The sequence below is a fragment of the Cornus florida genome, unplaced genomic scaffold, assembly GCF_030987335.1.
Source record: "Cornus florida cultivar Cherokee Brave unplaced genomic scaffold, ASM3098733v1 CherokeeBrave_3.0.0_Hap2_Chr11, whole genome shotgun sequence".
Lineage (NCBI taxonomy): Eukaryota > Viridiplantae > Streptophyta > Magnoliopsida > Cornales > Cornaceae > Cornus > Cornus florida.
This window is the reverse complement of record NW_026775581.1, coordinates 70,035,835-70,107,923: the sequence shown is the minus strand read 5'-3', so window position 1 is coordinate 70,107,923 and position 72,089 is coordinate 70,035,835. Positions and strand designations below refer to the sequence as shown.

The window sequence follows — 72,089 nt, the reverse complement described above, 5'->3', positions numbered from 1 at the left end:
AGGACAAGTATTGGTATTGTTTGAGTGTTAAGCAGCTAGAAAGTGAATGTGTGATTCTATTGAGGAATAATAGGAACGATTGACTTTGGTTTTGAGGTTTCAAGTATGAGACGGTCGTATTGTGTGTTTTGAAGAGGTAAGAATTGAACCGAGTGATGACATGGAGTTGTTTACCTGGTATGGGTGTTATGAGGATATTAGAGATCTTTTATACTGGTTGATGATTGTGACGTTTGGCGCCATGTTGTTTCCAACTTGTTAGGGGTTGTGTGATTAATGTATGATTGGGATTTTTAGAGCTGGTATGTGACTGTATAGTTGTTGAGGTTATGTAAAGCGACGGATTGATTAGAGAGTGGATCTCGTGGTTGTTTTGTGAACTGTATGGGGTAGTGTTTGAGGTTTAGACTTGAGGATAGGAATGACGTCTGTGCTGAGACCGGATCGATGATGAGAATGGCCTGACCAACCATTTCTCTTGAATCAGTCCCTCTCTAGCACGATATCAGGTCAAAGGTCAATGACTGTTTCGACTTGTTAGTGACAGTGAGAGCACGATTTTGCGTGTTATGTCAGTGTGGCAATGTGGACTTAGATTAATTGTCTCGGGTGACAAGGTATGTTAGGTTGGACCAAGTGTCCGATAAAGGGTTTTGGTGCAACCATTGACTATTGAAGATCTTGTTTTGAGGATTTGTGACTTGGGTACAAGATGATTTGTTTTATTGTACTGGTGACTCATGATTATGTAATCATTGGGAGATTCATTGTTTTGTCATTTTGGGGTTGTTAAGTACGATGATTGTCATATGGTAAGGTGGTGTAGCTATGTGGTGGATAGTAAGTGCTTGATCTGACAGGGACATATATTTGAGTTTGAGCTTGATTGTGAAATGGACGGGGTTCCTCGTTTGGGATCTTGTGTGTCCTTTGAAGGACGAGTTGAAATAGGTTATTGTTTTGTTCAAGGGTTTTGTGACCGTTCTTTTTTCAGCTCCGAAGCCTTGTGTAGCGGTGTAAAGGGACCAGTGTTGGTTTTAAGTGATATGTATAATCCAGCGAGTTTTGTGTATGATGTTGTGAGTGACGAGTATCCTCATAGGGTGGTGAGCATTGGGTTTTTCTGACGACAGTGTATGATTGCCTATTGACATCGGGTGTCAAAGGCAACAATGTTGTTAAGTTCTTATCTCTATGGTTTGGTGAAGTATTTCTTGGGAAAGTGTGTGGTTGTTAGTCTCTTTCTTTAAGGAGGGTAGATTTTGAGGACAAAATCTTTTAAGGAGGGTAGAATGTAATATTTCTGATTTTCGCCATTTTTCATTTTTTGTAATTTTCTAATTTTTTGAGGGTATTTTCATCTTTTCTCGTTTTACGTACCGGACACTGTGGGGTGTGTCAGAGAGTTGGCTGGAGCATTTCATTGAGTTCCGGACTCTTTGAAATGCAAGGGTTGCAATTTCAGCAATTTTTCATTTTTCGGGACGGACAATCCCGGGTGGGACCCGTTATCGGGATTCTTATGTACGGGGATTTTATTTTAGGTCCATTGCATTCCATTTATAAGTAGCCTTTATATATATATGAATTTATGGTAGAAATTAATGTTAAAAGAAAAATCTTTTTGAAGAGGGGCCCACCATCACCCATTTTAGTGGTCATAAGACCATGTTTGGTCTCATTTTCATTCTCTCTCCCGTAAGCTCTCTCTCATCCACCATCTTGGTTCTTGGAGAATTATTTTCTCTTAATTTGTAGTATAACATGTTAAATTGTGATTAATTCATGTTAAGTTGTCTTGATGTTATGTGTATGAATTATAATTCCATGTAAATTTCATGTTTACTGATGTGTATGTTGATTGTTGATGAAATATGATATAGACATGCTTAAATGATTATATTTTTAATTTAGATGTGTGATTGTTGAGATTGTGCTAAGTGTAAGCATATTAGGTTTTGTATAAAATTCCTTATTAAGCATGTAAGTTATTAAGGTTGAATTGTATAAGTTATATGAATTTCATGCTTAAATGGTATGCATAATTGATTTGTTGAAAATACATGACAAATGCATGCTTAAGTGATTATGTTCTTAATTTAAATATGTTGTTGTTGAAAATTGTACTAATTGTGAGTATGAGATGTCGTGTGTGAATTTCCTTATTAAGCATGCAAGGTTGTTGAAGTACAATTGTGTAATTTTATGACACATTTCATGCATAAGCATTGGGAAAGAAATGAGAAGTTGATTTTAAAGGAAATGAAAAAGGTTTTGGGGAAAAAGTTTTGAAAAAGGGTTTGCAAAAACCCGGCCGCTTAGGAGTTGCCTAGGGACCGCGGCCTTAGTGTGGGCTAGAGGGAACTGGGGAGATTTCCCTAGCGTGGTTGAGTTACCTAGGCCCCAAATGACGCCATGGAGTTGCCATGGGTCAGGGACAGTTAGCCAATCCTTCTCTCGTGCCGCCATGGAGTTGTCATGGGACAGGTAACATTAATGGTTTGGAAATGATAACGGAAAAGGTTTTTTTTTTTTTTTTGGAAATAGGGAGCGACATTGCATGACATTGCACAGCATGGCTCGTTATGACTTGGATTGTTTGTTATTGATATTATGGTTAAATTTTCTCCCCGGAGTTGTATAATCCTGTCCTCTATTTTTCTATTCTTTGTTTGGATTCACGGGGTCACAAGAGGTGTGTCTTAGGTACCACCTACAGAGCAATTAGCTCACCCCTTATATTTAATATTTTTCAGGACATGGAAGAGAAGCGGCGGATGATGATCCATCACATGCTTAGGTCAGATTTGAGGCCTTTGTTTACTAGACTTTTGTATGTAGAGTCATACTCTTTTGTATAGAATCGTGTCACTTTGCATAGCCTTGGTGTATTTTGGATGGTTTGCAACTAAAGAACTTATGACTATCACCATATCCATGGATTTTAACTTAATGTATCCAAAGCTTAATCTTTGTAAATGATTTTAGAATAATGTAAGGATTTATAACTCTATGCTTTGGATGTATTGTAATTCATGGGATGTTATGTAAGTTGTTTTTACATTATGTTTGGACAGGTTTGGACTTGGATTAAGGTCACCAATGGACCATAGGAGTGCCTAAGTGCACAAGTTCATGATTTTAGACTTTCAGGGCTTTTTTTTTTAGTTTCTGGGTTTGGGGAACCAGTACCTCATCCAGGAACCGATTCAAGAGTTGTCTTGGTTCATGTTTGGGCTTTCTACCCATGTGGAACCAGTACCAAGATTTGGGAACCGGTTCAGCCCTCCAGTGTATATTTTTGCCTTCATAATTTTTATCAACTTTGATCATTTAACTTCGGACGGTTATAACTTCTTCGTTCCAAACCCAAATAGGGTCATTCTTGAGTCCATTTTCAAGGATTTTGAGTTAGCTTTCCAATATAACTAACCTCATCTTCAAACTCCATTCATGTTGGGAGTTATGATTGTTTTAGTAGAACAGTATCGGAATTTCCCTTGAACCGGGTAATGGTACTTTTGGGAATTCATAACCGATGACCGTAGAACTTCACCGAGTATCATGGAATGACTAGAATGATTGTTTAAAACCTTATTTGATTAGTTTAAGGATGGATTACCCTTGCACAATGTAAAATGATCATTTTACCCCTAGTGTGTCCTCGGGTTTGGTCAAGGACCGGGTTAGCGATCCGGATCCCCGGTTTGGGTTGTTATAAGGCCGAAGTTTGATGCTCCAATGATCCAGTGAGGAAATATTTCTTTTTCAGTGTAGGGTTCTCTATACGGCTAGGAGTGGTTTTGTTTCAAATGTTTTTTTTAAAAAAATGTTTTGATTAAATGTATATTTATTTTGTTTATATACTCACATGAATATGTATATTTTCGGAAGCTGTTTTGTTAAACCACCATGAAATTCTTGTTATGGTTTTTCCTGCTAGGACTTTCTGTTTCACCACCCTCCAGTTTCAGGTATCAAAGATGAACGTGGATTGTTAGATTCAGGCTTAAGTGGAAGAGTCGGCGTTGCAGGATTTATTTATTTATTTGGAGAATTTTGTATATAAATTGACGAAATTGATTTTGTATAAAAGAGGGTATTTTTTTTTTTTAAATCCTGGGTGTATTTTAATGTATTTGAATTTGTATAAATTGAGAATTTTATTAGAATTTTCGGGTCGTGACATAAAAAATAAAAAATAAATAAAAAAATCGGTCTCACTTGGCCTTAAAACTAATCTATCATGTTCCAACGCACAATACAAATAATATTCAATATTCCCAAAATCAACACATACATATAAAAAGAATCTCGTTCCTCCATCTCATCTAAATATGGAATTACCAATCCACTACCTAGTCCCATAATCCTTTATAAGGAATGCACTTTAATTACATTAAGTTACAGTCCATGAAATATAGCTAAAATTAAAAGTTCATAACTTACAACTTTATACAAATTAAATTAAAATTTTACAAAATAGTCAAGATTATATTTACAAAATATTAAAGTTCAATTACAAAAGATAGCAAAATATAGACATCCAATCCCGTCTACACTTGTGATGGATTGTCATCCGCTACCTCTTTCCCGTATCCTGAAAATATTAAAATAATGGGGTGCGCCAACCGCTCAGTAGGAAGTATCTAAGACACACCTCTTACGATCTCATGAACCCACATAAGAAATAGAATACAAGTGAACGGGATCATACCTCAGGAAGCAAGTAAAATAGTAATAATATCAACAAATACATACACGTCATCCGACTACCAAGTGTGCAATATATATCAATGATATGCCATGCTATGAAATGTCACTCCCCATTTTCGAAACAATACCATTCACCTTTCCAAACTGTTAGTGTAGTCCGACCCAAGGCTACTCCAAGGCGTCATGAGAGGAGGATTGGCTAATTATCCACGACTATAAGGCAACTTCAAGGCGTCGTATCCAGCTTAGGTAGCTCAACCACGCTAGGGTCTCTCCCTAGTCCCCTCTAGACCACACTAACGCCGCGGACCACTAGGCGACTCCTAGGCGTCCGGGTTTTCGCAAACACTTTTCGAAACTATTTTTCCCAAAACAATTTCTTTTGCTTTTCAAAACAACTTTTCTCTTTTCCCTTTCCCAATGGAATGCATGAATGTTCCATGGTACACAATTTCAATCTTAACAATGAAATCTCATGTAAATCAATAATTCTCAACAATATACATATACCTCATGCTTACATAAACAATTTAAACATATTGAACAAATAAAGGCATAAAAAAAAAAAAAAAAAAAAAAAAAAAGGTTATCACATCAACTTAAGGAACATGTAATTGAGCCAACTATTCGCATAATTCATATTATCATATAAAACCCTAAACACCATAGGTCAAATAATCAAATTAAACATGCTTATAAGCAAATTTTAGGGGGAAAATTCACAAGGGTTAAAAAAATTGGGTTAGAACACCCTTACCTCACAATTGAAGAGCAATCCCACCAAAACCCCCAATTTTCGAAATTCAAAAGGGTGGCCAAACGACATTTTGCTTCGATCAAAATGAAAGTCTCGTTGCGCTCGTCAACTTTGCCTTTAGTGGCAATGTCAAATTCTAAGTGAAAAGCTCTAGATCTAAGTTTAAATTAATGAAAACAAGAAAAGAAAAAAAAAATGTGAGGGAGATGAAGATACTGACAAGAGAAACAGAAAGTGGGGGTATGTAATGACTCCCTTAACATCCAACAGGTTCCAGGGCAATTTCTTTTTTAAAAAGTCTTTTACCATATATATATATATATATATATATATATATATATATATATATATATTTTCATCTCCCTCACATTTCTTTTTTTTCTTAGGTCGTTGAGTACGGAGATTTTATTTTGGGTTCATTGCATATCATGCATTATTCTTTTGTGCTTATATGTTATTTGTGGTTATGAATTGGTTGATGTGTGTGTGTGTACACACACACATCAACCAATTCATAACCACAAATAACATATAAGCACAAAAGAATAATGCATGATATGCAATGAACCCAAAATAAAATCTCCGTACTCAACGACCCCGGTAGCAGATTCTACCTAGGACTTTTCGGTAAAAAAAAAAAAAAAAACAAAAAAAATATGTCGAAATGACAACCAATGCATTTCCAAGAATCCTGAACTCAAGGAAATATCCTAAACAACATTCTGACACACCCGGCACACCCCACGGTGTCCGGCACGCAAAACGAGAAAAGACTAAAATACCCTCAAAAAATAAGAAAATGAAAAATGAAAAAAAAATTGGAACATCACATATTTTTCAACCGTTTTGCCTATGAAATGTTTACTGTCATTTCAGGCATTAGAAGGGCAAAATGGTCAGACATAGGAGAATCGGTTACATAAACCAAAACCTCAAGGAAGGTAAGTTAGATTATAAAATATGAAGTGATCTATGTGAAATATTGACAAACCTCATAGTGGTAAGTGAAATAAACCCTAGATAAAATTGATTCTTGCCAGTTCTAAAACATTCTTGACAACAAAAGTGGCTAACCTGACTTATTCATCGGTGGTTGAACCATAATCATAGCGCATAAAGAGGCCAAGTGATCGAACCAGAAGTAGTTTCATACATAGACTTATCCAAAGGCCTTAGCTCTAATGCTGATATGAATGGTGTTCCAAGGCCTATGTTTACGAGACAAACGTATATATAATCCGTGGAGGGAACATGTACGATCTCCGGCTCATAGGGAGTTGATGAATCGTCTAACATCATTGTGGTCCAGTAATCAACTCCGATGTACAAATCAAATTGGGGTATTTGATTTTTTGAATCATAGTTTCCATACATGAACCTGGCCCTTATCAAGTACGTGTTACCTTTGCCTTGTGCAGGTCTCAGCGTGTAGCAGTTTTTGGTTCCTTGAGGAAAACTTCTGACTTTGTTAAACTGTGGTGGGAGAAAATTAGTCATGAATTCAGGGGATATAGTCTTCCTCACACCAGTGTCTACAAAAGCTTCATCTGAAATATAATCTATTCCAGTTGTATCATCTTTGTAGCTGGTGCCTTCAAGTGCTCCACAATCTATGCTTATGAAGCCTAATATATAATATATATATACGGAGAGAGAGATTAGTTATATGCTTAGTGTTCTGACAATGAATAGATATATATATATATATATATATTGATGTATAAAGGAAGTGTGTCTGCATACCTGGAGGGACCTGTACATAAACCACAACTATTAGGGCAAAACAAGAAAGCAATACAAAGAGTAAGCACTTTGGAATCCACATATTTCTACTCAGATTCTTCATGAGACAAGAGGAGCTATGAGAGGTTTCCTTTTATGTGCTGCTACATATGTATGTCATAGGTATACCAATAAGCTGCATGTACGTTGTTGTCAAATACAATAATTGGATAAAGATATTTGAGCTACGTACAAGGAGGATGTCAGATAATAATTTGTCAAACCATATATTTGTGCCGAGTCGCAATACCGTTTGAAACCGGACTCTTCGACAGGGACTGCCCAAAGAATTATGGGGGTTAGGAGTTGCGAAAGGGAGGGGTAACAATAGTAGGGTTTTTCAAGAGTAATATTAAAATATCATGGGTATATAATAAAAATAAAGTGAGTAGGAATATATAATAGTTTTTTCGGCCCAAAGTTTTTGTCCATTTTCTTATTTTGAGATATCCTAATAAGTGTCTCACTTAAAAAATCGATGCACTATTTTTTATAATATTTTTTATAATATTTTTAAACTATTGTTTTGACATCGACACTTTTGTCTTTTAACAAGGATAAATTTAAAAATTTAACTTTATATCAATACAATAAAAAAATATTAAAAAAAAAATCAGTAGGGCCTAACTGAGTGAACAATAGGTCCGTACCTACTCATAATTTTATTACTATATTATTTTATTTTATATCTATAATTTCGTTACACCACAAATACAAATATTATATGAGGTACTGTAGGTAACACATTTATTTATTTATATATTTATTATTATTATTTTTGTCATTGTCAAAAAATTCATATATTTATTTTACTTTTTTAGAGACTTGAACCCTTATTATTCACTTAAAGGAGTTATTACTATATCAAACTATTCTTAGTAGCACATTTATTTAAGGTTGAAATATTTGTACAATACATTTATTTTAAGATTCAATACTATTACAATTTTATTTCAAGAATAAAAAACCTTTATCTCGAACTTGCAATCCCAATGTGAATGATGTTGAACCGATGTAAAATTTTGTTATATAATCAAGATGATGGAGATCGGAGAATAGACATTGACTCTTCTTAATTTTTAAACGACAGGCCTTATGTCGCTATTGTTATCGTAATAATAAGCACACAAATGTCAAGTCCTTTGGTTGTTGATAGCATTTATAATGAGTTCAACTCTACATTGAATATATTGGGAGCCACGAAGAGATAAAAATAAAAAATAAAAAAATGAAAATGAAGAAGAAGAAGAAGAGCATGCAAGCAATGATGTGATTTGAAGGGAAAAGGAAAAGAGGATCAAAATATTTAAATTTTACAGTGTTTTGCATGCAGCATATAAGATTTAAATCCGTAGCTCTTTTTTTAGTTACTATAATAAATTAACTAATTATTTGTTAATTACTAGTTGACACGCCTTTTTTTATATATAAACTTTAAACGTCAATTTCACACTAAATCTAATAATTCATTTATGTAATGGGAATGCTTATTGTCTTTTCAAATTCTACAATTGTCAATTGAACTCTTCTGTAAATACCTTCTGAATTTTAGAATTTTATATGTGCCATTGTCTCAAAATTTTAATCTATTTAGTTTTTTTATTTCTTCTGATTACTTTATTCTCTCATTAGATTTCTAATTTTCTATGTTAGTGCGTTTTTGCAGTCCCACCAATATATATTATATATGGGGAGGGAAAAAAACAACAGAGAAATGAAAGCTTGGATAATATCATCCGGTAGAGAGTGTCTAATCTGAAGGGCTAATTCTTGTCCAACGCGCTTGGATAATATCATCCGATAGGGCATCTCTAATATGAAAGGCTAATCCTTGTCCAACGCTAATTAGAGGGGTGTTCTTAATGTTTTGACTTTTGGGTGAGACTAATTCCTCCAGACACATGGCAAACTCCAGTGTCATGAAAATCCTATTGAGGTCGCGAATTCCGCTATCTTGCTGAAGTAACTTATTCAATTTGGAGAGAGAGAGAGAGATCACAGACACACTGAAGCCCAGTGCTTGGGTTCTTTGATTTCAAACCAACCTTCTATAATAAATTAGTCCTCTGCATTGCAAGAAATATATGATGGGAAATATAACATTTTCAATAGAATTGTTTCAGAAGAATTACATGTGTCTAAACAATGCAGGCAAACAAATATTGACGCTTAGAGATAATTTGAAGAGTGAGAGTAAACAAAGACTAACAGTTGGTTTTGCAAAGGACTCAATTGAACTAAGGCTATGTTTGGAAGGCATGGAATTGGATCTTTGGAATTGGAATCGAAGAAAAGTAACTAAGAAAATTGAACCAATTTTTTTTCCAATTTCAAGCTCCAATTCCATGCCGCCAAACACAAGCTTATTGACAATGATTGAAGAAAGAAAATGTTTCGCAACAACAAAGATACTTTTTGAATAGATATCATCTGGCGGCGGGACTTAGTCCACTCTCCAAATTCATGGATATCAGTCCAATTTAATCTTTTGATTCTGTTTCATGGCAAGCCATCTCCATTGCCAAACACTCCTTCAACTCCATCACCACGTAATTCATGGTTGGCCTTCTGGTGGAAGTGCGAGACACACAGCTCATTGCTAATTCTACAGCTTTCCAAACAGAATTGACATCAAAATCTCCACGCAGCCTCGGATCAGCTAACATCTTAACATCCCCATTTGCAAGCTTGGAACTAACCCATTGAATTATGTAAATACTATCATTGCCTTTTGGTATTGCTGCCCTGCCCGTGATCATCTCCAAGAGAACAATTCCAAAGTTATAGACATCACTTTTGTGTGTCAGCCTATTTGATGTGTAATACCTGCAATCCAAAATATATAACATTTATCCCAATCATGAAAAGTTCATATTAATGGTATTTTAAAGATAAATTCGTTTGTCTAATCCTTGTGTTTCTTAACATTTTAAGTAATTTGTGGAAGGAAATAAAATGATTTACACATGATTTTCATAGATGAAGACAATGTAACATATGGGCATTTTGGACGAAGAAAAAGTCTGAATAGTGATTTTTGTTGGTTTTGTAATTGGTTTAGAAATTTGTTGGTCAACCAAAATAGTTTTAAAATGTTGGTAGATTGACAAATACCAATAATTGACTAATAACATTTTAAACTTTAATAAACAAGATCATAGTTTGACTTGGTCATTTAATGAATGAACACGAGTCGAGCCTATTTTAACCATTTGACCTCAAGTTGCTTATTTCATTTGCAGCCCGGACTAATGTTATATAGGAGAAGGGAAATGCTTACTCAGGGTCAAGGTATCCAGGAGTGCCGGCAACAATTGTTAATACATGAGTGCAACCTTCAGTTGGAACAACTCTAGACAGCCCAAAGTCAGCAAGTTTGGCATGGAATTTTTCATTTAATAAGATATTGGTAGTCTTCACATCTCTGTGGATTATTGGAGGCTTACAACCATGGTGCAGATACTCCAACCCTTCAATTCAAGTCCACTTCTTATTAATTAGCTACACTTGCATCAAAAATGTAAAATGATATCATAAAAGGAAAAGAAATGGAATTCATCTGCTTACTAACCTAATGCTGCATCTACTGCTATCCGAAGCCTTTCTTCCCAACTCAAAAAATTTGAATTTCTACCTGCATCCATGAATTAGTAATTTAAATTGTCGCTAGAGTAGCATTGGTTGCTATTATTATCGGTTGACTTCTTGTATTCACAAATCCAAAGTATGCATACCTAATAGATGCTTTTCTAAGTCTCCATTAACCATAAATTCATAGATAATTCCCATGTTGGTGCCTTCATTGCAGTATCCAACTAGAGAAGTAAAGTTTTTACGATGAACGCTCATAAGAAGGTTGGCCTGCAACATAAAGCCACATTTAGTTCAAAATATATTGATACAAGAAGGTTCTTCTGCAATATATGAAGCCACATTTAGTTCAACATAAACTACTACCATACATTGATGAGCTCAACATAAACTACTTCATAAAAATGTCAGTTTAATTTGCAGGTTACCTCAGTTTGGAATTCCTTGTACCCTTGAATTGATGATTTGGAGAGCATCTTTACAGCAACTTGAGAGTCACCTACATAGCCATGGTAAACTGTTCCAAATCCTCCTTCCCCAATAACCATCTTGAAATTGTTTGTAATACTCACGACCTCAGAGTATGTAAATTTTTTATTCTTTACCACCAAGGATGATCCTTCTCTTTGGTTTGTTTCAGCATCAACCTTTCTGACTACTGAGATCACATCAAATTCAATAAAAATATTTCAATTGAGAAAAACTTTTACTATAGAAAATTAATTGTGATTTAGAATTTTCTGTGTTCAATTATGGGGATCATGGTTCTCATACCTTGTTTTCTCCTTCTTATGATCCATAAAGCAGCCATAATTGCGATTAATAGCACGGAAATGGCAACAACGGATGCTACTATTGGAACAACTTTGTTCTCTTTCTTCTGTTTGCATGGAACAGATTGACAAGAATTTGTGTTTTCGCCTTCACTTCCATTGAAGCTGTTTTTAACATCAATGTTAACATTATTTTTATCATTATTCATAAATGTTAATCGCATCATATACTATATTGGCTATAGCTATTTATAACTTAAGGATCTAACAACAATGAATTGTGGAGATATTTCATGATTAACTAATTCAAAGATAAATAAAACAAACAAATTTTTTTTTTTCCAGTTAATTCCACCTACACCCCATAACCTTTGACCATATCCCACTGACACCCCCTCTAGATTTCAATATTCCACCTACCTCCCCTCTATGTGAGGGTCGTTTATTTTACTAACAGAACTGTGTGATTTTACAATTTTACCCACCAATTATATATTAATATTTAGGGCAAATTTCTTGAAACCCCCACTACTATCATTTTTTGATTATACACACCCAACCTACTTTAGAAAACCCCTAACATTATGAATTTGATCACATTGCACCAACTCTGTGATTAAACGACGAAACTAACCTTCTGATATACCAAATCATTTAAAAAAACAAAAAATGGTATTTTGCCAATTACAAAAATAGCCTCTCCCATTGCCAGAAATTGGTAAAGTTTATTTTACCCCTTTCATAAAAGGGTGTCGAATCATAATGTGGAAAAAAATGGAGGACACGTGTCAATAGCCTATTGGCTAAATAGGCTGTTGACTTGTAGTTTTTTTTTTTTTTTTTTTTTTTTTTTTTCAACTGGGTATCTTCTAACCCTCCCCCCCTCTCTCGCTGTCCAAGCCGCCAACGATGTACAATGGTGAGATCAGACAGCGTAGGGATAACATGACGACGGTGAACTGAGACCAATAAACAAACGACAAACCCTCGACCAACAACCAAAAAATCAAACGGCGACACCCCGACCAGTCACTCGGTGACTATGGTATACCGACAAGCATAACCATCCACCAACAAAATTGAAATGGCGACGGCAAAGCTTGCACATAGCCATCGCAAATGATTTGGTGTTAGCATTTCTCTCTCTATTTTGCCAACGTGAATGTGACGTTACCGATTTTTTTTTTTTTTTTTTAATTACTGGAATTTATTTGATTTTCTAAATTATTTTAATCCTTGTCTCGTTATGCGTGCCATGCGGGGCTCGAGGGGCGTTTTGGTCAATTGTTGAGTCGAGGGTTTTAGTAGGTTTTTTTTTTTTTTTTTTTAATCATTATAAGTCAATTAAAAGCGACGGTGTCATTTTTAGAATTTTTGGAGGTTGGCACGATTTCCGGACTTGGGAACTTCTCCCGGTTTTGTCATTTTAAGAAAGGGGTATAATGGACATTTCTCATATATATGTATATATCTATATCTATATATTAGAGGTAGATATTTGTGGGGTAAGAATGGCATTTCATTAAAGGAGGAGGGACATTATAGTAACTTAGCTTGATTTAGAAATTACACAAATGGTGACACTTGGCACAATCTTGGCCATGGAAGATGCAAGACCACTTTTCTAATTTTCGGACACTATTCCTCTCTCTCTATCACTTTCTCTAACTCTCTTTATATCTATACATAAGCACACAATTATGTCTTCTAAGGAAAAACTTTGATTTGGAGAGTTTAAGGTAAGATTTTGAGGGAAAGGAAGAAGGGATGATGGAGAGCTTGGCATGAGCTTTCATTAGAGACCAAAGGTGCAAGGGCTTAGAGGATTTTGAAAATTGGGGCATTTCTTCTAATTGAGGTAGAGTTTGTCTAATTGTCAATTTCCTTGGAATTGGTAGTTAATTAAATGTCTTTCCCTCCTTTGACATGCCAATTTGATGTTAATTGAATAATGAAGATTTTAAGGTTTTGGTTGATGCATAAACTTTGTCTAATTAATGTGTTTGATGGAAATTAGTTGTTTATCTTGTGTATTAATTTCAATTAACATGCTATGAAGTTGCTATATGGTGGATTATCTCTGTTACTCTTTGTATAGTCATCTTGATGTATGTAGAAGCATGTTTAAGGGTTGGATTATCTTGTTATGGTAGTGAAATTGCTTATTGGATAATAAAAGCATGATAAGAATTTGAATGGTTGAAATCAAAATATTTCATGTGCATGTCATGAGGGTATTGATGGGTATAAGAAAGGTGAGGGTGTGAATGTGATGTGTGGATGTGTGGATGTGTGGAGGGGTGAATGAAATGTGTGGGTGTGTAGGAGTGTGGAAGTGATGCGTGGACATACGATGGTATAGACGGAATGTGTGATTATGTGAGGGTAGAGTGTGATGTGTGATTGCATTGGCATCTTGTGCATAGCATTGAATATGATGGTGTGTGAATTATTTAAAAATTGAGGTGTCGTATGTGAATCACTCACATGATCCCCGTCTCTTTTTCTTATTCATTGCTTGTAAGGCATGTAATTATTTACCATGCTTGAGGAGATGCCACTTAGGTATTCTCTACTGAGCCTTGTGCTCACTCCTCTACTTATTATCATTTTTCAGGGATTGAAGATGAGCCGGTGAATAATATACATCCATGAATATCAATGTAGATAGGACTTCACTTTTATTTATACCAAAGCTATGTAAATTTTGGCCATAGAGGCCTTACTCTTGTATTTAATTCCTTTGAATTTTGTATAAAATGAGACTTACGTAGTTCAGTCTTTAAATGATGTATTGGAATGTGTTATGTATCCTACAAAAATTTCGTTATCAATATGTATTATTCTTGCAACATGTTAAATGATTGGATTCATTTTGTATATGGTTTGTGTGTATTTTAAGTAATGTGCGGCAAATTACGTAATAACGTGGTTGTTGTACTCGAATTTATTGTTGAAATGTATTAATTTTGTACGTAAGTGTTGTGACGTGGGTGGTTGAACGATCAAAAGTTGGTGTATAGGGGTTACATAGGACAGTGGAAAGTGGGAGTGAAGATTTTCTAGAACCAGTCGACCGGTATCATGGCAGTGGGTTTTCCCACTGTTCATATCCCAAACCAGTCAACGTTTAAGGAGTATACGTCGACTGGTTCTGCCTTTTCATGTAATTACCAATTTAAGTTCTTAATATTACACTTTGGCATCATTTGAAGTTGAAATTAATTATTTTTATGACCCAATTAAATGCCATAATTATATTTTTGCCCCAAAAGGACTATTTTACCCTGAACCTCATTTTAATTATTATGTGATGCAAGTAAATGGCCATATTACCCTTTGAGTCTCAAATTATAAAATTGGGCCAAATTACCATTTTGTCCTTTTTGGAACTTGATAATTAAATTTAACGTGAAAAGACCGTTTTACCCTCGGATGATTTTGGGTCGGGTAAGGACCCGTTTAATGATCCGGATCCAGAGGAGTTGGGTCGTTACAGAATGGTATCAGAGCTTTAGGTTCGAAAACCTAAGGACGACGAGTAGGGTTGACCTAGAAGAGTTAGAATTGGGTTTGACGACATTGCATGCTTATGTGATGATTAATTTTTGGTTCAAAAACATGACTTATTGCTACGTGCTTATGTGCTTACATGTTACTATGTTTAGTGTATGTCTCCGTATTCATTGCTCATTAAGTTTATTAATTGTTGAATGGAAAAGCATGATCAACTATTAATGTTAAATGTATATGTGCAGCTACTTATATGATTAAATTTGTCTAAAGCATGCTTGATTTGCTACATGTTTAATTGTTAATTGTTATTGTTGATGAATGAATGCTTAGTTGACTACGTGCTTAATTGTTAAGTGTAATTATAATTCAAAGCATGTATATGAGTTCTTATTGTACGTAATTGAGCACGATAGATATGATCCTGTTTTGGGAAGTAGTTGTACGTCTAGATTCGTGTTGTGGTCGTTCATCCATTAGGGAGTGGATGTTCGCGTGATTAGTTTGTTTTGTTGTTGATGAGTTTAAGGTTTCGGGACAGTGTTGTATATTGAGTTGCGGAAAGTTTTGATCCACGTAAGTGAGGGGCTTGATCACTTCTATGTTTCTAAACGTTTAGTTCTTATCGAAATAATAGTGTGAGCACCGTAGCTCATGGATTGAGCTACTTCGTGTATTCTTGTTGATCGTTTGGTTGTCATTGTAGAACCGTGTTTAAAGACTACGTGAAGTGATGGACTCGAATGAAGTTGGACAGCGAACAGGTGAAGGGCCATCCCAACCAGAAAGGGTTTCGATGGGACAGGACCGAGGAAGAGAGGTGTATAATAATCCACAAGTACTAGAGGACGAAGTTCTGGTGGCAAGGGCGATAGCTTCAGCCTTTCAGAAAATTGTAAGTACCACAGTTCCTCAAGTGGTACCACAACCGGCTATTCAGCCGCAGAAGACGGAGATGGAGCGGAATCTTGAATATCTGCTTCAATTTAACAAGCTTATGAAAGTAACATTTGAAGGAGGTCCAGATCCACTGGTAGCGGACGATTGGTTGGATGAAGTTGAAAAGTATTTCAGGGCAATAACAGTGCCCGGTGATCGGTTGAAGATCACTTTAGCTACGTACAAGTTTGTTAGTAACGCGGCAGCATAGTGGAAGACCATGACTAACGTGCATGATATTGACAGTATGAGTTGGGATGCATTCAAAAGTCTTTTCTTTGAAAAGTATTTTTCGCAAACGAAGAGACGAGAATTGAGGACGCAGTTTGATAGTCTCAAGCAAGGTGACATGTCAGTAACAGAGTATGAGAATAAGTTCACTTCTCTCTCACGTTTCGCTACGGAAGTGTTAGGGAATGAGGAGGAGAAGACATGGCGTTTTGTGTACGGCCTAAACCGTTCTATTAGGCTGGGGTTGACACTTTTGGGGTTAAAGAATTATTCTGAAGCGGTTACGAGAGCATTAATGGTAGAAGCAGAAGCCAAGGATTGGCGAGAGAAGAGTGGTACCGTGGGTTCTCAGGAACGAGGTACGAGTTTGGGTACTTATTCCAGAAGTCGGGATAGGAAGAGGCACAAGGATGTTTCATTGTTTACTCAGGAGCAGCAGACGGCAAGTGCTACTCCTATTATTGGTGTTTCTTCAGAGCCTTCTAGGACAAGCTTAGTGTGTTATCACTGTAAGCAGCCAGGACACCGCAAGGCGGAGTGTCCTCTTAATAGACCTAGTTCCGGAGTTTGCTTTCGATGTGGTCAGTCGGGCCACATAAAGAGTGATTGTCCACAGAGGAGATGAGATATTATTGTGATTGATTCTTATGTAACGGGGGATACCTGTGAGATTAGGCAGTTCCCTGTGCATAGTTGTGCTAGATGTAATGGGGGTTACCTGTGAGTTTTGTAACGGGGGGTTACCTGTGACTGTGGTAACGGGGGATACCTGTGAGTCGTGTCGGTTGCAACGGGGGACACCTGTGAGCCGGCATGTATTGTAACGGGGTTTACCTGTGAGTCGTGTCGTATTGTAACGGGGGCTACCTGTGAGTCATGTTGTGTTGCATGGTTGTCTGTGAGTCGTGTCGTGTCACATGGTCACCTATGAGTTGTGATGCATTGTCGTCTATGAGTTGTGTTGCACTGTTGTCTGTGAGTCATGTCGAGTTACACAGTAGTTTGTCAGTCGTGTTGCATAGTTATTGGGTAGTCATGTCACATCATCATATGTGCATTTTGTCATGTTGTTGTCAGTGCATCGTGTCATGTTGTAACGGGGGATACCTGTGAGTCCGGTACAGTAACGGGGGTTACCTGTGACTGTGTAGCGGGGGATACCTACGAGTTCTGTAACGGGGGTTACCTGTGATTGTGTAATGGGGGATACCTGCGAGTTTGGGTGTGACAGGAGGTACCTGCACACAGTTGTTCTGGTAGCGGGGGATACCTGCGAGTTTGGGTGTGACAGGAGGTACCTGCACACAGTTGTTCTGGTAATGGGGGCTACTCGTGAGTTTGGACAGGTGCCCGTGCACTTTATGCAGTGTCGGTTCATCTGTGCCAGGATGGTGGACATATCCCGTAGTGTGGTTCCGGACCGGATGATGTTGATGATGCTTAGTGTGGGCCCTTGGGGCAGGATATAGATCAAGTAGTTTTGTATGAGTTTTAAGTTGTGATGATGTATCAGTTGTACCCGTTAGGTATTAAAGTAATGATGTATTTGTAGGACTATATAAGTATTCCAGACAGTTTTATCAGATAATGATGTGTATTTTGAGCTCTTATGTAATGGTTTCGATGATGGATTAATGACAGAAAGGTTTTAGCTACCTTAAAGGTTATTGATGTAGTGGTTAGCATTGCCTAGTTGTAACTATGAATGGAATGTTTGGAATTTCACTTGTTAAGGTTCTGTTTTGGACAGGGTGGGACGCGATGTCTTAGGAATCGTTGTTTAGCCCTAGTGTTTGGGAGAGGGCACTGCCCTCGTTTGCATATGGATGTTAAGTGTACAAGTTACAGATCGCGTTGTTTCGTCTCTGTTTAGATCCTCCTTCTTGGCATAACTTATGCAAGGTATCGATAGATATGTATTCTGCTTTGTTGCGATAGTGGAACTTAATCTTCTTTCTTCTTATGTTGGTACTGGCAAGGACTTTTTTGTTTGTGAGTTTTGTGTATCCATGTAGGGGTTGTGCGTTCTAGCGAACGGAAGGACCTTGTAGAGTTCCCTCTTTTATTAAGGATTCCGAATGAAGGTCTGATTTTAATCGTTCAACTTAGCTCCATGATAAGAGGTAAAGTCCTTAGTTTTGTGGGATTCGTTTCGAGAGGTTGTGATCGATACGGCGTGAGACGCGACTTGTTTACTGGTGTGTACGTTTTCTTAGGGTCTTAGAGTTAGTGATAGTATCTAGTAGTTGTGATGTGACTTGTGTGTTGAGGATGGTTAGACCGTGTGTCTAGAGTGGACATAGAGATTGGTGTGTGGGTGTACTTGAGGATTGGACCTGATGACAAGAACGACATTAGTGTTGAGGTCGGATGGACGATGTGAATGGCCTGGCCAACCATTTCTCTGATGTCAATCTTTCCTTAACATAATGTTGGGTCAAAGGTCAAAGATCATTGATTTTAGTATGTTTAGTGACAGTTGGAGTACGGTGTTATGCGTTGCGTACGTGTGGTAGGACGAGCTCGTTTTAGAATAAGTCTTATTTAGGGTTGATGGTATTCTTTGCACATATTCAGGTCATTTGTTATGGATGGTGGTGCACTTGGTATGGGACTACGTGTCTAAGGAGTTTCAGTTGTCAGATTCCTTGATCCTTGAGCTATGCTGATGGGTTGTTTTCCCAGGTACCTGATGGTACTTTTGACAGGTCAGATGGTTCTCAGTGGATGGGACTCGGTGGGGTCATGGAGTTGGTTGGGGGCTAGTTCCATGTGTGTATGCAGGTGGTGGTAAAGAGTTTTGTTCGGCACTGTGATACCTTTTTCGTTCAGTTGGTTGTCGTGATGGAAAGGTCGCATGTGACTGTGGTCATTGTTCAGTCGAGATTATGTGGGGTCACAAGCATAGGGTTGCGAGTGACATAGAACGTCGGATTCTTTAGATTGGGATTTTAAGGTATAACGTGTTGCGTGGGGTACTCGGAGACGTACTCCGTTTTTGTATCCTCTCGTCTTTCTCTTGTGAGGAGGATTGATTTCGGGGACGAAATCTTTTGAAGTTGGGGAGATTGTGACATTACCGATTTTTTTTTTTTTTTTCGTTTTTCTAATTTCTGGAATTTATTTGATTTTCTAAATTACTTTAATCCTTGTCTTGTTATGCGTGCCACGCGGGCCCTGAAGGGCGTTTTGGTCAATTGTTGAGTCGAGGGTTTTAGTAAGTTTTTTTTTTTTTTTTTTTAAGCATTATAAGTCAATTAAAAGCGACGGTGTCATTTTTAGAATTTTTGGAGGTTGGCACGATTTCAGGACTCGGGAACTTCTCCTGGTTTTGTCATTTTAAGAAAGGGGTATAATGGACATTTCTCATATATATGTATATATTTATATCTATATATTAGAGGTAGATATTTGTGGGGTAAGAATGGCATTTTATTAAAGGAGGAGGGACATTATAGTAACTTAGCTTGATTTAGAAATTACACAAATGGTGACACTTGGCACAATCTTGGCTATGGAAGATGCAAGACCACTTTTCACCCTTTTCCCTTTTAATTTCGGACACTATTCCTCTCTCTCTATCACTTTCTCTAACTCTCTCTATATCTATACATAAGCACACAATTATGTCTTCTAAGGAAAAACTTTGATTTGGAGAGTTTAAGGTAAGATTTTGAGGGAAAGGAAGAAGGGATGATGGAGAGCTTGGCATGAGCTTTCATTAGAGACCAAAGGTGCAAAGGCTTAGAGGATTTCGAAAACTGGGGCAATTCTTCTAATTGAGGTAGAGTTTGTCTAATTGTCGATTTCCTTGGAATTGGTAGTTAATTAAATGTCTTTCCCTCCTTTGACATGCCAATTTGATGTTAATTGAATAATAAAGATTTTAAGGTTTTGGTTGATGTATAAACTTTGTCTAATTAATGTGTTTGATGGAAATTAGTTGTTTATCTTGTGTATTAATTTCAATTAACATGCTATGAAGTTGCTAAATGGTGGATTATCTCTATTACTCTTTGTATAGTTATCTTGATGTATGTAGAAGCATGTTTAAGTGTTCGATTATCTTATTATGGTAGTGAAATTACTTATTGGATAATGAAAGCATGATGAGAATTTGAATGGTTGAAATCAAAATATTTCATGTGCATGTCATGAGGGTATTGATGGGTATAAGAGAGGTGAGAGTGTGAATGTGATGTGTGGATGTGTAGATGTGTGGAGGGGTGAATGAAATGTGTGGGTGTGTAGGAGTGTGGAAGTGATGCATGGACATACGATGGTATAGACGGAATGTGTGATTATGTGAGGGTAGAGTGTGATGTGTGATTGCATTAGCATCTTGTGCATAGCATTGAATATGATGGTGTGTGAATTATTTAAAAATTGAGGTGTCGTATGTGAATTCCTCACATGATCCCCGTCTCTTTTTCCTATTCATTGCTTGTAAGGCATGTAATTATTTACCATGCTTAAGGAGATGCCACTTAGGTATTCTCTATTGAGCCTTGTGCTCACTCCTCTACTTATTATCATTTTTTAGGGATTAAAGATGAGCCGGTGAATAATATACATCCATGGATATCAATGTAGATAGGACTTCACTTTTATTTATACCAAAGCTATGTAAATTTTGGCCATAGAGGCCTTACTCTTGTATTTAATTCCTTTGAATTTTGTATAAAATGAGACTTATGCAGTTCAGTCTTTAAATGATGTATTGGAACGTGTTATGTATCCTACAAAAATTTCGTTATCAATATGTATTATTCTTGCAACATGTTAAATGATTGGATTCATTTTGTATATGGTTTGTGTGTATTTTAAGTAATGTGCGGCAAATTACGTAATAACGTGGTTGTTGTACTCGAATTTATTGTTGAAATGTATTAATTTTGCAAGTAAGTGTTGTGACGTGGGTGGTTGAACGATCAAAAGTTGGTGCATAGGGGTTACACAGGACAGGTGGGAGTGAAGATTTTCTAGAACTGGTCGACGTATAACCCAAACTGGTCGACCAGTATCTTCATAGTATGTTTGAGCATTTCACGTCCCTAACCAGTCGACGGTATCCCAAACCAGTCGACCGGTATCATGGCAGTGGGTTTTCCCACAGTTCATATCCCAAACCAGTCGATCGATATCATGGCAGTGGGTTTTCCCACTGTTCATATCCCAAACCAGTCGACGTATAAGGAGTATACGTCGACCGGTTCTGCCTTTTCATGTAATTACCAATTTAAGTTCTTAAAATTACACTTTGGCATCATTTGAAATTGAAATTAATTATTTTTATGACCAAATTAAATGCCATAATTATATTTTTGCCCTAAAAGGACTATTTTACCCCGGACCTCATTTTAATTATTATGTGATGCAAGTAAATGGCCATATTACCCTTTAAGTCTCAAATTATTAAATTGGGGCAAATTACCATTTTGTCCTTTTTGGACCTTGATAATTAAATTTAACGTGAAAAGACCGTTTTACCCTCGGATGATTTTGGGTCGGGTAAGGACCCGTTTAATGATCCGGATCCAGAGGAGCTGGGTCATTACAGTGAAGCTAAGAGTTAGGTACAAAAGCTTTTCCGGTTTAATCATCGTTCTAAAACTCACCGGTTGGATGAAGCCACCGTTGCTAGGATAAGCGGTGGCAATCTCGGAGGAAACCCCCTTCAACTATACCTCGGATCTTTTCAGTTCTGACGCCGGTGGGTTGGTCATGAGCATCATATGTGTTGTGTGTAAATATATTTATATACCAAGAGAACGCTCCCTTTCTACGCTCTTGTTCTTCAACAACGGACGATATCGTCGACTAATTAAACCTCTGGCTGGTGATAAAAAGGGAAAGGTAGTGAATTGCAAATATGTGTGTGTGCGCGCGCGTGAGAGAGGGAGATATTTGACTGTTGAGATGGTGTTACGTTGTTGCAGGTGGTGGTCATGGAGATTTGTATGTGTTCTTGCTTAATTGGGTTGAATTGCATACACTAAAAATTAAAGGTTATAATCATCGAATTTTTGTCCCAATTCGTGATTTTGGGTCTCAAGGTGTAAGTGGTGTTAGGGCTTCTCTTTGATTCGGCGTGGTGGTGGAGAAGAAATCGGCATCCTCAAGATTCCCAGTGGTTTGCTAACTTAAATGTCACCAAGGCTATTTTTTTTATTGGCAAAATATCAATTTTTGCTTTTAAAAATGATTTAGTATATCAGAAGGTTAGTTTCGTCATTTAATCACATCATTGATGCAATGTGATCAAATTTCATAGTGTTGGGAGTTTTCTAAAGTAACGTTTGGGTATTTGGTCAAAAAAATGATAGCACTGGTTCATGAAATTTGCCCTAATATTTATAAAATTTTAAAGCAGAATCGAAAATTCTAACCTAACCCCCCTCTTTCTGCAGGCCCATTTGCTCTCTCTCCTCTCTTCTTCTGATGTAGTGTACTCTCTCTCTCTCCTCTCTCTACTCTGCGGACCCATTTTTGGTATAGAGTTTGTAACAGACTACTCTAATGGTGGTGAGTAGTGATCGGTGGTGCTTTAAACGACGATCAGTGGTGGCGATTTGTGTTTTTCCTCTGCCATCTCTCTCCCTTCTCTTTCCTGCGGCCGGCGCACCATCAAGCAAAGCAATCGGTGACGGGGATTCGTCGGGAGCGAAGGGATTGACGGAATCATGATGTCAGCCATGAATTCGGAGCAAGCTCGGTCTCTTGGTCTCTGCCGTCGTCAACCCCTCCATCATCACCCGCCTAGCACATAAACCACCATCTGCATCCAAACCTCCATTAGCACCATCCACAATCACCCTTTGCAAACAACACCACTAGCAGACCCAAGATCCAATTGCAAAAACACACACACACGCACGCACACACACACACAACCCCATCCCGTCATTATCCCAAACCCCAGTTCGAAGAGCTGATTCCACATCCCCTTGATCCGATCCACTATATTCTCTATTCAAATCCAAATCACTAATCCTTTAGAACGAAATCATTAATCCCCACATTACCCGCACTAGATTTATTACTTTTCCTCTTTTTCTAGTGAGATATATACACAAAGTGCACAAATATATATATATATATATATATATATATGTATTTGTATACACATATCATATATGCAAACAGGAACAAATACATAAAAGAAGAAAAGCAAAAAGGGCAAAGAGCGAGCAACATCCAAAGTCTCTCTCTGACCTTTATGTTCATCACACCAACCGCCATTCCTTTAGCTTAAAGCCTCAATCCGTTAAGAACCATTGCAGTGACCCCAGTGTAGTCATTTAGAGAGAAAAACTAACACGGTAAAAAGGGAGATATGGATATGTTTGTTCCAGTGAAATGAAGAGTTAACAACTTAAGGGTAGTTTTGTAATTCCGTACTGGTCAACGAGGTTAATAATGTTATCTTAGACATTAGAAGAGTAAAATTGACCTTTTAATAAATTTCTCATTTTAACATCAGCACACACCATTAATTGCTTAATGGCAGAGGTAACTTGTTAGGTATGGTTAAAGGTCAGGGGAAGTACGTGGAATATTGAAACCTAGGAGTGGTGTAGGTGAGAAATGATCAAAGGTCAGGGGGTGCAGGTGGAATTAATTTTTTTTTTTTTTTCTCTCTTCATTCTCGAAAGCACCTTTGGCACTGAAGAGGGAGTTTATTTAACATTTTGGTACCTTAGGTTCATGGTTTTTAAGACGAGCAAACCTCAATGATAACGATCCATTCCTTGACCTTGCAAGTAGCTCTGCTGGAATTGAACCAGTGAAGTTGTTTCCACTCAAGTTTCTGAAAAAAGTGAGCAAACATGACCTCCATTTTTAATCCAACTAAACTTATAATTTGAGTCCCATTCCCAGGTAACTTACAAGACTTTTAAGAAAGTCAGTTGTGAGAGAAATTCAGGCACCATTCCAGTTAAGTTGTTGTTCGACAAATCCCTGAAATAAGAATAGTTTGGATTAGTTTATTTCTATTGTAAATTGAATTTGTATTGCATATACCATTATAAGTTAGACATCTTAGTTGTTAATGTGAGACTAACTTATATACTTACAAAGATTGTATCATTGTGAGATTGGACATGTCAGGAGCTATCTCCCCGTCAATCCGCTTGATGACAAATTCCTAATTACAAAAGTTTTTAAATTTGTAAGTGAGAGAGTTACGATAAAAATAAAAAATAAAAATAAAAATAAAAATAGAATGGTTATTTTAAAGCATACACTTACAAAGATATGATCCTAGGGGGATCAGAACCATCATAACTACAAGTGATGCCAACCCAGACATAATCTTCAGGGGCACATGGATCTCCTTGCCAGTTTCTTTTTAGTCCATACAGTGATTTGATGCTCATGATGGCAGCAACTAAATTTCCAAAAATATATGCAAAAAAGCTTGAACATGAGAGGAAAGGTACAAAAAACGAGACTGAAAAAATAGATGTTGCCAAGGCGTACCTTCTTTGTCAATTGTTTGTAAATGTAGAAGTTGTTTCACAGTAAAAACCTCGAAGGCGTTGATGATGGGTGGAAGGGTTGAATTATCGGTTTTGTTGAGTGAAATGCCAAATATTGAACCACTCTCAGGTGTTTTGCTGTATATTGTTGTTGTGGATAGATAGAAGGGAACAAGATTTGTATACCATAGTTTCCCATTCAAATAAATGTCGAATTCTCTGGACTGGTTGGGTTGCAACATTTCAACTTCAGCAAAGTGCAAATAGATTTAAAGGTTATCTGTGACGTTGTTAGGCTCCCACCAGAAGTACAATGATTCATTGGAATCTATTGGCATCACAGCGGTGCTCATGACAATAGATGGTGGCTGGAATAGGTTGGAGCCTAGGGAATCAACAGTGGAAGAGGTACTTAACGTCGTTGTGGTGTTACCCAAGGTAGAGGGCTTCCATATCCGATCATAGACATCGTCTTTGTACCTAAGAGAGAGATTAATGCCATAGCAAATTGTTTAATTCAGTACATAGAAATAAAAAGATTAGAGATCTGATTCTTCCTAATTCCTAACCAAAAAAAGACCTCAACACAAAAATGTTATACCTTACAAATTGATCAGTTGTTGAACCAAAATCCAAACGCCCGAAGAGGTTTAGTGATCCAAATGTAGTTGCATACATAGAATTATTTAACGGTCTTATCTCTAATGCTGATATAAAAGGCGTTCCAAGGCCTGTGTTTATGAGACAGACATGTACGTAGTCCATAGAAGGAACATGTGTGATCTCACTCCACATGATAGTGGATGCATTATCCACTTTCACTGTCCCAGAAATCAGCTCCTAGGTGCAAATTAAACTCTGGCAATAGATTTTGAGCATCATAGTTCCCATACATGAACCTTGCCCTTATCAAATATTTATTACCTCTTCCTCTTGCAAGTCATGTAGTGTAGCAATTTCTGGTCCCTTGAGGAAAGCTTCTAACACACAAGAACTGCTGCCCTAGTGTGTCACTCTTAAATTCGGGGGATATAGATTTGCCTACACCAGTATCTACAAAACCTACATCTGAACTATAATATAACCCTGTTGTTCCATCTGTGTAGTTGGAATCTTCAGGTATTCCACAATCTATGCTTATGAAACCTAACACATATATAGACAGACAGATTAGCTATATGTTTAGTTTAACAACAATATATTGATTATATTGATATTTCAAGAAAGTGTTTGCGAACCTGAAGGGACCTGTGCATGAACCACAACTATAAGGGCAAGACCCCCTAGAAATGCAAAGAGGAGGAGTTTTGATATGCTCATCATTCTATTCACATTCTTGATGCAAAATAGTCATTTGACATTTCATCTTATATACTCCTACATCATATGCATGCTAATATTTAAGCTGCATGTTGTGAATTTTTATAATGGGTTAAAATCTCTGAGCTACTCTGTCAAATTTTCAATCCTTCTGTTACAATGAAGATGTTGTGGATACAAGTTTGTCAATGAGGTATACAAGTCAACAAATTTGTTATATATATATATATAAACAAATACATTTATGCTGATCAATTATTATATAAGTTTGTGACTTTGTCAAGATTCAGCTGATCATTAAAGAGTTGAGACTTCACTCTCTATTTTAAACATGTCTTCATCACAACAGCAATAAAAAGCGTTAATTTAGGCACATACATGGAAAGTAATTTGGCTGCTCCAATATTAAAGAAAGCACAGGGATGTCAAATCCTTTGGTTGGTGATGGAAAGAATGGGTCAATCAAGTATCACTTGATTAAAGAATCTCAATGATCCAGCCCGATCAAGAAGTTTTTAGTAATTTACTTTTTCTATAGACAGCTAGGATCTGAGTTCTACTAAAGAATTATAGTGTACACAATATGGAAAAAATAAATTTCTTGGACAAGTAAGCAAATTGGCTTTGAACCTAAGAAGAGCCAACAAGTCCTTCATCTTGCTCCCCTTTGCAATGGCCTTCCCAAAGGTTGGATAATATCATCCAGCATGGTGTTTCTAATCTGAAGGGCTAATCCTTCTCCAATAATGATTAGCGGGGTGTTCCAAACTTTTTGGGTGAGACTAATCCCTCCAGAGTCCAGACACATGACAGACTCCAGTGTCACGAAAATCCTATTGAGGCTGGCCTCAAGGAAAGGGAATTCCGCCTTGTAGGAAGATATCTCTTGCTGAAGTAACTTATTCAATTTGGAGAGAGAGATCACAGGATGGACACTAATAGCTACAAGAGACATTCAGACAATTCAAAAAGAAATTGTGGAGCTCATCAGATATTCCCCCTGTTCTTTAGAATGTGTCTCTAATTGCCAGTCTAATTTTCTGATCATTAGGTTTGCAGAATGCCCCTAACTCTGTTCTCAAATTTTCGTACATGGTTTTGTGTCCTCAGCTAATGCGTGAAGGTTTTCTTCTTTGTTTATTTATAAGGTTTTTTGGGTAGCTCTGGTTTTCAATGGTGGAGCCTAGTTCAGCCTCAAGTCAAGTCTGCTAATTATGATGGATGGGTTTGGTCTTCACATGGCTTATTCGCTCTCAACTGTTATCATAATTGGGGCCTTTCCATTGTTGGTTCTCTGCAATTTGTTCTCTGCTTCAGTTGTTTATGTTCTTCAGCTTCCATGGGCTTCTTTTGTTTTTAATTTTCTTCCCTCTTTGTGTGAGCATATTCTGAATTAGAAATTAGTGATATGGAATTTGAAAAAAGATTTACTAAATTTCACAGTAAACAAATAGACTTGGAATAGTTTTCTAACTATTCAAGATCATCATGAACTTGAAACTTTCATTATGGGGAAAACTTTATTCAAGATTTTCAAGAAAGTGAGAGCGACAATTAGGGTTTGGGGGCTGAAACTTGTAGTCTCCTAATTTTTGCGTAGTGAAATCTTTTGCCAGATCTTTATTGCGGACGTAAACACAACTTGTGTAGAACCACGCTAAATCTTTATGTTGTTTGTAAGTGTCATGTTCGTGATTTTTTCTTGGTTCGCTGTGTTTATCGTAACGAACCATGCAAGCTTTCATGGCAGGGCTAGTGTGTGCTGCTCAGCAACACTACTGCCAAAGTTTTAACATGCAAAATATGGAACTTAAAACTAATATCAACGTGCTAACAATATAATTTGATTGCTTCAAGTGCCAACGCAAATTATGATTCTAAATCCACTTGATGAAAACCTAATGCATGCCAAGGTTTAATAGTCAATGAAACATTTAATTTTGTTGTTTTCCTTATTTCAAATTCATCTCTAACATTACACGACTTATGATGAAGGTTATTTTTATCCTGAAGAAGCAGAAGAATTTCCAGTCATTAATGTCAAGCTCTTAAAGCTATGTGTGATCACAAAGATCACACTGAACCGAGGTGCACAGGGGTTCTTTGATTTCAAACCAAGCTTCTATAATGAAATAGTCCTCTACATTGCAAGAAATATATTATATACACCTTGTGGAAATATAACATTATCATTAGTGTTGTCTCAGAAGAATTACACATCTGTCTAAACAATGCAGGCAAACAAATATTAATGCTTAGAAGTAATTTGGAGAATGAGAGAAAACAAATACTAACAGTTGGTTTTTGCAAAGGTCTCAATTGAGTTTATTGACATTGATTGAAGAAAGAAAATGTTCACCAACAACAACGATACTTTTTGAAGAGATATCATCTTGCCGCGGGACTTAGTCCACTTTCCAAATTCATAGGTATCAGTCCAATCGAATCTTTTGGTTCTGTTTCATGGCAAGCCATCTCCATTGCCAAACACTCCTTCAACTCCATCACCACATAATTCATGGTTGGCCTTCTTGCTGAAGTGCGAGACACACAACCCATTGCTAATTCTATAGCTTTCCAAATAGAATTAACATCAAAATCTCCCCGTAGCCTCGGATCAGCAATCATCCTAACATCCCCATTTGCAAGCTTGGAACTAACAAATTGAATTATGTAAATACTGTCATTGCCTTTTGGTATTGCTGCCCTGCCTGTGATAATCTCCAAGAGAACAATTCCAAAGCTATAGACGTCACTTTTGTCTGTCAGCCTATTCGATGTGTAATACCTGCAATCCAAAATATAAGTAACATTTATCCCAATCATGAATAGTTCATATTAATGGTAATTAAAGATAAATCTGTTGTAAAGTATAAAACAGAAGTGAAGAGATAAATAAAACGAGTAGAACACACAGATATTACGTGGTTCAGCCACTAGGGCCTACATCCACGGCACAAAGAGCCCAAATGGCTACATCACTTTTATAATACTCTCTCAATTCATGCACAATACAATGGTGGAGGCTCCTTCATATAGGAGAAGAAATTATGAGAATAGAAAGAATTAGAAAATAGGAAATAAGGAGGATTTTTCTCCACTGATTTCTCTACTAACACCAAATCTTCAATAATAGGAAACAACAAAGATTTTCCTCCACTGATTCCTCCATTAAATCTTCAATACTCCCCCTCAAGTTGGAGCATGAATGCCCAACTAGCCATTGAGATGACGAGTAACAAGAAGTGTGAATGATGAAGAGAGAAGAGAGAAGACGAAGAACAAGCTACCGAACACACCGACAGCCCAAACAAGTCAACAAAAAACTACCGGAGACACGGCAAAGGCGAGGACAATGCTACCGAACACACCAGCAGCCCAAACATATTGATAAAAACTGCCGGAGACACGGCAAAGATAAAAACAATGCTACCGAACTCACCAGCAGCCCAAACAAGTCAATAAAAACTGCCGGAGACACAACAAAGGCAAATAATATTACTGCCGAACAAGCCAGCAACCCAAACAAGTCACAAATAGCACCGAAAAACCCTTAGCAACATCAGATGCTAAGGGAATGCCCCAAAATAGGGGTCCGAACCTTGGAAGAGAAATTAGGCTCTGATACCATGTTGTAAAGCATAAAACGGAACTGAATAGATAAATAAAACGAGTAAAACACACAGATATTATGTGGTTTAACCATTAAGGCTTACATCTGCGGCACAAAGAGCCCAAAGGGCTACATCACTTTTATAATACTCTCTCAATTCATACACAATACAATGGTGGAGGCTCCTTTATATAGGAGAATAAATTATGAGAATGGAAATAATTAGAAAATAAGAAAAAAAGGAGGATTTTTCTCCATTGATTTTTCTAGTAACACCAAATCTTCAATAATAGGAAACACCATCAATTACTGAAATATTTTCCTCCACTGATTCCTCCATTAAATCTTCAATAAAATTGATTGTCTAATCCACGTGTTCTTAACAATTTAATTAATTTTTTGAAGGGAAATAAAATTCTTTACACATGATTTTCATAGATGTAGACAAATCACATGGGCATTTTGCACCAAGAAAAAGGCAGAATAGAGATTTTTATTAGTTTTGTAATTAGATTGGAAATTTGTTAGTCAACTCAAATAGTTTTAAAAAGTTGGTAGATTGAGAAATACCAATAACTTTTTTTTTTTTTCATTGGCAAGAAAAGTCACGCATCCATTTGTCTCTACGGGAATTCGAACCCTCACCATTCCTTTAGAAAATTGAGGAGATACCAATAGGCTACAGTGTTTGGTAGTGATAAATACCAATAATTAGCTAATAACTTTTTAAACTTTTATAAACAATATCATAGTTTGACTTGTTTATTTAATGAACAACCTCGAGTTGATTGTGTAAGGGAAATACTTACTCAGGATCAAGGTATCCAGGAGTACCGGCAACAACTGTTGATACATGAGTGCCACCTTCAGTGGGAATAACTCTGGAAAGCCCAAAGTCAGCAAGTTTGGCATGAAAGTTTTCATTTAATAAGATATTGGTAGTCTTCACATCCCTGTGGATTATTGGAGGCTTACAACCATGGTGCAGATACTCCAATCCTTCAATTCAAGTCCACATCTTATTAATCAGTTACACTTGCATCAAAAATGTAAAATGACTAGTAGATGGAAAAGAAATGGAATTCATCTGCTTTCTAACCTAGTGCTGCATCTACTGCTATCTGAAGCCTTTCTTCCCAACTCAAAAAATTTGAATTTCTACCTGCATCCACAAATTAGTAATTTAAAATTGCGATTAACCAGAGAAAAGTGTCAAATGGAACTTCAAAAGGAGAAAAATAAGACGCTGTATCATAGGTGAGAAGAATTGCATGCGCGTTGTTACGAAAAACACCACGAACATTCACCACACAAAGAGTGATTAGGTGTTGACAAAACTTAACCCTCTAGATCAATAAGTAATGCCTTTAGAGGTTTTAACCAACTGTCGATATCTCATCCTCAAGACATTACACTTAGCATTATTGTCATAGCATTAAAGATGGAACAATCTTTGATTGTTAAATGCACTCAATATACTAAGTATCTGTTGGTAAAATATATGCTTAATGTGACTTTTAAGATATAACAACCTTTATACTAATATGTCATGAGATAATTAACAATATGCTAATAAATCATTAATTAAATATGCAACTCTATATTTAATTAAATATACAAAATAAAGCAATAAAATAATAATAATATGCAAGGAATGAACCTGGACCGAGGCTAGTATTGGATACTATGTCCTTAAGACAGATTCGCCCCGCTATGGTGCTAACGGACTCAGTGGCGTCTATCTCCCAGGATACAACGGTCTACATCCACCAGTAGCAGCACTACAAACTCGTGGATACGGCGAACCTTCTCCGTGTAATACTCTCTCTGACTAAAAAATGCATCTATATACTATATAAATGCTGAATTGGGTGTAATCCGAACCAAATGGTTCGGACCAATCTTAATATAGCTCGATGAAATTGGATTAGGATCGAAGTGGCTCGAACCACTTAACCTAAGGTTTGAACCCACTTGGGTTGGGTTCTAGTCTAGAGAGGGAGATAGAAGAAAATGAAAATGAATGACTTGCAAATGATCTAAAGGGGGGTATTTATAGAAATAGAAATGCCTTTTCGGATGGGGTGCGTCTTTTCATCATTGGACACAACCATTGCAATAGGTTGCAATGGTTCACATGGTGTCTATTCACCATTAGACACATCCATTCCAATAGGTTGCAATGGTTCACATGGTGTCTGTTCACCAATAGACACATCCATTCCAATAGGTTGCAATGGTTCACATGGTGTCTGTTCACCAATAGACACATCCATTCCAATAGGTTACAATGTGCCTTTTCGAGTGGGTGCAACTATGGGTTATGATGGTTCGGAAAAGGTGTAACCCTTTGGAAAAAACTAAAAGTGGCTTTTTAATTTAAAAGGTGTAACCCTTTAGAAAAAACTAAAATATGGTTTTTTAATTTAAAAGGTGTAACCTTTTAGAAAAACTAAAAAGTAGTTTTTTTAATTCAAAAAACCAACCACCCAAAAACCCTACTCATTTGTGAAACCCATTTAAATAAGCCCAGCCCAAAATTAGGCCCAATCCAAAATTCCAAAAAAAAAATAATCTGGACTTTACAATTAGGCCCAAGCCCAAGCCCAAATCCTAAACTCAGCTTATTTAAATTTCAATTTGTTTCAACATTTTTTCCATGTGGGACAAACACTTCCCACATTTTGCATACCCATTTAGGCTTATCAAAACACCACACTTTGGAGCTAATTTCTCATTCATCCGGAAACGGATTTCAGAAAGTAAATATACCACATTCATCTCCTTACGGAGAGAAACGCGCTTGTCTAGAGATCCGTAAAAAATTATTAACGGAATCTATTTCAAATCTTATCCAAAGTTTATGTTTTTAATGCCCCCGTTTCCAACAATCCCCCACATGAATGGAAATTTGCGTAAAATGCAAAAGATGATTATGCAGACACTAGAGAGAGTATAATCGAAAAGTTACTGCATCAGGATAGGTGGCTTTTGGCTTTGAACCTTCCCTAGTGTATTGCTATCGGATTTACTGGCTAACTAGTGAACGCGATGTCTTGAACTGTTTAGCCGTTTGTGTAAACCAAGACAATAACAAACACACAGTAGCTTTCCTCACAAAGTTGGTTCTCATTGTTGTGTTCATTTTGGCCCTGAACAAGTCCTGGTATTCAATGAGTGCTCTAGAAAACTTAGCCTTTATAGTTCTCATAGAAGCGGCCTTACTTCACACTCATATAGGTGACTTCTTATTAAGAGTATCCTACCAAACCCCACTTGAATTTTCAAGGTATAAGAGTCATTAAAAGCGTAGCTTATCCTGATCATTGTTGTAGGCAGCACTGTCTCATCATAGAAATGGGTAGAAGATTTATATATTCCCAGTGCTTCTGGTGAGTCACTCAGAATTTCTGTTGTCCCTTTGAACCTAGATCTTGGGATCTCCAATCAGCTAGGTTGGGTTTCCATTAAGGTGACTGGTTAGCTTTCGGCTTTAAACCCCATTCCCCTCGATGAACTGTACAATTGCTCTCTAGTACAACCTTCAATTTTATATGTGGCCACAAGGTTGTGTTTAGAAATATTACACTCTGCAGAGATTTCTCCAGGTGAGAGCAACTGTATACTTTGTGCCCTAAAATTGCTTATTGTTAGCAATATCATTTTCTTTAGTGGCACAGGTGTAGACTTACTTTGAATTTTCCTCTAAGTGAAGTCTATTGACTTCCCTATTTGATTTATTCAAAGTTTCTAACTTTGAGTTATATTAAGAACATAGAACTACACCTTTAATATAAAAGACATATCCACTATTGGATTTGAAGTCTTTAATATCCCATATCCAGATTGCATCACTGTTACACCTCCAATTTAGTTAGATACCTCGATCTATGCAATATTGGATTTAGGGTGTATCTCAACTACCCAATTTATTATTTTTTAGTGATCCGATCCTGAATTGAAAATGTGCAATTAAACACAGTTATTAAGTTGCCTTACAATCTCAACCAATGATATACTTTGGTTAGTATATATATTTGAGATTTACATCTACAAAAGTTAGCTAGGCTTTTGTTATCATAACTAGTATTATCTCAATCTCACTCTATTGAGAATATACTATATTATCAGATGTTAAATCTTTCATATCAAATATACCAATCAGTATATCATTTATATTTTAAGGCATACAATGACTTACGCATCACATTTATGTCATTGTCTCGGTAGTAGCTTTAATCCATTCAAGGACTTATAAGCTTACACACTTGACTTTTCAACTGGAACAAATAACTCAGCACTTCAACTGAAAAAAGAACTCTTCTAGTTGTTCCATAATATTTTCCTCATAGAAAATAATATGCACATACTATTGTTATAATAATATAAATGATTTTTGGTTCTATCATAAAGCTCTTAGGACTTGGAACCCCCCACATTTATAAGTATTTCTGTTAAGATGAGTGACTCGTAACAAATTTCATCTATGGATAATATCTCCCCACAACTTTGAGATAATCCTGAAATTTTATCTCTAATGTATTTATTATGATTTTTCAACTATGAAAGTACCATATATTAAATACTTCACCTCATCTACCTTTTCAAGGTTCCATATTCGCTTCTCAACAAGCATATATAACAGTCTCTAGTGCATATGTACTCACTTTATCTTTAGCATATTCTTATAATAATTCACCGACAATACCGTGAATTAATGCTAAAGATATTAATTACAATGGGCTCGAATTAATATATTTGATTTTACTTCTTTTATATTTATAAATTGAGTTATTCATATTTAGGTTCATGTTAAGTCAGTCATATTAACATGTTATAACCTTTCATGTGTCACACATCACATAACTCAATCATTTAAGCAAATAATTATCTTATTATTTAAGCTTTGGATACAATCACTACAGAGTGAGCACTCACTTCTCAAGTATTATTACACACTCTTCTCATATCTCATTACTAAATTATTATGAGCACCTACTTTTCAGTTATTAACGCTAGCTTGAAGTTAAGTTTGTTTAGCTAGCAATTCTAGTAGCTCATACCTTTAGTACACACTTATCTAAGTGGTCTATCTTGGTAGTAGAGTAATTTGTTTTGAAGAATATTCTTCAAAAACTATTACTTTACAAGTAATATTATTCTCTCCTACATGAGCAACTATGATGAATAGCTCAAATAGCTTATGGCTAAAATAGCTACTCGTCACCCTCGTGTTCTTTTTTTTTTTTTTTTTTTTCACTACCAAGTTGAGAGCTAGAACCAACTAACAGATTTTCCATCTTCCTCTTAGGTTCTGTGCACCTCATTAATCATTTTAACTTATAGCTAATCTAACTAGTTTGCAACTTAGTAACATTTTAGCTTTCAGCTAAATTGTACATTATAGCTAACTAGCTTGATTTAGCTTGTCTCAGTGTACTTGCTTACTGTATCCATAACATTTTCCATTAAACACTTTAAAGTTGTTGAAAAATCTTATCTCAGTGTACTTGCTTACTGTATCCATAACATTTTCCATTAAACACTTTAAAGTTGTTGAAAAATCTTATCTTATTCAGCCCATTCACAGCTATACGTGTCTTTAAACACTAGTATAGATCTTTTTCCCTTGACTATCAAGAGAATTGACATAGCTAGACTAGTCAATTTTTGTCTGTTGTATTAAATACACAAACCAGTCATGAACTCATACAAATTAATAATATCAAACATTAAATCAACTATATTATAAAATTAAATTACTATGCACATTAAGTAATTCTACTACATAGTTTAATATTATAATCTCAATTAAAAGTAAGCACTTATATAAATAATATTGAACTCAGATAAATAATATTATACCATATGATTAATTATATCACATAACTAATCTAAGAAAAAAGATTTGTGGCTCATTCTCCAATAAACATGCTAGAAAATTAGGACCAAAAGATGTAGACGTTCTAGCCTACAAGAAAATGATATGCACTGATGTTATAACCTATCAAAGGTTTTATGTAACGATCCACTCCATCACATAGTATGATATTGTCCACTTTGGGATCCAGCCCGCACGATTTTATTATTGGATTTTATCTCAAAAAGCCTCGTACCAATTGGAGATAACACCACTACATAAAATCACTTTACCTTTCCCTTACGTAGGTGGTGTGGGACTGTGCACCTGTAACTTGCTCAATGTGATAACATGTCAGTGCCTCTTGCACCCGCCCACGGCACACCCACCCACAAGGTTGCCACATTATAGGTCTCACTTTAACTTTTCATAGGAGTAAGATCTGCAACCTTAAATAGACACCCCCACACTTTTAAGAATTTATAGAAAGGTTTTCAACATTTCCATAATTCATATGATGTCACATTTCTAAGGTTTCATCTTTGCTTCGTGGCAAATACACATAACGGTATCTTGTGCAACCAATGATAAAAGTAACGAAGTACTTTTTTCCACCTCTAGTTGGTACATGTTTAAGGTAATGTCATATACTTCATAATATCATATTACAAAATTAAATAATTCAACCAATATTGAATAATTCAATAATCTACTTATATAACATGCTTCAATTTCACGTAATATTGAATGCATTAATATTTAACATATTATCATATAATAATGTCTATAACATTATTTTATCATATCTCAACTATTAGTATAATATCTACTTATTTATATCTTAAATAGAAATATATAATAAAATCTACGCAAGGAAGGATTCTGTCTTAAGATTGTTTGTAAAATATATGCTTAATGTGACTTTTAAGATATAACAACCTTTATACTAATATGTCATGAGATAATTAACAATATGCTAATAAATCATTAATTAAATATGCAACTCTATATTTAATTAAATATACAAAATAAAGCAATAAAATAATAATAATATGCAAGGAATGAACCTGGACCGAGGCTAGTATTGGATACTATGTCCTTAAGACAGATTCGCCCCGCTATGGTGCTAACGGACTCAGTGGCGTCTATCTCCCAGGATACAACGGTCTACATCCACCAGTAGCAGCACTACAAACTCGTGGATACGGCGAACCTTCTCCGTGTAATACTCTCTCTGACTAAAAAATGCATCTATATACTATATAAATGCTGAATTGGGTGTAATCCGAACCAAATGGTTCGGACCAATCTTAATATAGCTCGATGAAATTGGATTAGGATCGAAGTGGCTCGAACCACTTAACCTAAGGTTTGAACCCACTTGGGTTGGGTTCTAGTCTAGAGAGGGAGATAGAAGAAAATGAAAATGAATGACTTGCAAATGATCTAAAGGGGGGTATTTATAGAAATAGAAATGCCTTTTCGGATGGGGTGCGTCTTTTCATCATTGGACACAACCATTGCAATAGGTTGCAATGGTTCACATGGTGTCTATTCACCATTAGACACATCCATTCCAATAGGTTGCAATGGTTCACATGGTGTCTGTTCACCAATAGACACATCCATTCCAATAGGTTGCAATGGTTCACATGGTGTCTGTTCACCAATAGACACATCCATTCCAATAGGTTACAATGTGCCTTTTCGAGTGGGTGCAACTATGGGTTATGATGGTTCGGAAAAGGTGTAACCCTTTGGAAAAAACTAAAAGTGGCTTTTTAATTTAAAAGGTGTAACCCTTTAGAAAAAAACTAAAATATGGTTTTTTAATTTAAAAGGTGTAACCTTTTAGAAAAACTAAAAAGTAGTTTTTTTAATTCAAAAAACCAACCACCCAAAAACCCTACTCATTTGTGAAACCCATTTAAATAAGCCCAGCCCAAAATTAGGCCCCCAATCCAAAATTCCAAAAAAAAAATAATCTGGACTTTACAATTAGGCCCAAGCCCAAGCCCAAATCCTAAACTCAGCTTATTTAAATTTCAATTTGTTTCAACATTTTTTCCATGTGGGACAAACACTTCCCACATTTTGCATACCCATTTAGGCTTATCAAAACACCACACTTTGGAGCTAATTTCTCATTCATCCGGAAACGGATTTCAGAAAGTAAATATACCACATTCATCTCCTTACGGAGAGAAACGCGCTTGTCTAGAGATCCGTAAAAAATTATTAACGGAATCTATTTCAAATCTTATCCAAAGTTTATGTTTTTAATGCCCCCGTTTCCAACAGTATCCTTGTCAAAGACACATTGAAAATCCTGCCACCCCTAAAATTCTTGGAGTTTATCTGGTTCTTCCCCTCTTTCTGGCCACTTCATTTTTTTGGATACCATTTTATTGCAAGTGGTGTCTACATATTTATTATTGTCTGTTGACTTGTATTTAAGAAACCAAATTATGCATACCTGATAGATGCTTTTCTAAGTCTCCATTAACCATGTATTCATAGATAATTCCCAATTTGGTGCCTTCATTGCAGTATCCAACTAGCGAAGTTAAGTTTTTATGATGAACGCTCATAAGAAGGTTGGCCTGCAACATAAAGCCACATTTAGTTCAACATAAACTACTATAATTTGATGAGCTCAAATTTTGTGAGGTTGTACTAAACAATAACTTCATGAAAATGTCTTCCGTGTGTATTGATGGAGTAGAAAGTTGTTTGAGTTTTGCAACTTACCTCAGTTTGGAATTCCTTGTACCCTTGAATTGATGATTCAGAGAGCATCTTTACAGCCACTTGAGAGTCACCTATATAGCCATGGTAAACTGTTCCAAATCCTCCTTCCCCAATAACCCTCTGAAAATTGTTGGTAATACTCGATACCTCAGAGTATGTAAATTTTTTATTCTTTACCACCAAGGACGACCCTTCTGTTTGGTTTGTTTCAGCATCTACCTTTCTGACTACTGAGATCACATCAAATTCAATAAAGATACTTCAATTGAGAAAAACTTTTACTATGAAATTTGGGTGTGATTTAGAAAAATCTCTGTTCAATTATGGGTCATGGTTCTCGTACCTTGTTTTCTCCTTTTTATGACCCATAAAGCAGCCACAATTGCAGTTAATAGCAGGGAAATGGAAACAACGGATGCTACTATTGGAACAACAACTTTGTTCTTTTTCCTCTGTTTGCATGGAACTGATTGACAAGAATTTGTGTTTTCACCTCCACTTCCATTGAAGCTGTTTTTGATGATCAATGTTATTTTTATCATTATTCATAAATGTTAATCGCATCCTATACTATATTGGCTATAACTATTTATACCCTTAAGGATCTAATAACTATGAATTGTGTTTTAACCACAAAAAATAAAATAAAATAAAATAAAACCTATGAATTGTGTAGATATTTGATGATTCACTACTTCAAAGAGAAATAATACAAACAATTGTTTTTTTTCCCCTTCTTGAAAGCACCTTTGGCGCTGAAGGGGGAGTTCATTCAAAATTTTGGTACGTTAGGTTCATGGTTTTTAAGAAAAGGGCAAACCTCAATGATAATGATCCATTCTTTGACCTTGCAAGTAGCTCTGCTGGAATTGAACCAGTGAAGTTGTTTCCACTCAAGTTTCTGCAAAAAAAGCAAACATGACCTCCATTTCTAATACAAATAAACTTATATTTGAGTCCCATTCCCAAGTAACTTACAAGACTTTTAAGAAAGTCAGTTTTGAGAGAAATTCAGGCACCATTCCGGTTAAGTTGTTGTTTGACAAATCCCTGAAATAAGCATAGTTTAAATTAGTTTATTTCTAAAGTAAATTGGATTTGAGTTGCATATATCATTATGAAGTTGACATCTTAATTGTTCATGCGAGACTAACATATATACTTACAAAGTTTGTATCATTGTCAGATCGGACATGTCAGGAGCTATCTCCCCTGTCAATCCACTTGATGACAAATTTCTAATTACAAAAATAAATAGATTTGTTCAGTGAGTGTTATGATATAAAGTTCATATGGTACTTTTATAGCACGCACACTTACAAAGATATGATCCTTGGGGGATCAGAACCATCATAACTACAAGTGACGCCAACCCAAACATAATCTTCAGGGGCACATGGATCTGCTTGCCAGTTTCTTTTCAGTCCATATATTGATTTGATGCTCATGATAGCAGCAACTAAATTTCCAAAAATATTTGAGAAAGAGGTTGAACATGAGAAGAAAAGGCACAAAAATGAGACTGAAAAAATAATAGTTGGCAAGATCAAACCTTCTTTGTCAATTGTTTGTAAATGTAGAAGCTGTTTCACAGTAAAAATCTCGATGGCGTTGATGATGGGTGGAAGGGTTGAATTATCGGTTTTGGTGAGTGAAATGTTGAACATTGAATGACTCTCAGCTGTTGAGCTGTATACTGTTAATGTGGATAAATAAGAGGGAACAACATGCTTTGCATACCATAGTTTCCCATTTATATAAATGTCGAATTCTCTGGACTGGTTGGGTTGCAAGATTTCAACTTCAGCAAAGTACATGTAGATATAAACTTTGTCAGTGTCATTTTTAGGCTTCCACCAGAAGTACAACGTTTCATTAGAATCTATTGGCATAATGGCGGTGCTCATGACAACAGATGGTGGCTGGAATAGGTTGGAACCTAGAGCATCAACCGTGGACGATGTACTTAACACCGCCGTGGTGTTACCCAAATTAAAGGGCTTCCATATTCGATCATAAACATCGTCTTTGTACCTAAGAGAGAGATTAATAATGTCATAGCAAGATGTTTAATTCAGTACTTAGAAATTAAAAATATTATACATCTGATTCTTCCTAGTTCTTAACAAAAAGACTATTAACACAAAAAGATTACCTGACAAATTGATTTGTTATTGAACCAAAATCCCAACGCCCGATGAGGTTTAGTGATCCTAATGTAGTTTCATACAAAGAATTATCTAAAGGTCTTATCTCTATTGCTGATATAAAAGGTGTTCCAAGGCCTGTGTTTATGAGACAGACATGTATGTAGTCCATGGAAGGAACATGTGTGATCTCCCTCCAAATGATAGAGGATGAATTATCCACTTTCACTGTGTCCCAGAAATCAACTCCTAGGTGCAAATCGAACTCTGGCAATACATTTGGAGCATCATAGTTCCCATAAAAGAACCTTGCCCTAATCAAAAATTTATTACCACTCCCTCTTGCAAGTCTTGTAGTGTAGCAATTTCTGGTCCCTTCAGGAAAGCTTCTAACATACAAGAACTGCTGTTCAAGTGTGTCAGTCTTAAATTCAGGGGATACAGATTTGCTTACACCAGTGTCCACAAAACCTGCATCTGAAATATAGTATATCCCTGTTGTTCCATCTGTGTAGTTTGAATCTTTAGGTATTCCACAATCTATGCTTATGAAACCTAACACACACACACACACACACACACACAGAGGTTAGCTATATGTTTAGTGTAACAACAATATATTGATTGTATTGAAATTTCAAGAAAGTGTTTGCAAACCTGAAGGGACCTGTGCATGAACCACAACTATAAGGGGAAAACCCCCTAGAAATGCAAGGAGGAATAATTTTGATATGCTCATCATTCTATGCATAATAGTCACAGGACCTTTCATCTTATACATTCCTACCTCAAATGTATATATGCCAACAAGCTGCATGCATGTTGTGATTTTTATAATGGATTATAATCTCTCAGCTCCTCTGTCAATCCTTCTGTTACAATCAATGAAGATGTAGTAGATTGAAGTTTGTCAATGAGGCAAAAAGTCAACAAATTAGTTATTTATGTATAAACATATACATACATGATATATGCTGATTATTTATTACATAATTTTGTGACTTCGTCAAACTTCTACAGATTATTAAAGAGTAGACTTCACTGTCTAAGTAACATGTAAGGACAATAAAAAGAATTAATTTAGGCACCTACATGGAAAGTAATTTGGTGCTCTAATAGTCATGCCTCATCAAGAAGTGGAGTACAACTGTACAAGTGAAGCACATGCAGGAATGTCAAATCCTTTGGTTGGTGATAGGAAGAATGGGTCAAGCTGATACTTGACTAAAGAATTAACTTCAAAGATCCAGCTTCATCAACAAGTTCTTAGTCATTTACTTTTTCTATAGACAGCTAGGATCTGAGTTTTTCCAAAGAATTTTAGTGTACAACATGGAAAAAAAAAAGATTCCTGGACAAGTGAGCAAATTGACTTTGAACTTAAGAGAGAGCCAATAAGTCCTTCATCTTGCTCTCCCCTTTCATACAGGTCAATGCTTTTTTATAGTGAAAGAATTATTCAAACAAGTGTTTAACAGGATTTCTCTAAATGGGTTAAAAAAAGTTTGGAAATGTAGTACACCCACCACCAATATAAACCCTTCTTAACCTGGATTGGAGATTGGGTTAACCTGGATTGGAGATGGGTTAAAAAGTTACAACTCCACCACGGGTCTCACAGTCCCATTTCCACTTTCAACCCTACGACCAATACCATCCTGGATTGCGGGGTGGGAGGATCGGCGGGGCAAAAGGGCGGCGAGGACCAAGGCGAAACCGTTGGCTGCGGAAGCTATTGCGGTGCTTTCCATTCGGGTTGTGGTTCCGAGAACGAGGATTTGGGTGTTAGGGTTTATCATTTTGAGTTGGTCGGCAATAGCGACGGCTGCATAGACAACATGCGAATTTGAAGACTCTGAATGAGATGAAAACAGAGTGCTCAGACAGAGGATACACACACACACACACACATATATATATATATATATTTGTGTATATAGAGAGAGGGAAAATGAGAAGAGTGAAGAAATTACAACGGTCTTTTTTGTGTAGTTAAGAACGTGGAGAGTTAAAAGGTATGTTTGGATTAAGAACGACATAGAGAGATTAAAAAAAAAAGAAAAAAAAGAAAGGATGGCGTGAATTGTGTTTGGGTAGGTTAAAATAGGATAAAAGAAAAAAAAAAAAAAAAATAGGGAGAGAACTATTTATCCTTATTACTCATTTTCTATCTCTCTAAAAATGAGAAAATAGGAAGGGAAATGATAATATTTAAGTAGTATTTTTATAATTTCGAAATTACCCTTAATAATTAAAAGGAAGAAATTATTATTCCACTCATATCTCATTTATTTTAAAGGATGTGATAATAATTTAATTGTTATCTTTTCTCTTTTTTTTTTTTATTCTTTATCACATCCAAGCAAGAATACTATAATATTTTTTTTTTAATTCAAACATAAATAAAAATTATAACTAATACTATAATTTCTTTTCTTTTCTCTCTTACCTATCCAAATGCACCCTAGAAAGAAAGAGAGAGTGTGTGGGCGTGTTTGTGATTTGCAGAGAGACTCTCAGAGAGGGAGGAGAAGGACTTAACTTTTCAATGGGTTGTCGGATTAACCCATTAGACTAAGGGCAATATTTGTCTATTCATAGCACACCCACTACTATATATAATTATATTATATTTTATTTTTATATATATATTAGTAAAAAATTTATATAAGGTCACTCCTAAAATTTTTAATTTCTAAAATTATTATTATTTTCTTTTTTCTTTTACTCTTTAAATTTCTTTAATTTTCATTAAAAAATAAATTAAATTAAATTAAATTTCACTTCTTCAATCAAACTCTAATTTTTTTCCTTTCAAAATTCTCATTTTTTTTTTTTTTTTTTCTTCCCTACTTCTTAAAATTATTCATTTTCACTTAGGTATCTTTTACCTTAATGAGGTAACACTTTTAGATACATAGGTAATACTTTTTGTGCATCTGATACCACTTTTATTTAGGGCATAAATGTACTATTTTTATTCACATAGGTACTACTTTTTGCGCATCAAGTATCATTTTTTTGTGCAACACAAAAAGTGGTGCTTATTGACAAAAAGTGATATATGCATGCACAAAAAGTAGTACCTATGTGCCTAAAAGTGGTACCACTTCAGTAAGGGTAAATGGTAAACAGTGTTTTTCTATATCTTCATTTTTTTTAAATTATGAGATTTTGACTCCATCAAATAATAAGTATGGATCATTAGTACCATTTACATGTAATAATCTCAAAAATTTATATAACGTCACTCCTAAAATTTTTAATATCTATAATTTATATAACATATCATATTAGTTAATGTTGATTTCTCAAAATATGTGCTTGCAAACCTGAAGGGACCGGAGCACGAACCACAAGCACAGTAAGGGAAAAACAAGCAAGAAATGCAAAGAGGAAGCATTTTGGCATTCCATCACTCTATTTTGCAATGATTTCACGATGAGGGTAAAAATTACCTCCAGTGAAATAGTGTATCATTTTTTTCATTTTTAAATGAGTGGCTCAGAAATGGCCACGTCACTTATGTTTGGAATGCACAGTAAAAAAATATTGGAATGCACGTAAAAAAATGTTGAAATTTACTTTTACTTAAAAAATAAAAATAAAAAATAAAAATAAAAAATAAAAAAAAGAATGAAGAAAATAGACTACATTGCAAATGGAGAGGAGCCAGGACCCTTGTCCAAAGGATGGATGAAGATGAGAGGAAGCCATTTTTTTTTTTTGAAATACAAAAGTGCTGATCATATGAGATAAAATATTTGACCTACTCTGTCAATCCTATTGTACCTTACAAGTACGATGACATAAATATACGTATAACCTTTTGTCAACTGGTGTACAAGTCAAACGGATGCTGAGATTTTAAATTATATTTCTTTGCCTATGGATAATGACTCTTATTGTCATTATAAATTTGAGCAAAACTTTGATAATGCCAAAGAAAATGAGAGAAAATAAGAAAATGATATACTGATATCATTGTGTAAGTTCTACTCATTTATCTATATATGTTATATATTGTCATGAACCATCTCATACTTATGCTTTGCAGGCTCTTGATGTTTGCAATTTTCATAATGCTTGAACACAAGTAAGATTTGTTTAAGATTTTCGAATCCAATTATAATCATAATTAATATTGGGTATAAGTCGGGCTGGCCCAACCTAATCCAATTTTGAATTGAGATCGGGTTGGATCAGCCCAATTTTTTTTTTTTAGATCAGCCCAACTTGCATACTAAGTAAGAAACATCATTATAATGGTTTTGCTAATTGGGAGTAGAATTGACTTTCCTTTTTAAATTGACATGTCTTGACCACAACTGAATGTACTAAAAGAAAGCTTGGGAATGTCATGTCCTTTGGTTGGTGATGGCGAGAATGGGTCAATACTAACAACTTGGCTTATTATCTGGTAAAATATTAGTTGTGTTAGCCATTTAAGTTTATAGTTTATTCAAGGGTAATTTACGGTTATCTCCCTTGCAGATATAATAAATTATGTTTACCTCTCTTCTAATTTGCATAATTTCGTTTACCTTTCTTAATTTTAAAACTTTGTAACAAATACATCCTTCCGGTCGGCTTCCGGCACAGTCAAAAGCAGTCAACACTGACATCATGATTATTCACCCTCAAAATGACTATACTACCCCTGAAATGTTTGTGAAGACATTTCTGTCCTCCTAAATGAAATTACGTTTACCTCATTTTACACCGAGCTTCTCAAAATACATGTTTGCTCTCTCTCTGTATATATTTATAAATATACACACTGTGGAAGTTCCAAATTGATCCAAGAGAGAGGACTGATAACAGATCCACCGGTTTGAGCTCCAATCGGGTGACGATGACCTCGAACACAGGCATCGAGGCGGCCGACAATGACGACACCCCTCTCCAGCGCCTTCCCCTCGGCAACAACCTTGTTTGGGTCATATGCTTTGCCTTTGGTTTTATTTCGTATCAGTTCAGTTTCCTAGTATTTTTGTTTTTATGAAGGTTAGATCTTATCTGAATGTATTTGATGTTGAACCAAATGGAGAGGATAGAGTAAGGAAGAGGATAAAGGATCAGTATTGGAATGAATGAAGGTTGCAGAAGTGATAAAATGATTTGCTTTTCTGGGTTTGGTTTTGGGGTTTTTATTGGTGTGTATAAAATTTTTGGAGAGAGAAAATGGGGTGCTATATGATATTATAGAATATCCTATGGGCACAACAGTAATATTGCATTGGAGATATTTTGGATTAAAAATGCATTAAAATATAAGAGTAATTTTAGTATTCCGGTCACCGGATTTGATCGCGGATCAAGGTAAACGAAATTATGCAAACCAGAAGGGATGCAGGCGTAATTTGACATATCTACAAGGGCGGTAACTGTGAATTACCCTTTATTCAAAGAGATCCACCCATTACCCATATCAAGAAGATTTTGGTCCTTTGTTTATCTTAGGCAAGAAACATTGCATCTCATAAAAAACCGATGAGAATATATGGATAAACAGTCCTTAGGTGAGGTGATTAAATTTTACTCTTAAAGTTCATATATAAGTACTTCTATCGTGAATTTGGTTTGGTATCTGGTCTGATGACTTTCTATTTGATGTTCATGCCTCACTACATTTATGCAAGTCCAGATATAGATTCAGTCCAGCAACATATGTGTTTCCTACTAAAGCGAAATGCAAATTAGTTTTTCAAAATGGTTAGTATATATGCTTTATCTGCCTTATGTATTCACTGAAACTATAGATGTTTTCTTTGTTTGGGTGCAACTTCTGTGGCCATCTCTTAGTTTGTTTATGTTGGGGCTTGACTGCTGACCGTGTTTGTCCATTCCTTTTTCTCTCTAGAAAAGGAATGAAGCATCCTTCATCTCTATTGCATGTTTTGGTAACTCCTAGTTTAGCATAGTTATTATGTAGTTCTAAACATCCAATGTAATTGTATCCCTTCATCACTATATACCTACAGTTATAGCCATTTCTCGTCAAAAAAGAACAACAACAACAACAACAACAACAACAACAACGTCTTTTCTCTTTTAACCTTAGTCCTTAGAGAGGAGTAGACTTAATAGACTGAATAGTTCACAGGTAGAGTACATGTTGGCACTACATCAACCTCCTTGGGTGAGAAAGAACTCACCCGTGAGTTTGCAACAAATCTCTGCATGATATTCGGACAATTCTTGAACACTGAAACTAGGATGAGTTGCTTGGGAGAGATCACCTTGGAAGCATTATCATTGAATTTCCTAAAAGCTCGGCATGGACCAACCCTTTCTACGTACTTGAGCTGGTTATAAGATCCGGAGGGAAAGCTAGCTTTCTTTTTGCATGCATGCATGGTATAGAATGCATTAAGAAGAAAATGGAGATGAAAATTTATGTGGAGATGGAGAATTACAATGATTGGGATATCTATTGTATGAATAATAAATTTGGATTACAAGAGGGAACTACAGTAAGCTAAAAATTATAAAGAGAGAACGATTATTATTAAGATAATACAATTTGTATACCCGAGCACACAAAGTGCTAAAAAATGTGTAAATTAATATAAACCCTTGTGAAACAATAAGCACAAAATCACAAAATTTCCTGTCACTACCATATAACAGCTCCAACCAGCAAGAAAACGAAAAATGCTCCCCTGTTTCTTGATTTGAGCTTCCCTCCTATCCATTTGATCACCATTTTAGCTTCCTTTCATTATCACTAGTGCAATTTTAACAATTAGTTACATTTATGTAAGCAATAAGTAATATAATTGATTGTTAGAGGTTGGCTGAAGATTAAGAGAGATTGAATATTAACAGTTGGCTTTTGCATATAAAAACTGCAGAGACTTTACTCCTCCTCTTGAGTAACCCACAATTTGCAACCAAAAAGTACATAAATAAATAATACACACAAACAAACAAACACCACCACCAGGATTAGAACTTCAGGATCATGATAGACTCGAAAGTTCCCTACACATACTTAACATGACTTGGTGAATATATGAACACCAATAAAGTGATAGACCACCAGAATCCAGCACGAATAACTTTTTAGCAGCGATATCACCTCGCCATGGGACTCATTCCACTCTCCAAATTCATTGGCATCATTCCAATTGAATCCATTGATTTATATGAATCATGTTGAGCTACCTCCATTGCCAAACACTCCTTCAATTCCATCACCACATGATTCATTGTTGGCCTTTTGGTGGAAGTGTGAGATACACAAGCCATTGCTAACTCAACCGCTTTCCAAGCAGAATTAACATCATAATCTTTCTTTAACTTGGCATCAATGATACTTATAACATCCCTGTTAGCAAGCATGGAATTAACCCATTGAATTATGTGAGTGTTGTTAGGACTTCTGAGTATTGCAGGCTGACCTGTGATTATCTCCAAGATAACAATTCCAAAGCTATAGACATCACTTTTCTCAGTCAACCAATTTGATATGAAATACCTGCAAACCAAAATGTATGGAACATTTATCCCTTTTCATCGATTCCTTGTAACAATGTAATGAACTTCTTGAAACAAATGATTTCAAAATACCCTCGGGGAAAGAAACTTACTCAGGGTCAAGGTACCCAGGAGTACCAGCAACAATTGTTGATACATGAGTACCACCTTCAGTTGGGATAACTCTGGACAGTCCAAAATCAGCAATTTTGGCTTGGAATTTTTCATTTAATAAGATATTGGTAGACTTCACATCTCTGTGGATTATTGGTGGCTTACAACCATGGTGTAGATATTCCAATCCTTCAATTGCAGTCCACATTTTGGTTGGTAAATTTTAGAAGGAAAATAAGAAGTGAAAGGGAAAAGAAAAAAAATAGTATTCATCTAGTTACTAACCTTGTGCTGCATCTGTTGCTATTTGAAGCCTCTCTTCCCAACTTAAAACATTTTGATTTCTATCTGTGCCCATAATTTTTTAGTCTTTTTGTTAATTATAATAAGAACTTACAATCTTGAATACCTTTCTAGTTAGAAACTTTCGAGTGTGACATGTGTACCTGACAGGTGCTTTGCTAGGTCTCCATTAGCCATGTACTCATAGATGATTCCCATGTTGGTGCCTTCATTGCAGTACCCAACAAGAGAAGTTAAGTTTTTATGATGTACACTCATAAGAAGTTTGGCCTGCAATATAAAAACCACATTTAGTTTAGTGCTTACATTCATGTGCTCACAATTTCTATGAGATTTTCATAAATATTCATTTTATCTGGAATACTACTGGGAAAACAATATTTCATTGGAGTTACGCAAGTTACCTCCGCTTGGAATTCCTTATACCCTTGAATTGATGATGACGAGAGCATCTTTACAGCAACCTGAGTGTCCCCTACATGGCCATGATAAACTGTTCCAAATCCCCCTTTCCCAACAACCCTCTGGAAATTGTTGGTAATACTTTGGACCTCAGAGTATGCAAACTCTCGATTCTTTACATCAAAGGACACTTCGTTCTCTTTGCTTGCTACTAAGATCATATTGATCAATTAAACATAAGTAGTTTAATTAGGAAAACTGTTGATGATTACAAGTTCGATAATAAGATTTAAAACTTTTGATCTTTAAATTAGGAGAGTAATGGTTCTCATACCTCGTTTTCTCTTCCCAATGATCCATAAGGCAGATCCTATTGCAATTAAGAGTACGAACAATGCAGTAACAGATGCTACTACTGGAATAACAACCTTGTTTTTTTTCTTTTTGCAAGGAACAGACTGACAAGGATTTGTGTTTTCAGTAGCTCCATTTCCATCGATACTGTTTTTGATGACAAATGTTAAATTAAGAATCAATGAATGCTCATCATATATGCCATACATATCAACAGAATCTATTAAAAAATCCTAATGATTTAGCAACTTTAGAGTATGGAAATGCTTAATGATTATTTTGAAAAATGTTAAATCAAGCCAGAATCACAGAGAGAAGGTTTCTGGCATGAAAATGATTTTGCTAATTCTGGTCGTGGTTCTGCAAAAAGGGCAAACCTCAATAAGAGCGATCCATTTTTTGACTTTTGAAGGAGTTCTTCTGGAACTGAACCGGTGAAATTGTTTCCTCTCAAGTTTCTGCCAAAGGAGAGCAAACATGATGGGCTGTCTGATGTGTTGTTAAGATTACAATTCATATCACAGAGAAAAGTAACTTACAGGACTGTCAAAGAAGCCATTTGAGATAGAAAACTAGGCACCTGCCCTGTTAGTTTATTGTTTGACAAATCCCTGTAAAATTGTTTATTATTTATCATAGAGAATACAAAACTAGATTTGAATATCACTGGCAAGTTGACGTCTTATTAGTTCTTGTGAAATCGACATACTTACAAAGATTTTATCACCGTGAGATTGGATATGTAAGGAGAAATCTCCCCTGATAGTCCACTTGATGATAAGTTCCTAGATGGCAAGTTGAATAATTTTGTGAAGATATGGAATTGGATGGAAAATTTATTAAGCATCATTATTTCAAGGCAAAAACATACAAGGATGTGATCCTAGGAGGATTGAAACCGTCATAGCTGCAAGTGAGGCCAACCCACGAAAAAGCTTCAGGAGCACATGGATCTCCTTGCCAGTTCCTTTTCACTCCATACGTCGACTTGATGCCGTTGATACCAGCAACTAATATTCCAAAAATATAGGAGAGAGTTAGAACTTATGGAGAATTAAAAGGCAAATACAGGTAAGAACTATTTACCATCTGTATCATCTGTTTGAGAATGTATAATCTGTCTCACAGTATAAACCTCCATGCCATTGATGATGGGCGGAAGAGTTGAATTTTTTGTTTTGTTGATTGAAATATCAAACTTTGGGAAAGATAGAGGTTTTGTGCTGTACACTGTAGTCATGGATAAATAATCAGGAACAACACGGTCTTTCAACCATGGTGTCCCATTTATATAGATGTAGAATTCTCTGGATTGATTAAGCTGCAACACTTCAACTTCAGCAAAGTGCATGTACATATAAAATTGGTCAGAAGAATTGCTAGGAGTCCACCACAAGTTAATTGAATCGCTAGCATTCTGTGACACCATAGCTGTGCTCATGACAGTAGATGGTAGTTGATATAGGTTGGAAGCCAGGGAGTTGATGGTAGATAAATCTCTTAGCAACATGGGGCTACTCAAGTTAGTAGGGTTCCATACGCGATCGTAAACATCGTCTTGGTACCTAAATAAAACATTAGTAGCATAGCAAAATATTTTTTGATTAGTACATGAAAATAAAAAGAATTAGTGATCATAAACATCGTCTTTGTACCTGATAAATTGATTTGTTGTTGAACCTAAATCCACACGATCAAAGAGCACCAGTGATCCAGAAGTAGTTTCATACATGGAGTTATTCAAAGGCCTTAACTCTAATGCTGAAATGAAAGGTGTTCCGAGGCCTTTGTCTAGGAGACAAACATATATATAATCACTGGAGAGGACATGTATGATCTCACTCCACGTCGTAGAAGATGAATCAGTCAATGATATTCTGTCCCAGAAATCAACTCCCAATTGCAAATCAAAAGTTGGTGGTTTATCTTCTGCATCATAATTTCCATACATGAACCAGGCCCTTATCAAATATTTGTTACCTGTCCCTTTTGCAGGTCTTATGGTGTAGCAATTTCTGGTTCCTTCAGGAAAGCTTCTAACATTCAAGAACTGTTGATAGAGTGAATTTTTCTTGAATTCGGGAGATATAGTCTTGCTTACACCGGTGTCTATGAATGCTGCATCTGAACTATAGCGTATTCCGGTTGTCTGATCTGTGTAGCTTGAATTTTCAGATATCCCACAATCTAAGCTTATGAAAGCTGAGAAAAAAGAGTGACTTATCATCATCTATATGTTTAGTGTAACAACAATAAATAAATCATATTGATATTTCAACAAAGTGTTTACAAACCTGAAGGGACCTGGGCATGAACTGCAAAGGCAAAAGCACCAAGAATTAATGCAATGAGGAAGCATTTTGGCATCCCCATCCTTCTATACAGAGTCTTCATGCTGAAGAGCTAGGCAAAGCCAATAGAAGGTTTGATCTTATGTTTATATTCCTACATTATATATATATACCAATATGCTGCTCATGTTGTCAAATAATATAATCAGATAAAATATTTGTGCTACTCTGTCAATCTTCTTGAACCTAAGCTAGGATGTTGACTTAGGTAACTTTTTGTTAATGTTTGTATACAAGTCAACTGGCAAATCATAATGTTTATTTTAAATATTCCTACCTTTTGTAGTCTTCTTCATCATGTTACTTAGTCTGTAGCCAATACAAGAAAATACATATGAAAACCTTGAAAATGCCAAAGAAAAGTGAATGTCCAATCAAGTACTCAACATATGATTTATATACCAGAATGCAAATGCTGATGGTCCACCAACTCATTGAATGAGAATTACTAAGATGCAACATTCAGAACAAAGCAGGGTTGAAGAATACTGATAATTATCTTGAAGAAAGTTTTCGTGGCAAACCAATGGGCTCAGACAGTATAATCTCTCCTACCAAAGGAGAGGCCGAGTGTTTGAGCCCTGTTAATATTGTAGGTTTGTGACATTGTGTGCATTTGCTTAAACTTTTGGAGAAAAAAATAAAAAATTAGTTTTCGCGACTATCATAATTACTTAGTTATATATATACACACACATATGTGCTTGGTTTCACATAAATTTTGTGACTTAGTAATATTAATTTGCTGGTAGGAGAGTAGACTAGACTTTCCTTTTTAATTGTCATGTTGTTGCCTTAACTGTTACAACTGGATTTATTTTGGTGCCTTGACGAGGATTTGGCTTCTGAATTATTAAATAAATCATGGGGATGTCAAATTAGCTCTTTGGTTGGTGATAGCAAGAATGGGTCAATACTAAGAATTTGGCTCCTCCCGTAGAATATATGATAAGTTGCAGCCATTCTATAAGTGTATACTTAAAAATTCCAAAAATACTTGCCAGTAATAAATTGACTTGTTGCCTGATTATATTCAAGTGAAAACATTGAACACTAAAGACAATGCACATTTCCATTTTAAATAGGAATGACACCAATTTGCACAGATACTCTGAAGTCTGAACATGAACTATACATGTCTCAGATAGTTGTAGCTTTATCTTACTCGTACATTGTCTCTCTTAACCTTAGTTTATTTAGTTTTTCCCTCATTTTAGCTTACTGTAGTTCCGTCGAGCAATCCAAATTTATTATACAATGTACCAATGGAATACATTTTCCAGTCATCCTCTATCTCAATATAAATTTTCTTCTCCATATTCTTTTTGACAAGGCATTCCATACCACGTGGCATCTCCATTTACCTTATTTACCAGGTGAAGTTTTTAAGTTCTTGGATCCAACACAACACTAATCCCACAAGAGGATACTCCCCTGCCTCCTTAAAGTGGCCTAGTCACTATCACCGTCATTTCTACAGAGTGTTGTTTGTCACAGTCGATGAAATACCATTCAGCTCACACCCTGAGTCTAAGTCAAGGACTCTGGTATCTCCAGACACACAAAGAGCTGAAAAATGTGTAAATAGATATACACCCATGTAAAACTACAAACACACAGCCAGTAGTTTTTTGGAATTAGCTACATCTCTGAAAGCAATAAAGTCATACAATTGATGCTTAGAGGTTGGCTGAAGAATAAAAGAAATCAAATATCAACAGTTGGCTTTTGCATACAAAAACTGCAAGAGAATTTGTTCCTCCTCTTGCGTAACCGGCAATGTGCACCCCCAAACACACAAACACACACCTCCACTAGAACTACAACATCAGGATCATGATAGACAAAGTTTTCTACACACTCTTAACATGGACAAATACAGAAACACCGGTGAACCATCCCCATCCAGCAACAAAAACTTTTTAGTGGAGATATCAAATTTCCACATCACTCACTCCACCTCCAAAATCATTGGTATCATTCCAATTGAACCCTTTGATTGATCTGAATCATCCTGAGTTACCTCCATTGCCAAACACCTTCAATTCCATCACCACATAATTCATGGTTGGCCTTCTGGTGGAAGTGTGCGATACACAAGCCATTGCTAATTCTATAGCTTTCTGTGCAGAATTAACATCATAATCTTCCTGTAACTTGGGATCAACAACACTTTTAACATCCCTGTTAGCAAGCATGGAATTAACCCATTGAATTATGTGTGTACTTTCAGGGCTTTTCAGTATTGCTGGCTTGCCAGTGATTATCTCCAAGATAACAATTCCAAAGCTATATACATCGCTTTTCTCAGTCAACCTATTTGATATGAAATACCTGCAACCCAAAATGTATAAAACAATTATTCCTATCACAATGAAATCATGAAATATGATGTTTTCTAAATTCAGCCTATTGTCTAGACATAGATATCTTGAAAAAATGTAAAATTCATTTATTGAAACAAATCATTTCAAAAGACAAACATCGAACTGGGAAAAAAAATAATAATAAAAAAGACTTACTCAGGGTCAAGGTACCCTGGAGTGCCAGCAACAATCATTGATACATGAGTGCCACTTTCACTTGGGAAAACTCTGGACAGTCCAAAATCACCAAGTTTGGCTTGGAAATTTTCATTTAATAAGATATTTGTAGATTTGACATCTCTGTGGATTATTGGTGGTTTACAACCATGGTGTAGATACTTCAATCCTTCAATTCCAGTAAACATTTTTGGGTAGTTAAATTCTTAACGGAAAATAAGAGGTAAGTAAAAGGGAAATATATGGCATTCTTCTACTTACTAACCTCGTCCTGCATCTGCTGTTATTTGAAGTCTGTCTTCCCAACTTAAAACATTTGGATTTCTATCTTTGTCCATAAATTAGCAATACAAATCTTTTTGTTAATGATACTACACTCATGTCTACTTTCCTAGTCAGAAACTTTCAAGTGTGACATGTATACCTGACAGGTGACTTTCTAAGTCTCCATTAGCCATGTATTCATAGATGATTCCCAAGTTGGTGCTTTCATTGCAATACCCAACAAGTGAAGTTAAGTTTTTATGATGAACACTAGTAAGAAGTTTGGCCTGCAACAGAAAACCACATTTAGTTTAATACATGAATTGATGAACTTGATATTTCTTATGGAAAAGAGACATTTCATTGGATTTTATCAAATAATATATTTCAATGATTTAGAAAGCTGTTATTAGAGTTATGCAAGCTACCTTGGTTTGGAATTCCTTATACCCTTGAATTGATGACGAAGAGAGCATCTTTACAACAACCTCAGTGTCCCCTACATTGCCATGGTAAACTGTTCCAAATCCTCCTCTCCCAATACTCCTTTTGAAATTGTTGGTTATGCTTAGGACCTCAGAGTATGTAAACTCTCGATTATTTGCATCAAATAACCACCGAACTTTTTGTTTCCTGACTACTAAGATCATATTTGAATTCAAATAACTTTAATTATTGAATGTTGGATATTAAGATTTGAAATTTTGATCTTTAAACTCTGAGAATAATGGTTCTCATACCTTGTTTTCTCTTCCCAATGATCCATAAGGCAGACCCTATAGAAATTAAGAGTACAGACAATGCAGTAACTGCTGCTACTACTGGAACAACCTTGTTCTTTTCCTTTTTGCACGAAATAGACTCACAAGGATTTGTGTTTTCAGGAACTTGGTCAGTTGGATTTATTCTGTTTTTAAAAGACAAATAAACTGAGAATCAATGAATGTTTATCGTATATGCTAATATATATCCACAGTAGCTATTCAGTCATCCTAATGATTGAACAACTTTGTAGGATGGAAATGTTTAGTGATTTACTGTTTCATAGAAAAATTAAAATAATGGTCAGCTGTGTATTACTTCTAAAAAATTCTGGCATATATAGGGGAAAAAGTGAAATACCAAATCAAGAATCATCTTGAATTTTTTTTTGGTAATTCTGTTGTGGTTTTGCAAAAAGAATAAACCTCAATATGAGCGATCCATTTTTTGACTTTTCAAGGAGTTCTTCTGGAAAAGGACCAGTGAAATTGTTTCCTCTCAAGTTTCTGCACCAAGATAGCAAACATGATTGCCTGTTTTGTATGCTAATATGCTAAAAATTCAAGTCAGATAGGGAAGTAACTTACAGGAATGTCAACATGGTCAACTGACATAGAAAGTTCGGCACCTTCCCAGTTAGTTTATTGTTTGACAAATCCCTGAATTGAGCAGAAGTACAACTTTGTTAATAATTTGTTGTCTAGAAGAATAAGTAAGTTGGATTTTCATATCATTAGCAAGTTGAAGTGGTTTTTGTGAGATCATCATACTTAGAAAGATTCTTAGGATAGAAAGAGTTGAGAAAGAGATTCCATGTGGACTGACTCTATTTGTTCGGGATAAAGGCAAGGATGATGATGATGATGATACTTACAAAGATTGTATCGCCCTGAGATTCATTATGTAAGGTGCAATCTCCCCTGTCAGTCCACTTGAGGATAAGTTCCTGATTGCAAGTTGAATAATGTTGTGAAGGTATGGATTTGGATGGAAAAAATAGTATTTAATTATTTAAAGGCATAAACATACAAGGATGTGATCCTAGAAGGACTGAAACCATCATAACTGCAATTAAGGCCAACCCACACAAAAGCTTCAGGTACACATGGATATCCATCCAAGTTCCTTTTAACTCTATACGTCGATTTGATGCCCAGGATAGCAGAAACTAATATTCCAAAAGGAAAATGAGAGTTAAAACATGAAGAAGAAAAAGGCGTGCACTATATGCAATGTGTTTGAAATAAAGTAAATGTTGGTAAGAACTTACCATCTTCATCATCTGTTTGTGGATGTATAATCTTTCTCACAGGATAAATCTCAAGGCCGTTGATGATGGGTGGAAGGGTTGAATTTTTAGTTTTTTTTTTTTTTATTGAAATTTAAAACTCTTCAAGAGATGGGGGTATTGTGCCATAAAATGTTGTTGTGGAAAAATAATCAGGAACAAAAGGTAAATCCCACCATAGCGTCCCATTTATATAGATGTAGAATTCTCTGGATTGATTACGTTGCAACACTTCAACTTCAGCGAATGCATGAAGATATAATATTGGTCAGAAGTACTGCTAGGATACAACGTCAAGTTCAATGAGTCACTAGCATTTTGTGACGTGATTGCTGTACTCATGACAGAAGACGGTACTTGGAATTGGTTGGAAGCTAGAGAGTTCATGGTAGACAAATTTCTTGTCATCGTGATCAAGATGGGACAAGGGTTCCATATACGATCATAAGCATCATCTTTGAACCTAAATGAGTTATTAGTACCACCATGAGATTTTTATTCAGTATTTGGAAATTGGAAATAAATGTAATATAAAGATATTTGTTTCTTCCCAGCTAGCTCCTACCAAAGACACTTTGATAAGAAAGATGGCATACCTGACCAGTTTTGGTGCTGTTGAACCATAATCCAAACGATCAAAGAGGGCCAGTGATCCAAACCATAATCCACTTTGATACATGGAATTATTCAAAGGCCTTAGCTCTAATGCTGATATGAAAAGTGTTCCAAGGCCTTTGTCTTGGAGACAAACATATATAAAATCACTGTTGAGGACATGTATGATTTCACTCGACATAATAGTAAATGAAGCAGACAATGATATTCTGTCCCAGAAATCAACTCCAAGGTACAAATCAAATGTTGGCAGTTTATCTTTGTCATCATAGTTTCCATACATGAACGAGGCCCTTATCAAATATTTGTTACCTGTCCCTCTTGCAGGTCTTATGGTGTAGGAATTTCTGGTTCCTTCAGGAAAGCTTCTAACATTCAATTACTGTTGTTGGAATGACTTGGTCTTAAATTCAGGTGATATAGTCTTGCTTACACCGGTGTCTATAAAAGTTGCATCTGAACTACAACATATTCCGGTTGTCTCATCTGTGTAACTGGAATCTTGTGATATCCCTCAATCTAAGCGTATGAAGCCTGAGAAAGAAAGAAAGAGAGATCAGAGAGAGACCTTAATTAGCTATCCATTTATTGTAACAACGATAAATATATCACATTGATATCTCAAGAAAGTGTTTACAAACCTGCAGGGACCTGGGCATGAACTGCAAGGGCAAAAGCACCAATAAATGCAAAGAGGAGGCATTTTGGCATCCCAATCCTTCTATTCAGAGTCTTCATGTTGAACTCTGAAGAGGCAAAGCCTAGTGGAGGTTTGATCTTATAGTTATATTCCTATATCATATGCATACCAATATGCTGCTCATGTTGTCAACTACTATAATATAATAAAATAAAATAAAATATTTGACCTACTCTGCCAATCCTCTTAAATCTAAGCTAGGATGTGATATGGATAACCTTTTGTCAATGTGTATATATACAAGTTAAATGCCAAATTATAATGTTCCTTTTTAAATGTTTTAACTTTGCATGGCCTTGTTCATCATATAACTTTGTCTGTAGCCAATCTAAGAAAATACATATAAAAAACTTGCATATACCAAAAAGAAGTATTGCACAAACAGATATTGAAAATATGATATATACACAAACACAGAAGCACATCTATATGAGAATTTAAGTAACTCTCGTGGTGTTGATAGCCTACCAATTCCTGAAATCAGAATCACTCGGATGCAACATTCAAAACAAATAAACTACTGTTTGCCATTGAACTTTAACTTCCGAAAAAAAAAAAAAAAAGATTTAAGGAAGACTTTAAATAATGTTTTAAGGATGTTTCTTGGCTATCATCTATTAACTCACTTATATATGTACATACACATTATATATATACACACACATATTATACATATATATATATATATATATATATATATATATATAATATGTGTGTGTGCTCAATTCTATATAAGTCAAAATTTTACTGATTAGAGAGTAGACTTGACTCTTTTTAAATTGACATGTCTTCACCACAACTGTCAGAGACTTGCAAACTGAGTTTATTTTAGCACCTTGACCTGGATCTGGTTGCTCAAGTATTAAAGAATCGTATCATTAATGTCAAACTAGTTACCTATGGTTGGTGATCATAGCAAGAATGGGTCAATGCTATTACTTAAGCTGTGTTAGCCATTCAAGTAGTGTACAAAAAAGAGCCAAAAATATTTAGCCTTATATCATTTATCCTTTAAACATCTTCGTCACTTCCCAAATTCCCAAGTAATAATTCAACAATAAATTGACTGATCGTATGATTATATCCTATTGAAAATATTGAACATGAAAGACAATTGCACATTTTCATTTTACTCCTATACTCTGCAAGAAACTTTTATTTATTTATTTGAGCATCTAAAAGATGATGCAAAAATAGAAAATTAAATCCTTATTTGTGGTAATTAATTCCTACTCCTGAAGTTCAAATATTTACTTCTACTGTGAATTTGATTTGATGGCCTCTTTCGCTTTCTCTGCTTGGTGATCGGACAGAAAACAGAGCATCTGCACCTTTCCTGCTTACATATTAGTCTTTCAGAATGGTAAAGAATAGATACTATCTGTTCTCTGTTCATTGATCACATTTGCTTTATCAATAACCTTTTCGTATTAGTATGTATATTTGATTAGAGTTCATTGTGAAGATGATATACCTCTTCATTGTTCTTGGTTTTTTTTTTTTTTTTTTTTTTTTTTTTTGCTTCTGTTCCATCAGCACTAAGGTTCACACCTCATCTTAGTTTGAAAGTCACTTTCTCAAGTCTCTATCATCATCAACTTGAAACTATTCACTGTTTGGAATTTCTAACATTTTTTAAAATAAGTATTATCCTTATCAATTCCTTTCTTTATCAATTCGTTCTCTCACTCTATAACTAAATAGTTGCAGTTCTTCTTCTTCTTAAGACAGTACCAGGGCATTCCCTGTGGACAAAAGTGAGAGGCTCTAACTTAAGCATGGAAAAGCCAAGCCATGAGCACCACAAAAACATTGTTAACAGCAAATCAGCTACATCTACAACATAGACGGTACCTGGGCATTCCCTGTGGACAAGAGTGCAGCAAACTCGAGAGGCTCTAACTTAAGCATGGAAAACCAAGCCATGAGCACCACAAAAACATTCTGAACACCTACATCTACAACCTAGAAGCAAGTCAAAGTACAATACTATGAATAGTGTGAGGGAGGGAGAAAGAGCATGAATAGTGTGAGGAAGGGAGAAAGAGCCGAAGGGAGAGAGTCCAAATAACCCTATCTTCATCCGAATTATGGTTTAGTACAAGTTGTGCAACAGAAAGAGCAGAGGTTAGGCTTGGAAGATGGGACATCAGCGCAGGATGGACATGCCACTAGGAAGTTGAGGATTAAGTCACCAACTTGAGAATGGAAATCAAAAGGAGTGGATTTGTCAAGGTTAGGATCCAAATGATCAATTAATGGACCATGAGGCAGCCAATAATAAATCCACATACTTGTTTTAGAGCCATTTTCAATTTGGTCTCAAAAAAGGTCTTGCTAGGTTCCTAGGGCTCAAAACTTTCCTCCAATTACTGCTATGATAAGGCTGAGGAATGACATTAATTAGCCCTGATACTCTGGCTGCTAAAGCTGAACATGGACCATATATGTCTCAGATAGTTGTAGCTTTATCTTAGTAATACATTGTCTCGCTAAACCTTGGTTAATTTAGGTTCTACTTCTTCCTCAGTAATCAAAGTTTATTATACAATGTATCAATGGAATACGTTTTCCAATCATTCTCCATCTCAATATGCATTTTCATCTCCATTTTCTTGTTTGAAGTTCTTGGATCCAAGGCAACACTATTCCACAAGAGCACTGTATGTCACCGTCAATAGAATGGAACACCATTCAGCTCACACACCGAGTCTGAATCAAGGACTCTAGTATCTCCAGACATAATAAGAGCTGAAAATGTGTAAATAGATAAACACCCATAGTAAACTACAAGCACACAACCAACAGATTTCCTGTCACCACCACTTAACAGCTACCCTTTTTCTTGATTTGAGCTTGCCTCCAACGCATTTGATCACCATTTTAGCTTCCTTCACATTTTCACTAGTAATATTTTAAGAATTAGCTACATCTGTATAAACAATAAGGTTATACAATTAATGCTTAGAAATTGGCAGAAGAATAAAAATAATTAAAATATCAACAGTTGGGCTTTTGCATACAAAAAGTACAGAGAATTTGTTCAGCCTCTCGAGCAACACACAATTTGCACCCCGACACAGACAAACACCCACCTCCACTAGGACTACGACTTCAATATCATGACAGACTTAAAGTTTTGTACACACTCTTAACATGCTCAAATACAGAAACGCCAATGAACCATCAGCATCCAGCACCAAATAACTTTTGAACAGGGATATCACCTTGCCATGGGAGTCACTCCACTCTCCAAATTCATTGATCTGACTCATGGCTAGCTACCACCATTGCCAAACACTCCTTCAATTCCATTACCACATAATTTCTGGTGGAAGTGCGAGATACACAAGCCATTGCTAATTCTACAGATTTCCAAGCAGAATTAACATCATAATCTTCCTGTAACTTGGGATCAACAATACTTTTAACATCCCCATTAGCAAGCATGGAATTAACCCAATGAATTATGTGTGTATGTCAGGACTTTGCGGTATTGCTGGCTGGCCTGTGATTATCTCCAAGATAACGATTCCAAAGCTATATACATCACTTTTCTCAGTCAACCTATTTGATGTGAAATACCTGCAACCCAAAATGTATAAAACATTTATTCGTATCATAACAAAATCATGAAATGAAAATTTCTAAAAGACGAACATAGATTGTGCAGTCATAGATTTTTTGTGACAATGTAAATCACTTCTTGAAATAAATCATTTCCAAAAGACAAACATCAAACCGGGAAGGGGAAAAAAAAAAAATTACTTACTCATTGTCAAGATACCCGGGAGTGCCAGCAATAATTGTTGATACATGTGTGCCATTTTCAGTAGGGAAAACTCTGGACAATCCAAAATCAGCAAGTTTGGCTTGGAAATTTTCATTTAATAATGTTGGAAATTTTAACTATAAGTTGACTCAACGATTATGGCAGATTTGTTGGGTCTTCAATATAGGCTAATTTTTAGGGATTTTATTTATATTCTGATTTGATTTGATTTTATTTTATTCTCTTTTCCATATTTGTAATTTTTCGCTTGTATATAATGATAGTCAGGCTTTCAAATTGAGTACGCCAATTTTACCAAGTTACTTTTTGGTATCAGAGCCTCAAACCTACGCCTCCCCCATCTCTCTCTCTTTCACCGCCTCTTTTAATACTCGTTACAGCCCCTTCCCTATTTTTTTTCACAGACCTTCTCTCTTTTTCAGGTCACTGTTGCGACAGTCCTAGGGGGATTCAATCTCCTCTAGGTTCGACCCCTGTAGGGGTATTCCCTTAGTCTTTTTCATGCACTAAGGGTCAGAAGACGTGTTTGTAATCTTTTGGGGCTGCTGGGATATTCGGCAGCATTTTCGGATCAGACCGCCGTGTCTCCGGCTTCTTGGTTTGATCAAAATCAGGTCTATTCCTCCTTTATTTGAAATTATTGGTAATCTGTTGAATTGATCTATTTAATATTATGGCTGACTCAAGTAATAATAAAGAAACTCTCTTTTCGGCGCAACACACACCGGCTCAACGAGTTACTAGCGTGCTGTTGAATGGCCGTAATTTTGCGTCCTGGGCTCGTTCCCTCCGCCTCTATGTTGGTGGAAAAGGCAAATCAGGGTGGATTTTGGGTACTGAAAATAGGCCAGATATTAAAGATCCTAAATATGCTCAGTGGGATATGGACAATTGCACCATTTTAGGGTGGATGTTTAATTCTATGGAGGAACGCATTTATAATATATTCATGTTTTATGACTCTGTTAATGAATTGTGGACTGCTTTGAATCAAATGTATGCTCATTCTAGGAATGATGCTCGTATTTTTGAATTATATCAAGATATTGCTAAGGCCTCGTAGGAAGGCCTGAATTTGTTTGTAACTAATTATTTTGGGTATTTGAGATCTCGTTGGGAGGAACTAGCTCAATATGAGCCTCTTAGTGAATTTCCTTCTGAGGCAGCCTTTCTTCTTGTCAAATGTCTAGATCGTCAGCATACCTATCAGTTTTTGATGGGATTACGCCCAGAATTTGAACCACTAAAGTCTCAGATCTTGAATGCATCACCAATGCCATCCCTGTTGGAAGCCTTTGTTACTGTTGATGGTGAGGCACGTAGGCACCGTTTAATTCAGCCCTCAATTCTTCCTGTACCAGTGTTTGAGCCTGCTAGGGATAGTATGGCTTTTGCAGCCAACTTTGGATCACGAGCTTCTGGAGGTCAGATTATTTGTCACCATTGTGGAGGGGTTGGACATGTTAAGGCTCGTTGCTTCAAACTTCATCCTGAACTGAAGCAAAAATTTTCTAGGAACCGTTTATCTGGAACTGGTTCTTCTCGTATTGCGGCTGTTGCAGAAACTCCTGTTACTACTGGTGGATCTACTATATTTCTTGGACTGAGCCAGCTTCAGTCTCAGATTGGGCATATCCAAGACCAGCTTGGCTCCCTTGCTTCTAGAGTTAGTGCTCCTGTAATGCCTGTATCTTATATATTTATGTTAAAAGATTTTTTATTATTTTATGTTAGCTGTGGGGCCCACCTTATTTTAAGGCACATGTGGTTAATGGGATGAAGACCCATTTTGTTTTCATTACACTTTCTCTCTCTCGCTGCCTCTGTATTTCTTTTTTCTTTTTCTTTTGCAACTTCCACTCTTAATTTCTCCCTCATTTCTTGGTGTTTTTAAGAGCCGTTTGCGGCTATTCGAAGCCCACGACGAGATCAACACGTTGATAGGAGCAATTCTTTGATTGGTGCACTATAGGAGATTCGAAATCCTAGGGTTTGAGGTGAAGAAATTGGGGATTTTGCTTAAAAGTGAGGTAGGGGTCTCTAATTCCTACAATCTTGTTCCTTTGTGAGTTAATTGTTCTTGATTAGTGTCCTAGCATGCTAAATTGTGATGATTGCCCCTTTGTGAATTATTTTTTTTCTTGATTAGTATCCTATTAGTATTCTAGCATGCTATATTGTGATAATTGTTCCTTAAAGTGACTTGATTATATATATGAAACATGTGAGAAGGTGTATTTAATTGAATTATAATGTGTATTTAATTGAATTGTATGAAAATAATAATAATAATAAAATGAAAGAAAATAAAATAAAAACATGCTTAATGTGTTAGTTTTCTATGCCAATTAATTTGTCAGAAATTATGTAAAAGCTTGTAAATTGTGCGTTAAAAAAAAATTCTCTCCATTTCCATATATGCACACAAACATTGGGCATGAAAGAAAAGGGAAAGTGTTTTGAAATAAAAGAAAAAGGGGATTTTGGAAAGAATTTGATGAATCGGCTTTTGAGAAAAACCCGGCCGCCGCGGAGTCACCAAAGGACCGGTGTGTTAATATAGCCTAGAGGGAACTAGGGAGATTGCCCTAGCGTGGTTGAGCTACCTAGGCCCCAAATGACGCTACGGGGGTACCAAAGGTCAGGGACAGTAGCCAATCCTTCTCTCGTGTCGCTGCGGAGTCACCAAAGGGTGGGTTATATTAACAGTTTGTGAAGTAATGATGTTTTCTGAAAATGGGGAGTGACATGCATAACATTGCATTCATGGCACGAAATTTATTTGCTTTGAACTTAGAATTGATATTGTGTTTTCCCGGCTTTGCATGACCCCAAATTCCTATTGTCCTATTCTTTGTTTGGATTCACAGGGACACAAGAGGTGTGTCTTAGGTACTACCTACTGAGCAACTTGCTTACCCTATTATTTAATAAATTTTTTCTAGGAAACGAAAAAGAAGTGGCTGATGACGTTGCACTACAGGGCTAATTTGGATTAGAAGACTTTTTGCCATTTTGTGTACTAAGTCCCATATTTTTGTAAAACCTTAGTTTGTTATATTCGGCATAGAGGTTTGTGGACCCTTGTTATCGTAATTATAATTATAGACTGTAATTTTAGCATAAGTTGTATAAACGTTGTAAAACATGGACGTTCGATATTAATCTTGTATTTTGGGACTGTAATTATGATATTTGAATGATATAGTATGTGGTTGCACCACCATGGAGTGTATTATATGATATTTGTGTTGGGACAGGTTTATCATTCTTTTAAATAGGTTGTTGTAGGACGATTTTTAGCGAAGGTCATGCCGAAATTTTTTTTATTTTGGCATCAGCTAGGGTCATTACAAATTTAGTATCAGAGCCCATGGTTCGAAAACCATTAGGACGACGGGTAGAGGCCTACATAGGATTGCGTGGGATGTTGATTTCATTGTGTATTTGACTATTTGCTACTTGTTTATTACTTGAGCAAGCATGCCTAACTGCTTATGTGGTTACGTGCTTAAATGTCTATGGTAAAATGTTTCTTGCATGGTCTTGCATGCTAAGTGTCATTACGACATCATTTCACGTTGAGTCGTCTATAGTGGACTTTAGTGTAATGTAATTGAACCGTTTTCTCATTTTGTAGCACGATGTCACGGCGTGAGGAACAAAGGGAAGTTGGCTCCAGGGCGACTAGGGGTGATGTTGGTGAGAGCTCCAGCTCCAATCCGGAGGAGCTAAATGATGAGGACACACTTCTTAGGGACTTGATTCCTCTAAGAGTTGTCCCCACAAGGAGGGATAATGTTGAAGCACCCGTAGAAGTGGGTGAAGGTTCTGTGGCACTAGAGTTGAATCGTTTGTTACAAAGTGCCGTGAGGGCAATGATTGCAGCTCAGTCGGAGTTGGCACCACAATCTACAGTTCAAGTTGAGGAGACGCCGGCTCAGAAGCGTCTCAAGATTATTAAAGGGTTTTCTCAGTTGATGCCGGCAATGTTTGAAGGTGGTGCAGATCCTATGGTAGCGGATGACTACATGGAGCAAGTTGAAACTCAATTAACTTCTATGGATGTGACGGAGGATCTCTTGAAAATTATCCTAGCCACTTACAAGTTCACAAAGGATGCCAAGTTTTGGTGGAAATCGATAACAAATCAATATAAAATTGAAGAGATGAGTTGGGATAGATTCAAGGAATTGTTCTATGAGAAATATTTCCCTGCCTCCAATAGGTGGGAGTTAAAGAATCAGTTTATTGGCCTTATCCAAGGCAATATGTCAGTGACAGAATACGAGAACAAGTTCACGTCTCTTTCCCGCTTTGCTCCAGAGATGGTGAGTCATGAAGTTGATAAGGTTCAGAAGTTTATCTCCGGACTTGACTACAAAATGAGGCTGTTGTTAATAGCACAGGGCATCAAGGTTTATTCTGAGGCAGTGGAAAGGGCATTAATGTTAGAGGTGGAGACCAAAGATAAAGAAGCAAGAAGGGAACAATGGAGGCAAAAGAGGAATATAGGACCATCTGCAGAGGGACTTTCAGGGAAAAGGAACAGGGGTGGTTCATCTCAGTTTCAGGGGCAGCAGTCTACACGATTTGCTCCTACCACTCCATTGCCAGTTGGGTCTGATAGGAGTGGAGTCATTTGCTTTCAATGTCAACAGCCTGGACATTATAAGTCCAATTGTCCCATGAGATTGACTTCAGTTTCTTCAGCTCCGAGGGCTTGTTATGGGTGTGGCCAGCAGGGCCACTTGATTCGAGACTGTCCAAGTCAGGGAGCAGTCACCGGTAGTGGCAGAGGGTCATGGCAGAGGCCGTCACAGTCGGCTACAGTTCAGTCAAGTTTCAGACCACCGCCACCACCACAGCCTGCTATGTTTTCTCAGGGTTCACGACCTGCTAGGAGGGATACTCCTACTGTGTCGGCACAGCAGTCTGGTGTTCAGATGAGTAGTTCACAGGCATAGGCACCGCAGGGATGTGTCTTTGCACTTGCACCGACTGATACATCTCCTGGATCTTCAGTTCTCCGAGGTGTATTTCCAGTGTTTGGTTCTTAGGCCCGTGTTTTGTTTGACTCTGGTGCATCTCATTCTTTCATTTCATCATCATTTGCACTTGCATCGGGGTTAGAGGTCAGTTTCATTGATCGGGCATTGTGTGTTGATACACCAGTTGGGGTTTCAGTGTCATTGAGCCGAGTTGTGCGGGATTGTTCTATTGTGATAGCCGGGCGGACTTTTGTGTTTGACCTTATCCTCCTGGAGATAACTAGTTTTGATGTCATTCTCGGGATGGATTGGTTAGCTTCATTTCATGCTATGATTGACTGTTACAGAGGAAGGGTTACAGTTTGCAGTCCCGAGGGAGACTGTTTCTTTTTCGTGGGAGATCGGAGTGATTCCCACATTTTATCGTTTCATGGAGTTCGTGGACGGAGTCGTGGTGATTACTTTTTGGCTAGTCTTATAGCCGAAGAGGATGATGTTGTGGAAAAAGAGTATCCTGCAGTTGTTCGTGATTTTCTAGATGTGTTTCCAGAGGATTTGACAGAGTTGCCTCCACATCGAGAAGTGGAGTTCTCTATTGAATTGATGCCAGGTACCGCACCGATTTCTATGGCACCGTATCGTATGGCACCAGTTGAATTGGAAGAATTAAAGAGGCAACTTGATGATTTGAGGATGAAAGGTTTCATCCGACCGAGTGTGTCACCGTGGGGCACACCGGTCTTATTTGCTAAGAAGAAAGATGGATCTTTGAGGTTGTACATTGATTACCGGAAGTTGAATCATGCCACCATCAAGAACAAGTATCCTTTGCCAAGGATAGATGATTTATTTGATCAGTTGAGGGGAGCCAGTTGTTTCTCGAAGATTGACTTGAGGTCTGGCTATTATCAGTTGCGGGTTAGGGATGAGGATATCCCGAAGACAGCATTCCGTACACGGTATGGACACTATGAGTTCCTTGTTATGTCTTTTGGCTTGACTAATGCACCAGTGGCATCCATGGACTTGATGAACCGTGTCTTTCACGATTACTTGGACCAGTTTGTGGTAGTTTTCATGGATGACATTCTTGTGCACTCACGGACTTGGGAAGATCACGAGGTCCATTTGAGTATTGTTTTACAGATTTTGCGGGAGCACCGATTGTATGCCAAATACGAGAAATGTGAGTTTTGGCTACAGGAGGTGAAGTTTTTGAGGCATATTGTTTCAGAAGGTGGAGTATCAGTTGATCCATCAAAGGTTGAAGCAGTTTTGACTTGGGAGCGACCCAAGAATGTGTTTGAGATCCGCAGTTTTCTTGGTTTAGCGGGTTACTATCGAAGATTTGTGAAGGATTTCTCCCGTTTGGCAGCTCCTATGACCCGTTTGACCCAGAAAGAGGTCAAGTTTGTCTGGAATGAGGCCTGTGATTCATCTTTTCAGGAGTTGAAGACGAGATTGACTACAGCGCCAGTGTTGGTGATACCTGAGCGTGGCTTGGGTTATGTAATCTATTGTGATGCTTCACGTGACGGGTTGGGATGTGTGTTGATGCAGGATGGTAGAGCAGTGGCTTATGGGTCTCGACAGTTAAAGACTTACGAGTACAACTACCCTACTCATGACCTGGAGTTAGCGGCAGTTGTATTTGCCTTGAAGTGTTGGAGACATTACTTGTATGGTGAGAGATTCGAGGTATTTTTAGATCACAAAAGTCTCAAGTACCTTTTTTCCCAAAAGGACTTGAACAACAGACAGAGACGATGGGTTGAGTACTTGGAAGATTACAACTTTGATTTGCAGTATCATCCGAGCAAGGCAAATGTTGTAGTTGATGCCTTAAGCTGAAAATCTCATGGAACTTTGGCCAGTTTAGCTATTCGGAAGTGGAAGATGCTTGAAGATCTGGCAGAGATGGGATTACAGTGTTTTGATGATGATGGTTACAGTGAGTCGGCATTCTTATTTAGTCTTGTGGTTCAGCCTACTCTTGTTGTACGAGTGATTTAGTCACAGAGACAGGACCCGGACTTAGATGCCATCCACGCTTTGATCTCTAGTGGTGAGACAGTGAAAGATTGGGCCTTGCATGCAGATGGGGGTCTACGGTTCAGGGGTTTGTTGGTGGTTCCTACTGTTTGTCGTGAGGATGTCTTACGGGAGTTTCACATTTCCCGCTTTGCAGTTCATCCAGGTGGTACCAAGATGTATCATAATTTAAGACGTCAGTATTGGTGGAATGGGATGAAGAAAGATGTTGCACAGTTTGTGGCTAGATGCCTTACCTGTCAGCAGGTGAAGGCCGAGCATCAGAGACCAGCTGGTTTATTGCAACCATTGCCTATAGCGCAGTGGAAATGGGAACATATCGCTATGGATTTTGTGACAGGTTTTCCAAGGTCACGGAAGGGCAATGAGGCCGTATGGGTCATCATTGACAGATTGACCAAGACGGCTCACTTTTTGCCTATTAAGGCAACAGATGATGCAGAGAAGCTTGGTGTTCTTTATGTGAAGGAGATTGTAAGGTTACATGGAGTTCCAGTAACCATTGTTTCAGATAGGGATGCTAAGTTCACTTTGAAGTTTTGGGAAGGACTTCAAGCAGCGTTTGGCTTAGCGTTGCACCTGAGTACGGCATTCCATCCACAGACTGACGGTCAGTCGGAGCGTACTATCCAGATTTTGGAGGATATGCTTCGGGCATGTGTGCTTGACTTGGGTGGTAGTTGGGAGGATCACCTTCCACTTATTAAATTTGCCTACAACAACAGTTATCAGGCGAGCATTCAGATGGCTCCATTTGAGGCGTTGTTTGGTAGACCTTGTAGGTCTCTTGTTTGTTGGACTAAGGTAGGCGAGACAGCCGCCTTAGAACCCGACATTGTACTCGAGACTACTGAGAAGATTAAGTTGATAAGACTGAGGTTACTTATAGCTCAGAGCCGACAGAAGAGTTATGCGGATAAGCGGAGACGGCCGTTATCCTTTGAGGTGGGAGACCATGTTTTTCTACGGGTTTCTCCACGGAAGGGATTGATGAGATTCGGGAAAAGTGGCAAGTTGTCGCCACGATTCATTGGACCATTTGAGATTTTGGACCGTGTAGGAGAGGTTGCCTACAGACTTGCTTTGCCACCACAGTTGGACAGGGTCCACAATGTTTTCCATGTATCGATGTTACGAAAGTACGAGCCAGATCCATCTCACATTTTGACTTGGGTTGATGTAGACATTGATGAGGATGTTTCCTTCGAGGAAGGACCAGTTCAGATACTTGACACACAACAGAAGGTGTTGAGGAAGAAGACGATACCGATGGTAAAAATCCTTTGGAGATACCACGGAGTCGAGGAGGCTACTTGGGAGCTCGAACAGGAGGTTCGCTCCAAGTATCCAAAGTTGTTTTCTTCTCCAGGTATGTCTTGATTTCGGGGATGAAATCTTTTTTAAAGTTGGGGAGAATGTAATGTCTGTATCTTATATATTTATGTTAAAAGATTTTTTTTTTATTTTATGTTAGCTGTGGGGCCCACCTTATTTTAAGGCATATATGGTTAATGGGATGAAGACCCATTTTGTTTTCATTACACTTTCTCTCTCGGCAGGTCTCTCTCTCTCTCGCTACCTCTGTATTCTTTTTTCTTTTTCTTTTGCAACTTCCACTCTTGATTTCTCCCTCATTTCTTGGTGTTTTTAAGAGCCGTTTGCGGCTATTCGAAGCCCACGACGAGATCAACACGTTGATAGGAGCAATTCTTTGATTGGTGCACTATAGGAGATTCGAAATCCTAGGGTTTGAGGTGAAGAAATTGGGGATTTTGCTTAAAAGTGAGGTAGGGGTCTCTAATTCCTACAATCTTATTCCTTTGTGAGTTAATTGTTCTTGATTAGTGTCCTAACATGCTAAATTGTGATGATTGCCCCTTTGTGAATTATTTTTTTTCTTGATTAATATCCTATTAGTATTCTAGCATGCTATATTGTGATAATTGTTCCTTAAAGTGACTTGATTATATATATGAAACATGTGAGAAGGTGTATTTAATTGAATTATAATGTGTATTTAATTGAATTGTATGAAAATAATAATAATAATAAAATGAAAGAAAATAAAATAAAAACATGCTTAATGTGTTAGTTTTCTATGCCAATTAATTTGTCAGAAATTATGTAAAAGCTTGTAAATTGTGCGTTAAAAAAAAATTCTCTCCATTTCCATATATGCACACAAGTATTGGGCATGAAAGAAAAGGGAAAGTGTTTTGAAATAAAAGAAAAAGGGGATTTTGGAGAGAATTTGATGAATCGGCTTTTTAGAAAAACCCGGCTGCCGCGGAGTCACCAAAGGACCGGTGTGTTAATATAGCCTAGAGGGAACTAGGGAGATTGCCCTAGCGTGGTTGAGCTACCTGGGCCCCAAATGACGCTGCGGGGGTACCAAAGGTCAGGGACAGTAGCCAATCCTTCTCTTGTGTCGCTGCGGAGTCACCAAAGGGCGGGTTATATTAACAGTTTGTGAAGTAATGATGTTTTTTGAAAATGGGGAGTGACATGCATAATATTGCATTCATGGCACGAAATTTATTTGCTTTGAACTTAGAATTGATATTTTGTTTTCCCGGCTTTGCATGACCCCAAATTCCTATTGTCCTATTCTTTGTTTAGATTCACGGGGACACAAGAGGTGTGTCTTAGGTACTACCTACTGAGCAACTTGCTCACCCTATTATTTAATAAATTTTTTCTAGGAAACGGAAAAGAAGTGGCGGATGACGTTACACTACAGGGCTAATTTGGATTAGAAGACTTTTTGCCATTTTGTGTACTAAGTCCCATATTTTTGTAAAACCTTAGTTTGTTATATTCGGCATAGAGGTTTGTGGACCCTTGTTATCGTAATTATAATTATAAACTGTAATTTTAGCATAAGTTGTATAAACGTTGTAAAACATGGACGTTCGATATTAATCTTGTATTTTGGGACTGTAATTATGATATTTGAATGATATAGTATGTGGTTGCACCACCATGGAGTGTATTATATGATATTTGTGTTGGGACAAGTTTATCATTCTTTTAAATAGGTTGTTGTAGGATGATTTTTAGCGAAGGTCATGTCGAATTTTTTTTTTATTTTGGCATCAGCTAGGGTCATTACAGCTCCTTCAACTGCTCCCATTGCAACTATTGCTACAGGTACTCCTACTGCATTTTATGTTAAGTCTAAGCAGCCCACTTGGGTCCTGGATTCTGGGGCCAATGATCACATGACTGGTGAGTTATCAGTTTTTTCTTCTAATGTCATACCTGTTACCCAATCTGTGTATCTTGCGGATGGCTCTACATCTTACATTCACAGTAAGGGTGATGTTTGTCTGTCTCCCGATACTACTCTTTCATCTGTCCTTCATATACCTAAATTTGCCTTTAACCTTTTATCTGTTAGCCGGCTTGCAAAAAACTTCCAATGTGCAGTTATATTCTTACTAGATCACTGTTTGTTGCAGGACCTTTGTTCGAAGAGGATTTTTGGCAGGGGTTATGAGCGTGATGGGCTTTACTACTTTGGGGAACCACCAGGAATGAGTCTTCAAGCTTCTGTCCTACCTACTTCTAGTGTTTATGATGTTTCTTTTCGCACTTTT

General features: G+C 36.6%; 2 protein-coding genes, 1 long non-coding RNA gene and 3 pseudogenes across 3 annotated transcripts; all 6 read right to left on the bottom strand.

The window, feature by feature from the left end:
• Window positions 1-3,985: 3,985 nt before the first annotated feature.
• LOC132284440 (uncharacterized) lies at window positions 3,986-7,351 on the bottom strand. Its single transcript, XR_009472275.1, has 3 exons — window positions 7,217-7,351; window positions 6,548-7,098; window positions 3,986-4,600 (listed from the first exon to the last, which is right to left on the bottom strand). It is a non-coding gene; the product is annotated as an uncharacterized LOC132284440 (long non-coding RNA).
• A 2,384-nt stretch (window positions 7,352-9,735) lies between these two features.
• On the bottom strand, window positions 9,736-26,108 carry LOC132281257 (probable LRR receptor-like serine/threonine-protein kinase At1g05700; annotated as a pseudogene).
• A 2,143-nt stretch (window positions 26,109-28,251) lies between these two features.
• Window positions 28,252-41,363, bottom strand: LOC132286292 (probable LRR receptor-like serine/threonine-protein kinase At1g05700). The gene is made up of 13 exons (XM_059788608.1): window positions 41,134-41,363; window positions 40,485-41,031; window positions 39,882-40,363; window positions 39,650-39,788; window positions 39,496-39,567; window positions 39,308-39,379; window positions 39,150-39,230; window positions 38,673-38,839; window positions 38,330-38,559; window positions 38,055-38,181; window positions 30,818-30,880; window positions 30,528-30,717; window positions 28,252-28,893 (listed from the first exon to the last, which is right to left on the bottom strand). The coding sequence occupies exons 1-13, from the start codon at window positions 41,291-41,293 to the stop codon at window positions 28,494-28,496; spliced, it is 2,730 nt and encodes a 909-aa protein (XP_059644591.1). The 5' UTR covers window positions 41,294-41,363; the 3' UTR covers window positions 28,252-28,493.
• A 6,193-nt stretch (window positions 41,364-47,556) lies between these two features.
• LOC132281256 (putative leucine-rich repeat receptor-like protein kinase At2g19210) lies at window positions 47,557-52,842 on the bottom strand. Its single transcript, XM_059782974.1, has 14 exons — window positions 52,705-52,842; window positions 51,426-51,446; window positions 50,787-51,361; window positions 50,218-50,696; window positions 50,003-50,141; window positions 49,845-49,916; window positions 49,671-49,742; window positions 49,509-49,589; window positions 49,112-49,278; window positions 48,780-48,985; window positions 48,498-48,645; window positions 48,358-48,420; window positions 48,072-48,261; window positions 47,557-47,959 (listed from the first exon to the last, which is right to left on the bottom strand). Exons 1-14 carry the CDS (start codon window positions 52,840-52,842, stop codon window positions 47,557-47,559), a joined length of 2,754 nt encoding a protein of 917 aa, XP_059638957.1.
• Window positions 52,843-52,956: 114 nt separating this feature from the next.
• On the bottom strand, window positions 52,957-59,804 carry LOC132281255 (probable LRR receptor-like serine/threonine-protein kinase At1g05700; annotated as a pseudogene).
• Window positions 59,805-60,912: 1,108 nt separating this feature from the next.
• On the bottom strand, window positions 60,913-62,011 carry LOC132281254 (probable LRR receptor-like protein kinase At1g51890; annotated as a pseudogene).
• Between the last annotated feature and the right edge of the window lie 10,078 nt (window positions 62,012-72,089).

Excerpts from the sequence above, each read along its gene's own strand:
- LOC132286292 (XM_059788608.1), bottom strand. The coding sequence starts at position 41,293 with ATGCAGCTTGTTGGCATATATACATTTGAGGTAGGAATGTATAAGATG. Across the intron at positions 39,789-39,881 it reads ACAAACAATTGACAAAGAAG|TTGCTGCTATCATGAGCATC; the intron begins GTTTGATCTTGC and ends TTGGAAATTTAG. Across the intron at positions 39,380-39,495 it reads CTGACAATGATACAAACTTT|GGATTTGTCAAACAACAACT; the intron begins GTAAGTATATAT and ends TGCTTATTTCAG.
- LOC132281256 (XM_059782974.1), bottom strand. The coding sequence starts at position 52,842 with ATGGAGATGCCACGTGGTATGGAATGCCTTGTCAAAAAGAATATGGAG. Across the intron at positions 49,279-49,508 it reads AATGGATCGCTCTTATTGAG|TATCGATGGAAATGGAGCTA; the intron begins GTTTGCCCTTTT and ends CATCAAAAACAG. Across the intron at positions 47,960-48,071 it reads CCTGGGTACCTTGACCCTGA|GTATTTCATATCAAATTGGT; the intron begins GTAAGTTTCTTT and ends TTTGGTTTGCAG.